The sequence below is a fragment of the Eubalaena glacialis genome, chromosome 3 (genome assembly GCF_028564815.1).
Source record: "Eubalaena glacialis isolate mEubGla1 chromosome 3, mEubGla1.1.hap2.+ XY, whole genome shotgun sequence".
Lineage (NCBI taxonomy): Eukaryota > Metazoa > Chordata > Mammalia > Artiodactyla > Balaenidae > Eubalaena > Eubalaena glacialis.
This window is the reverse complement of record NC_083718.1, coordinates 92,777,623-92,849,711: the sequence shown is the minus strand read 5'-3', so window position 1 is coordinate 92,849,711 and position 72,089 is coordinate 92,777,623. Positions and strand designations below refer to the sequence as shown.

At 42.7% G+C, this 72,089-nt stretch overlaps 1 pseudogene; it reads left to right on the top strand.

The window, feature by feature from the left end:
- The first annotated feature begins 51,504 nt into the window (after positions 1–51,504).
- On the top strand, positions 51,505–70,231 carry LOC133087094 (small ribosomal subunit protein uS2-like; annotated as a pseudogene).
- The last annotated feature ends 1,858 nt before the right edge of the window (positions 70,232–72,089 follow it).

The window sequence follows — 72,089 nt, the reverse complement described above, 5'->3', positions numbered from 1 at the left end:
GCAATTGTGGGGTCTGATGAGGTAAGTCTGAAATCCAGGATGCATGCCTTCAGGAGGGGCAGGCTGGAACTCTTGGGCATGAGCTGAAGCTGCTATCACAGGTAGAATTTTACCTTCTCAAAGAAGCCTCAGTTCTGCTCTTAAATCTTTTAAATTATTGAGTCATGCCCACCCAGAATAGCTAAGCGATAGTCTCCCTTACAAAATCAACTGACTGTGCACCTTAATCACATCTTCAAAATACCTTCACAGCAACACCTACACTGGTGTTTGAATCACTGGGGATTGTAGCCAAGATAAACTGATATGTAAAACTGACCATCACACCTACCTACTGCTAACCATAGCAGACATTTTATTCTGCAAAGATTGTTCATGGATTCTTTAGTTATACAAAATAGCCCATTTGGTGCTAAACTAGAATGGGACTCATTGGGAGAAGAATGATTTGTACTCACTAATTCACTCAATTCATTGGACAAGTCGTGAATGCCTTACTACAAGTTATTGTTTTTGGTGCTTGGGATACAACAGGAAATAAAACAGACCCAGTTTCCTGCCTCCATGGAATTTATATTCTTTGTGTAATAGAATGGTGACAATTGTGAGTTTTCTTCTTTTTTTTTGTGTGAGTTTTCTTTTGGCAGTTGCAGGAGATTGAAGTTTAGAGGCCCAGCATCCAAGAAGACAGCTAAGGAAGACAGATTTTAGGAAAGAATGTGTTACAACACAGTAGCAGTTTGGAATCGAGGAAATGCTGATCAGTGGGAAATCCTCTTGTGCTGACAGCCGACCGTTAAGAAAAATGATTTCCAGTAGTTCAGTTGTCTGCTCTGCCGTATTTTCCTCCATTATCCCCAATGTTTCTGTTAAAGTTATTGACACACCCAGCCTTAGATTAGTGAAGTTTGGTAGTGTCCATGCATTGAGCAAACTGGCGCAGAGTGAGGATGGCAGCCACAGGGAGCAAGAGGGCTGACAAGAGAAACAGAACTAGTAGCTAAACATATATATAGAGAGAGAGAGAGAGAAATATAAATATATATATAGAGAGAGAGAAATATATTTATATATATTTCAATATATATACTGAGGATTCAATATATATTGAAAATTGAAATATATATATATACACATATATATATATATAATTTATATAAATAAATTTTCAAGAAATTGGCTTATGTGATTGTGGGAGCTGTCAGGTCCACAATCTATGGACAGACCAACAGACTGGAAACCGAGGCAGATTTCCTTCTTCCTTGGGGAAACTTCAATTGTGCTCTTAAGGCCTTTCATCTGATTGGATCAGACCCACTCACATTATCGACATAAAGTCACAAAGTCAACTGATTGTGGATGTTAACTACATCTGCAAAATAGCTGCAGAGCAACCCCTAGTTTCATGTTCAATTGAATAATCGAGTACCATAATCTGGCCAGCTTCACACATAGAGCTATCCATCACAGGCAGGAAATCGAAGTGGCCAGAAGAATCTAAGACCCCAGGAATCCTCGGAAAATTGAGAATGGAATTGGACTTTTGTGGGATAGAGCTTGAGACAGTTTGTCTATTAAAGTAGTAAGGAAAAAAAGATCAACAATTTGGAAATAGGCAATAGGATGACTGCATGTCCTATGAGTGTCATCCTAAAGCACCACCAGCTCCACCCAAGGATTATCTCATCCTCTGGAGGCATGTAAGTGTTTTACTCAAGATTTACAATTTTTTTACAATTTATTTATTTTAATTTATTTATTTTTGTCTGCGTTGGGTCTTCATTGCTGCGTGCAGGCTTTCTCTAGTTGGGGCGAGTGGGGGCTACTCTTCATTGTGGTGCGCGGGATTCTCACTCTGGTGGCTTCTCTTGTTGCGGAGCACGGGCTCTAGGCATGCGGGCTTCAGTAGTTCTGGCACGTGGGCTCAGTAGTTGTGGCTCGTGGGCTCTAGAGCGCAGGCTCAGTAGTTGTGGTGCACGGGCTTAGTTGCTCCGCGGCATGTGGGATCTTCCCGGACCAGGGCTCAAACCCATGTTCCCTGCATTGGCAGGCGGATTCTTAACCACTGAACCACCAGGACCCATGATTTACTATTGATTAGGGTATTTTACAACTCTGGAAGGGTGGAGGTTAACTTGCTGAAGATGATTCTTATCTGACTGCAATGCAAACAACTTTTGGCTGATATAAGGAGTACAAAGTCACAAAGTCAACTGATTGTGGATGTTAACCACATTTGCAAAATACCTTCATAGCAACCCCTAGATTCATGTTAGATTGAATAATCAAGCACCATAATCTGGCCAGGTTCACACATAGAGCCAGATGCTACTCCAAAGTATGTCTAGAGAGACTTCCCTGGTGGCGCAATGGTTAGGAATCCACCTGCCAATGCAGGGGACACAGGTTCGAACCCTGGTCTGGGAAGATCCCACATGCTGCAGAGCAACTAAGCCCGTGCGCCACAACTACTGAGCCTGTGCTCCTAGGGCCCATGCTCTGCAACAAGAAAAGCCACCGCAATGAGAAGCCCGTGCACCACAATGAAGACCCAACACAGCCAAAAATAAGTAAATAATAAATAAATAAATTTATATTAAAAAAATCTATGTAGAAAATGTGTCTCTTTAAAACACACACACACACACACACACACACACACAAAGTATGTCTAGAAGAAGATGCTACTCCAAAGTACGTCTCTTCGACAAACGGATTATTTTGAGCTATAGACCACTGAGAACCAGCAGATGCAAGAAAAATTCTAAAAGCAGGGCACAAGTTTTCCTTTTGTAAAGGAAGTTAACACTTATAAAGGAAATTTTAGTTTGCAAACAGTATCTCCCTATAAGATCAGGAAGAGGTAGAAAACAACTTTATGAAATGACCCTTACTTACCATGCTTTTCTTGGTCACCTTCCCATTACTTGCCTCCTCCCCTCCCGACCCCCCAACCACCCAGAATCCCCAAACCCCTTTTCCTTTGTTTTACCCTAACATGATATATAAACCCAAGTTCTAATCACCCCTCTGAATTACTCATCTCTGGGTACTCCCATGTGGTAAGCACGATTCACAGGCTAATAAACTTCTGTTTGTTTTTCCGGTTAATCTCTCTTTGGCCAGTCTCATTTACAGAGCTTCAGCTGCATAATCTAAGATGGGTGGAGGAAAAGATTTTTTCCTCCCCTACACATAGAAATGAAAATTATTTCCAGCCAGAGAAAAGACACTCCCCAAAGGTTACTGTTTTGTTGCCCTATGGATCATTAACCAGTTTTGTCACAAATCAAGCAATCTTAGTCATCGGTCTTTCTTTAAGTGACTGTAAATATTTCTGTCTCTACTACACGCCTTTGAAATAGCTTTGCCATTCTGGTGCTTCCCTCATCAATGAGTTACATAAGTCTTTGATGTGTGTACATTTTATATCTATATGAGAGACCTGTTTTTAACTTTTGAAAATTATACCTGGACAAAAGGAAAGGGTGAAGGACCCAGAGGCTGAATGACTTGGGAGTATTTGGGTGATGCTTGCCTTATCCTATTTAATTGTCACAAAAATCACAGTGGTTTAATATTATTATTGCTATTTTAACATATGAAGAAGTAGATACTCTCCAAGGTTAAAAACTTACCCAGAACTACGTAAATAACATGTGGCAGAGGTAGGGTCCAAGCCCTGGTCTTTACTTGCCCTTCTCTATGCTGTGCTATCCACAACTGAAGAGCAGGCAGAAGGGATTCTACAAGTCTAAATCATCCCACTCTGCCCGAATCCCCTCTGTAAGATCCTTGATAAGTAGTTACTCTCTTCCATCAGACAGGAACATAGTATTCACTTTCCTACAGTTTATTTTCTTTTCTCGCTCATCCTCTGTGTTCTCACCCATTCCTCAAAATGTCACAGACTTCAGATCTGTAACTTCCTAGATACTGGCCCTTCATCAATTATCTGTGAATATCACTCCTCAGACATAGCATTCTGAATTGCATATCATAATAGTGTACATGGAGCTGATAAATGAAAAGTAGAAAACTATCAATCATCTTCCTTGTTGTATTCTTTCATTATTCTGCCTAAGATTGAGTTAGCTTTCTTGGTAGTCTCAATAACTGATAGCAACACTAATCTTGTAGGCAAACAAAAAAATTATGTCCTTTGTATCTCAGCATTATTTATTTCACTACTTCTTGTTTTCTCCTGTCTTTCACTGAAATGAAACAGAAATGTGTGGCACACATCTAAGAAATCCATGAGAGGAGGGGAACAGCTCAGTTTCTGTATGTATTTTAATCAAAAGAAAAAAGAATATCATTTTTTTTTTGTAAAGTAAAGTAGCTAAGCTGAAGCAGCCAGCTGCAGAAGTTCCTAGAGGACAAAACATATATAAAAAAACAGAAATCAAGATTTGACTGACATAGTCTAGGAAATATTTCAATGCAGACAAGAGTCATTTGAAAGTTTTAAAGTGAATTTCTCAACCATCAAAATAAAATGTTGCAAGGACACAAAAAATAAAGCTGTATTTTTCAAAACAGACAAAACTGAATTTTGAAAATAAGTCATTCGTGTTTGGTTTCACAAGGAGTTGAATTACATGGAGAACTACTTGTTTTAGCATCTGGATGCTAATGATTGCATGAGGACAATGATTAACTCATGAAAATGCAAGAAAATCATCTTTTTAGATCACGAATAGCATTAACCTCATCTGAAATTACTGAGTCTGGAGCATCAAGCTGAGAGAATTAGGTCTCTTCAGATGACAGAAACCTATTCAAATTTTCTGAGAGACAGAGGTTTCACGTATTGCAGGAAGGACCCAAGGAGACCCATCAAGCCATCTCTGATTCTGCTTCTCTTCAAGTTGGTGTCCATCTCTCCTGCTGAGAACAGCTCTTTCTGCACAGTGGGCAGTGTGGTCAATCCACAGGCTCATATCTCCACTCCCACAGATCGGAGACTCTCCAAATAACCCCAGCGAAGGGCTCTCATTGGCTCATCTTAGACTTGGTTCATGTCTAGATCTGAATAAACTGTTGTGGCCAAGAAAGAGGGGTGATATGATTGGTCTGGCTTAGGTTAGATACTGACTTCTGAAACAATCACTATGGCCAGTGGGGCGGAATCTAAAAGAAAATGGCAAATCCTGTTCAAATCATATGGTTTATGTCCAGGAGTGGGTAGAAAGCTACTTTTTTGGGCATTCTGAACAACAGATATTGAATAAACAGGGACAATTAATATTTGGAATTTGGTTTTTTTACCTGATAAAAAATACCAAACTACTTTTACATTAGAGTTAAAGCATTCTATTTCAAATGATTATTCCATATAGTCTGTGTGTAAAATTGAGAGGCGTTAGCATCTTGTCTGTAAGGGCCTGCAGGAATAGAAAGGTCTTGCTGCCATTTATGAATGCAGCTCACCATTTCATACCTCCAAGAGCTACTGCTTCTTGGCAAGCCTCCATTAAGACTTTGATTAAGTTCAAGGTGATGAGACTATTATTTACATTAGTCATACTCTGGTAGACTCATTTCACCCCCCTCTCCATTCCTTTGATCATTGCTTTATTCACTTGCTCAACAAATATTTAACGTGGCAGTTGTCTAGATATAGAAAGATATATAGAGAGAAATAAGTATGGTCTCTGCCCTCAAGTGCTACATCAAAGAGGAGACATCAAACAAGTAAACAGATTATTATAATACAGTATGATAAGTGCTGTGATTGGCCTATTCTATTTTCCACTAGCCTCTAAAGTCACAGTGAACAACCTGTTTCTTTGCACCTCAAAATACTTATTCATCCTATCTACTGATGTCTACCTTTTTTCAAGCAGGAATTAACTTTCATTTACAAATACAGAGAACTATTAAAGTGCAAATGTCCACGAGAACTATTTTAAATTCACACTGGCGATTGGTTCAAGATGGCAGAGTGGAAGGATGTACGCTCACTCCCTCTTACGAGAACACCAGAATCACAACTAACTGCTGGACAATCCTCGACAGGAAGACACTGGAACTCACCAAGAAAGATACCCCACATCCAAAGACAAAGGAAAAGCTTCAATGAGATGGTAGGAGGGGCACAATCAAAATAAATCAAATCCCATGACCGCTGGGTGGGTGACTCACAAACTGGAGAACACTTATACCACAAGGGTCCACCTACTGGAGTGAAGGTTCTGAGCCCCACGTCAGGCTTCACAACCTGGGGGTCCGGCAATGGGAGGACGAATCCCAGAGAATCGGACTTTGAAGGCTGGAGGGATTTGATTGCAGGACTTTGACGGGACTGGGGGAAACGGAGACTCCACTCTTGGAGGGCACGCACAGAGTGGTGTGCTCATCAGGACCCAGGGGGAAGGAGCAGTGACCCCTTAGGAGACTGAACCAGACCTACCTGCTAGTGTTGAAGGGTCTCCGTCAGAGGAGGAGGGTGGCTGTGGCTCACCACAGGGACAAGGACACTGGCAGCAGAAGTTCTGGGAAGTACTCCTTGGGATGAGCCCTCCCAGAGTCTGCCATTAGCCCCACCAAAGAGCCTGTAGCTTCCGTGCTGGGTTACCTCAGGTGAAACAACCAACAGGGAGGGAACCCAGCCCCACCCATCAACAGACAAGCAGATTAAAGTTTTACTGAGCTCTGCCCACCAGAGCAACACCCAGCTCTACCCACCACCAGTCCCTCCCATCAGGAAACTTGCACAAGCCTCTTAGATAGCCTCATCCACCAGAGGGCAGACAGCAAAAGCAAGAAGAACTACAATCCTGCAGCCTGTGGAACGAAAACCACATTCACAGAAAGACAGACAAAATGAAAAGGCAGAGGACTATGTACCAGATGAAGGAACAAGATAAAACCCCAGAAAAACAACTAAATAAAGTGGAGATAGGCAACCTTCCAGAAAAACAATTCAGAATAATGATAGTGAAGATGATCCAGGACCTCGGAAAAAGAATGGAGGCAAAGATCGACAAGATGCAAGAAATGTTTAACAAAGATCTAGAAGAGGGACTTCCTGGTGGCGCAGTGGTTAAGAATCCACCTGCCAATTCAGGGGACATGGGTTTGAGCCCTGGTCTGAGAAGATCCCACATGCCGCGGAGCAAATAAGACTGTGCACCACAACTACTGAGCCTGCGCTCTACAGCCCGCGAGCCACAACTACTGAAGCCCACGTGCCTAGAGCCTATGCTCTGCAACAAGACAAGCCACCGCAATAAGAAGCCTGTGCACTGCAACAAAGAGTAGCCCCCGCTCGCCACAACTAGAGAAAACCGGCGCACAGCAATGAAGACTCAAAACAGCCAAAAATAAATAAATAAATTTATACTAAAAAAAAAAAGATCTAGAAGAATTAAAGAACAAACACCCAGAAGAATTTTTTAAAAAACCAAACAGAGATGAACAATACAATAACTGAAATGAAAAATACACTAGAAGGAACCAATAGCAGAATAACTGAGGCAGAAGAACGAATAAGTGACCTGGAAGACAGAATGGTGGAATTCACTGCCGCAGAGCAGAACAAAGAAAAAAGAATGAAAAGAAATGAAGACAGCCTAAGAGACCTCTGGAACAACATTAAATGCACTAACATTCTCATTATAGGGGTCCCAGTAGGAGGAGAGAGAGAGAAAGTGCCCAAAAAAATATTTGAAGAGATTATAGTCAAAAACTTCCCCAACATGGGAAAGGAAATAGCCACCCAAGTCTAGGAAGCACAGAGAGTTCCAGTCAGGATAAACCCAAGGAAAAACATGCTGAGACACATAGTAAACAAATTGACAAAAATCAAAAACAAAGAAAAATTATTAAAAGCAACAAGGAACAAATGACAAATAACATACAAGGGAACTCCCATAAGGTTAACAGCTGATTTCTCAGCAGAAACTCTACGAGCCACAGGGGAGTGGCACAATATATTTAAAGTGATGAAAGGGAAGAACCTACAACCAAGATTACTCTACCCAGCTAGGATCTCATTCAGATTCAATGGAGAAATCAAAAATTTTACAGACAAGCAAAAGCTAAGAGAATTCAGCACCACCAAACCAGCTCTATAACAAATGCTAAAGGAACTTCTCTAAGTGGGAAATACAAGAGAAGGAAAGGACCTATAAAAACAAACCCAAAACAATTAAGAAAATGGTAATAGGAACATACATATCGATAATTACCTTAAATGTGAATGGATTAAATGCTCCAACCAAAAGACACAGGCTCACTGAATGGATACAAAAACAAGACCCATATATATATGCTGTCTATAAGAGACCCACTTCAGACCTAGGGATACATACAGACTGAAAGTGAGGGGATAGAAAAAGATATTCCACATAAATGGAAATCAAAAGAAAGCTGGAGTAGCAATACTCATATCCCATAAAATAGACTTTAAAATAAAGACTGTTACAAGAGACACAGAAGGACAGTACATAATGATCAAGGGATCAATCCAAGAAGAAGATCTAAAAATTATACATATATATGCACCCAACATAGGAACACCTCAATACTTAAGGCAAATGCTAACACCTATAAAAGAGGAAATCGACAGTAACATAATAATAGTGGGGGACTTAACACCTCACTTACATCAACGGAGAGATAATCCAGACAGAAAATTAATAAGGAGAAACAAGCTTTAAACAACACAATAGACCAGATAGATTTACTGGATATTTATAGGACATTCCACCTGAAAACAGCAGATTACACTTTTTTCTCAAGTGCACATGGAACATTCTCCAGGATAGATCACATCTGGGGTCACAAATCAAGCCTCAGTAAATTTAAGAAAATTGAAATCATATCAAGCATCTTTTCTGACCACAACGCTATGAGATTAGAAATCAATTACAGGGAAAAAAACATAAAAAACACAGGCACATGGAGGTTAAACAATACGTTACTAAATAACCAAGAGATAATTGAAGAAATCAAAGAGGAAATCAAAAAATACCCAGAAGGAGGGAGGGGCGAGATGGCGGAGGAGTAAGACGCGGAGATCACCTTCCTCCCCACAGATACATGGGAAGTGCATCTACACGAGGAACTGCTCCTACGGAACACCCACTGAACGCTGGCAGAGGACGTCAGACCTCCCAAAAGGCAAGAAAATCCCCACGTACTTGGGTAGGGCAAAAGAAAAAAGAAATAACAGAGACAAAAGAATAGGGACGGGACCTGCACCAGTGGGAGGGAGCTGTGAAGGAGGAAAGGTTTCCACACACTAGGAGCCCCTTCGTGGGCAGAGACTGCGGGTGGCAGAGGGGGGAAGCTTCGGAGCCACGGAGGAGAGCGCAGCCACATTGGTGCGGAGGGCAAAGCGGAGATTCCCGCGCGGAGGAGCGGTGCCGACCAGCACTCACCAGCCCGAGAGGCTTGTCTGCTCAGCCGCCGGGGCGGGCGGGGCCTGGGAGCTGGGGCTCGGGCTTCGGTGCTAGCCGGGAGGGAGTCCGGGAAAAAGACTGCAGCTGCCAAAGAGGCAAGAGAATTTTTCTTGCCTCTTTGTTTCGCGGCGCGCAAGGAGAGGGGATTCGGAGCGCCGCCTAAACGAGCTCCAGAGACGGGCGCAAGCCGCGGCTATCAGCGCGGATCCCACAGCAACAGGGACGCAGAGGGAAAAACGGAGAGATTCCCACACAGAGGCTCGGCGCCGAGCAGCACTCACCAGCCCGAGAGGCTTGTCTGCTCACCCGCCGGGGCGGGCGGGGGCTGGGAGCTGAGGCGCGGGCTTCGGTCGGATCCCAGGGAGAGGACTGGGGTTGGCTGCGTGAACACAGCCTGAAGGGTCTAGCGCACCACAACTAGCCGGGAGGGTGCACGAGAAAAAGTCTGCAGCTGCCGAAGAGGCAGGAGACTTTTTCTTGCCTCTTTGTTTCGCGGCGTGCAAGGAGAGGGGATTCAGAGCGCCACTTAAACGAACTCCAGAGACGGGCGCGAGCCGCGGCTATCAGCGCGGACCCCAGAGACGGGCATGAGACGCTAAGGCTGCTGCTGCCGCCACCAAACAGCCTGTGGGCGAGCACAGGTCATTCTCCACACCGCCCCTCCCGGGAGCCTGTGCAGCCCGCCACGGCCAGGCTCCCGTAATCCGGGGACAACTTCCCCGGGAGAGCGCACGGCGCGCCTCAGGCTGCTGCAACGTCACGCCGGCTTCTGCCGCCGCAGGCTCGCCCCGCCTCCTCCGTACCGCTCCCTCCCCCCGGCCTGACTGAGCCAGAGCCCCCGAATCAGCTGCTCCTTTAACCCCGTTCTGTCTGGGCGGGGAACAGACGCCCTCAGGGGACCTACATGCAGAGGCGGGTCCAAATCCAAAGCTGAACCCCGGGAGCTGTACGAACAAAGAAGAGAAAGGGAAATCTCTCCCAGCAGCCTCAGAAGCAGCGGATTAAAGCTCCACAAACAACTTGATGTGCCTGCATCTGTTGAATACCTGAATAGACAACGAATCATCCCAAATTTAGGAGATGGACTTTGGGAGCAGGATATATTAACTTTTCCCCTTTTCCTTTTTTTTGTGAGTGTAGATGTGTATGCTTCTGGGTGAGATTTTGTCTGTATAGCTTTGCTCTCACCGTTAGTCCCAGGGTTAGGTCCGTCCGTTTTTTTTTTTTTTTTTTTTTGGCTTAAAAATTTTTTTTTTCTTTTCCCTAATAAATGTTTTCTTAATAATTTTTTCCTTATTTTCTATTTTTAAAAAAATTTTTAATAAGTTTTTTCATATTTTTTATTTTAAAAAATTAAAAAATTTTTTTTCTTAATAAATTTTTTCTAAATAATTTTTTTCTTATTTTTAGTATAAAAAATTAATAAATCTATTTTTAAAAATTAAAAAAAATTTTTTTTCTTAATAAATTTACTCTTAATTATTTTTTTTCTTATTTTTTATTATAATTGCTTTATTTTATTTTATTTTATCCTCTTTTTTTCTTTCTTTCCATTTTTTCTCCCTTTTATTCTGAGCCGTGTGGATGAAAGGCTCTTGGTGCTCCAGCCAGGCATCAGGGCTGTGCCTCTGAGGTGGGAGAGCCAACTTCAGGACACTGGTCCACAAGAGACCTCCCAGCTCCACGTAATACCAAATGGCGAAAATCTCTCACAGATCTCCATCTCAACATCAAGACCCAGCTTCACTCAACGACCAGCAAGCTACAGTGCTGGACACCCTATGCCAAACAACTAGCAAGAGAGGAACACAGCCCCATCCATTAGCAGGGAGGCTGCCTAAAATCATAATAAGGCCACAGACACCCCAAAACACACCACCAGACGTGGACGAACCCACCAGAAAGACAACATCCAGCCTCATCCACCAGAACACAGGCACTAGTTCCCTCCACCAGGAAACCTACACAACCCACTGAACCAACCTTAGCCACTGGGGACAGATACCAAAAACAACGGGAACTACGAACCTGCAGCCTGTGAAAAGGAGACCCCAAACACAGTAAGATAAGCAAAATGAGAAGACAGAAAAACACACAGCAGATGAAGGAGCAGGGTCAAAACACACCAGACCTAACAAATGAAGAGGAAATAGGTAGTCTACCTGAAAAAGAATTCAGAATAATGATAGTAAGGATGATCCAAAGTCTTGGAAATAGAATAGACAAAATGCAAGAAACATTTAACAAGGACGTAGAAGAACTAAAGAGGAACCAAGAAACGATGACAAGCACAATAAATGAAATTAAAAATACTCTAGATGGGATCAATAGCAGAATAACTGAGGCAGAAGAACGGATAAGTGACCTGGAAGATAAAATGGTGGAAATAACTACTGCAGACCAGAATAAAGAAAAAAGAATGAAAAGAACTGAGGACAGTCTCAGAGACCTCTGGGACAACATTAAACGCACCAACATTCGAATTATAGGGGTCCCAGAAGAAGAAGAGAAAAAGAAAGGGACTGAGAAAATATTTGAAGAGATTATAGTTGAAAACTTCCCTAATATGGGAAAGGAAATAGTTAATCAAGTCCTGGAAGCACAGAGAGTCCCATACAGGATAAATCCAAGGAGAAACACACCAAGACACATATTAATCAAACTATCAAAAATTAAATATAAAGAAAACATATTAAAAGCAGCAAGGGAAAAACAACAGATAACACACAAGGGCATCCCCATAAGGTTAACAGCTGATCTTTCAGCAGAAACGCTGCAAGCCAGAAGGGAGTGGCAGGATATACTTAAAGTGATGAAGGAGAAAAACCTACAACCAAGATTACTCTACCCAGCAAGGATCTCATTCAGATTTGATGGAGAAATTAAAACCTTTACAGACAAGCAAAAGCTGAGAGAGTTCAGCACCACCAAACCAGCTTTACAACAAATGCTAAAGGAACTTCTCTAGGCAAGAAACACAAGAGAAGGAAAACACCTACAATAACAAACCCAAAACATTTAAGAAAATGGGAATAGGAACATACATATCGATAATTACCTTAAATGTAAATGGATTAAATGCTCCCACCAAAAGACACAGACTGGCTGAATGGATACAAAAACAAGACCCATATATATGCTGTCTACAAGAGACCCACTTCAGACCTAGAGACACATACAGACTGAAAGTGAGGGGATGGAAAAAGATATTCCATGCAAATGGAAATCAAAAGAAAGCTGGAGTAGCAATTCTCATATCAGACAAAATAGACTTTAAAATAAAGACAATTACAAGAGACAAAGACGGACACTATATAATGATCAAGGGATCGATCCAAGAGGAAGGTATAACAATTGTAAATATTTATGCACCCAACATAGGAGCACCTCAATACATAAGGCAAATACTAACAGCCATAAAAGGGGAAATCGACAGTAACACAATCATAGTAGGGGACTTTAACACCCCACTTTCACCAATGGACAGATCATCCAAAATGAAAATAAATAAGGAAACACAAGCTTTAAATGATACATTAAACAAGATGGACTTAATTGATATTTATAGGACATTCCACCCAAAAACAACAGAATACACATTTTTCTCAAGTGCTCATGGAACATTCTCCAGGATAGATCATATCTTGGGTCACAAATCAAGCCTTGGTAAATTTAAAAAAATTGAAATCGTATCAAGTATCTTTTCCGACCACAACGCTATGAGACTAGATATCAATTACAGGAAAAGATCTGTAAAAAATACAAACACATGGAGGCTACACAATACACTACTTAATAACGAAGTGATCACTGAAGAAATCAAAGGGGAAATCAAAAAATACCTAGAAACAAATGACAATGGAGACACGACGATCCAAAACCTATGGGATGCAGCAAAAGCAGTTCTAAGAGGGAAGTTTATAGCAATACAAGCCTACATCAAGAAACAGGAAACATCTCGAATAAACAACCTAACCTTGCACCTAAAGCAATTAGAGAAAGAAGAACAAAAAAACCCCAAAGCTAGCAGAAGGAAAGAAATCATAAAGATCAGATCAGAAATAAATGAAAAAGAAATGAAGGAAACAATAGCAAAAATCAATGAAACTAAAAGCTGGTTCTTTGAGAAGATAAACAAAATTGATAAACCATTAGCCAGACTCATCAAGAGAAAAAAGGAGAAGACTCAAATTAATAGAATTAGAAATGAAAAAGGAGAAGTAACCACTGACACTGCAGAAATACAAACGATCATAAGAGATTACTACAAGCAACTCTATGCTAATAAAATGGACAACCTGGAAGAAATGGACAGATTCTTAGAAATGCACAACCTGCCGAGACTGAACCAGGAAGAAATAGAAAATATGAACAGACCAATCACAAGCACTGAAATTGAAACTGTGATTCAAAATCTTCCAACACACAAAAGCCCAGGACCAGATGGCTTCACAGGCGAATTCTATCAAACATTTAGAGAAGAGCTAACACCTATCCTTCTCAAACTCTTCCAAAATATTGCAGAGGGAGGAACACTCCCCAACTCATTCTACGAGGCCACCATCACCCTGATACCAAAACCAGGCAAAGATGTCACAAAGAAAGAAAACTACAGGCCAATATCACTGATGAACATAGATGCAAAAATCCTCAACAAAATACTAGCAAACAGAATCCAACAGCACATTAAAAGGATCATACACCATGATCAAGTGGGGTTTATTCCAGGAATGCAAGGATTCTTCAATATACGCAAATCAATCAACGTGATACATCATATTAACAAATTGAAGGAGAAAAACCATATGATCATCTCAATAGATGCAGAGAAAGCTTTCGACAAAATTCAACACCCATTTATGATAAAAGTCCTGCAGAAAGTAGGCATAGAGGGAACTTTCCTCAACATAATAAAGGCCGTATATGACAAACCCACAGCCAACATTGTCCTCAATGGTGAAAAACTGAAACCATTTCCACTAAGATCAGGAACAAGACAAGGTTGCCCACTCTCACCACTATTATTCAACATAGTTTTGGAAGTGTTAGCCACAGCAATCAGAGACGAAAAAGAAATAAAAGGAATCCAAATCGGAAAAGAAGAAGTAAAGCTGTCACTGTTTGCAGATGACATGATACTATACATAGAGAATCCAAAAGATGCTACCAGAAAACTACTAGAGCTAATCAATGAATTTGGTAAAGTAGCAGGATACAAAATTAATGCACAGAAATCTCTTGCATTCCTGTATACTAATGATGAAAAATCTGAAAGTGAAATTAAGAAAACACTCCCGTTTACCATTGCAACAAAAAGAATAAAATACCTAGGAATAAACCTACCTAAGGAGACAAAAGACCTGTATGCAGAAAATTATAGGACACTGATGAAAGAAATTAAAGATGATACAAATAGATGGAGAGATATACCATGTTCTTGGATTGGAAGAATAAACATTGTGAAAATGACTCTGCTACCCAAAGCAATCTACAGATTCAATGCAATCCCTATCAAACTACCACTGGCATTTTTCACAGATCTAGAACAAAAAATTTCACAATTTGTATGGAAACACAAAAGACCCCGAATAGCCAAAGCAATCTTGAGAACGAAAAATGGAGCTGGAGGAATCAGGCTCCCTGACTTCAGACTGTATTACAAAGCTACAGTAATCAAGACAGTTTGGTACTGGCACAAAAACAGAAATATAGATCAATGGAACAGGATAGAAAGCCCAGAGATAAGCCCACGCACATATGGTCACCTTATCTTTGATAAAGGAGGCAAGCATATACAGTGGAGAAAAGACAGCCTCTTCAATAAGTGGTGCTGGGAAAATTGGACAGGTACATGTAAAAGTATGAAATTAGAACACTCCCTAACACCATACACAAAAATAAACTCAAAATGGATTAAAGACCTAAGTGTAAGGCCAGACACTATCAAACTCTTAGAGGAAAACATAGGCAGAACACTGTATGACATAAGTCACAGCAAGATCCTTTTTGACCCAGGTCCTAGAGAAATGGAAATAAAAACACAAATAAACAAATGGGACCTAATGAAACTTAAAAGCTTTTGCACAGCAAAGGAAACCATAAACAAGACCAAAAGACAACCCTCAGAATGGGAGAAAATATTTGCAAATGAAGCAACGGACAAAGGATTAATCTCCAAGATTTACAAGCAGCTCATGCAGCTCAATAACAAAAAAACAAACAACCCAATCCAAAAATGGGCAGAAGACCTAAATAGACATTTCTCCAAAGAAGAGATACAGATTGCCAACAGACACATGAAAGAATGCTCAACATCATTAATCATTAGAGAAATGCAAATCAAAACTACAATGAGGTATCATCTCACACCGGTCAGAATGGCCATCATCAAAAAATCTAGAAACAATAAATGCTGGAGAGGGTGTGGAGAAAAGGGAACACTCTTGCACTGTTGGTGGGAATGTAAATTGATACAGCCACTATGGAGAACAGTATGGAGGTTCCTTAAAAAACTAAAAATAGAACTACCATATGACCCAGCAATCCCACTACTGGGCATATACCCTGAGAAAACCATAATTCAGAAAGAGTCATGTACCAAAATATTCATTGCAGCTCTGTTTACAATAGCCAGGACATGGAAGCAACCTAGGTGTCCATCATCGGATGAATGGATAAAGAAGATGTGGCACATATATACAATGGAATATTACTCAGCCATAAAAAGAAATGAAATGGAGGTGTTTGTAATGAGGTGGATGGAGTTAGAGTCTGTCATACAGAGTGAAGTAAGTCAGAAAGAGAAAAACAAATACAGTATGCTAACACATATATATGGAATCTAAGGGAAAAAAAAAAAAAAAGAGGTCATGAAGAACCTAGTGGCAAGATGGGAATAAAGACACAGACCTACTAGAGAACGGACTTGAGGATATGGGGAGGGGGAGGGGTGAGATGTGACAGGGTGAGAGAGTGTCATGGACATATATACACTACCAAATGTAAAATAGATAACTAGTGGGAAGCAGCCGCATAGCACAGGGAGATCAGCTCGGTGCTTTGTGACCACCTAGAGGGGTGGGATAGGGAGGGTGGGAGGGAGGGAGATGCAAGAGGGAAGAGATATGGCAACATATGTATATGTGTAACTGATTCACTTTGTTGTAAAGCAGAAGCTAGCACACCATTGTAAAGCAATTATACTTCAATAAAGATGTTTAAAAAAAAAAAAAAAATACCCAGAGACAAATGACAATGAAAACACGACAATCCAAAAACCTATGGGATGCAGCAAAAGCAGTTCTAAGAGGGAAGTTTAGAGCAATACAATCCTACCTCAAGAAACAAGAAAAATCTCAAATAAACAAACTAACCTTACACCTAAAAGAACTAGAGAAAGAAGAACAAACAAAACCCAAAGTTAGTAGAAGGAAAGAAATCATAAATATCAGAGCAGAAATAAATGAAATAGAAACAAAAAAAACAATAGCAAAGATCAATAAAACTAAAAGCTGATTCTTTCAGAAGATAAATGAAATTGATAAACCTTTAGCCAGACTCATCAAGAAAAAGAGGGAGAGGACGCAAATCAATAAAATTAGAAATGAAAAAGGAGAAGTTACAACGGACACCACAGAAATACAAAGCATTCCTAAGAGACTACTACAAGCAACTCTATGCCAATAAAATGGACAACCTGGAAGAAATGGACAAATTCTTAGAAAGTTTTAACCTTCCAAGACTGAACAAGGAAGAAATAGAAAATATGAACAGACCAATCACAAGTAATGAATTTGAAACTGTGATTAAAAACATTCCAACAAACAAAAGTCCAGGACCAGATGGCTTCACAGGTGAATTCTATCAAACATTTAAAGAAGAGCTAACGCCCATCCTTCTCAAACTCTTCTAAAATATTGCAGAGGAAGGAACACTCCCAAACACATTCTACGAGGCCACCATGACCCCAATACCAAAACCAGACAGAGATACCACAAAAAAATAAAATTACAGACCAATATCACTGATGAATATAGATGCAAAAATCCTCAACAAAATACTAGCAAACAGTAATGAGGTGGATGGAGTTAGAGTCTGTCATACAGAGTGAAGTAAGTCAGAAAGAGAAAAAGAAATACAGTATGCTAACACATATATATGGAATCTAAGGGAAAAAAAAAAAATTAAAAAAAAAAAAAAAGGTCATGAAGAACCTAGTGGCAAGATGGGAATAAAGACACAGACCTACTAGAGAACGGACTTGAGGATATGGGGAGGGGGAGGGGTGAGATGTGACAGGGTGAGAGAGTGTCATGGACGTATATACACTACCAAATGTGAAATAGATAGCTAGTGGGAAGCAGCCGCATAGCACAGGGAGATCAGCTCCGTGCTTTGTGACCACCTAGAGGGGTGGGATAGGGAGGGTGGGAGGGAGGGAGATGCAAGAGGGATGAGATATGGGAACATATGTATATGTATAACTGATTCACTTTGTTATAAAGCAGAAGCTAACACACCATTGTAAAGCAATTATACTTCAATAAAGATGTTTAAAAAAAAAAAAAAATACTAGCAAACAGAATCCAACAACACATTAAAAGGATCATACACCATGATCAAGTGGGATTTACCCCAGGAATGCAAGGATTCTTCAATATATGTAAATCAATCAATGTGATACACCCTATTAACAAATTGAAGAATAAAAACCATATGATCATCTCAATATTTGCAGAAAAAGCTTTTGATAAAATTCAACACCCAGGGCTTCCCTGGGGGTTCAGTGTTTAAGAATCTACCTGTGAATGCAGGGGACACAGGTTCGAGCCCTGATCCAGGAAGATCCCACATGCAGAGGAGCAACTAAGTCCGTGTGCCACAACTGCTGAAGCCTGCATGCCACAACTGCTGAAGCCTGTGTGCCTAGAACTTGTGCTCTGCAACAAGAGAAGCCACCGCAAAGAGAAGTCCGTGCACTGCAACGAACAGTAGCCCCCACTCGCCGCAACTAGAGAATGCCCGCACGCAGCAACAAAGACCCAACTCAGCCAAAAATAAATACATTGATTAATTAATTTAAAAAAATTCAACACTCATTTATGATAAAAACTCTCCAGAAAGTGGGCATAGAGGGAACCTACCTCAACATAATAAAGGCCATATACAACAAACCCACAACAAACATTCTCAATGGTGAAAAACTGAAAGCATTTCCTCTAAGATCAGAAACAAAACAAGGATGTCCACTCTTGCCACTATTATTCAACATAGTTTTGTAAGTCCTAGCCCCGGAATTCAAATTGGAAAAGAAAAAGTAAAACTGTCACTGTTTGCAGATGACATGATACTATATATAGAGAATCCTAAAGATGCCACCAGAAAACTACTAGACGTAATCAATTAATTTGGTAGTCACAGGATACAAAATTAATGCACAGAAACCTCTTGCATTCCTATACACTAACAACGAAAAATCAGAAAGAGAAATTAAGTAAACAATTCCATTCACCATTGCAACAAAAAGAATAAAATACCTAGGAATAAACCTACCTAAGGAGGTAAAAGACCTGTACTCAGAAAACTATAAGACACTGATGAAAGAAATCAAAGATGACACAAACAGATGTAGAGATATATAGCATGTTCTTGGATAGGAAGGGTCAATATTGTGAAAATGACTATACTACCCAAAGCAATCTACATATACAATGCAATCCCTATCAAATTACCAATGGCATTTTTTACAGAACTAGAACAAAAATTCTTAAAATTTGTATGGAGGCACAAAAGACCCCGAATACCCAAAGCAATCTTGAGGGAAAAATATAGAGCTGGAGGAATCAGGCTCCCTGACTTCAGACTATACTACAAAGCTACAGTAATCAAGACAATATGGTACTGGAACAAAAACAGAAATATTGATCAATGGAACAAGATAGAAAGCCCAGAGATAAACCCATGCACCTATGGTCAACTAATCTATGACAAAAGAGGCAAGGATATACAATGGAGAAAAGACAGTCTCTTCAATAAGTGGTGCTGGGAAAACTGGACAGCTACATGTAGAAGAATGAAATTAGAACACTCCCTAACACCATACACAAAAATAAACTCAAAATGGATTAGAGACCTAAATGTAAGATCAGACACTATAAAACTCTTAGAGGAAAACATAGGAAGAACACTCTTTGACATGAATCACAGCAAGATCTTTTTTGATCCACCTCCTAGAGTAATGGAAATAAAAACAAAAATAAACAAATGGGACCTAATGAAACTTCAAAGCTTTTGCACAGCAAAGGAAACCATAAACAAGATGAAAAGACAACCCCCAGAATGGGAGAACATATTTGAAAATGAATCAATGGACAAATGATTAATCTCCAAAATATATAAACAGCTCATTCAGCTCAATATTAAAAAAACAAACAACCCAATCCAAAAATGGGCAGAAGACCTAAATAGACATTTCTCCAAAGAAGACATACAGATGGCCAAGAAGCACATGAAAAGCTGCTCAACATCACTAATTATTAGAGAAATGCAAATCAAAACTACAATGAGGTATCACCTCACACCTGTTAGAATGGGCTTCATCAGAAAATCTACAAACAACAAATGCTGGAGAGGGTGTGGAGAAAAGGGAACCCTCTTGCACTGTTGGTGGGAATGTAAACTGATACAGCCACTATGGAAACAGTATGGAGGTTCCTTAAAAACTAAAAATAGAATTACCATATGATCCAGCAATCCCACTACTGGGCATATACCCAGAGAAAACCATAATTGAAAAAGACACATGCATGCCAATGTTCATTGCAGCACTATTTACAATAGCCAGGTCATGGAAGCAACCTAAATGCCCATCGACAGACGAATGGATAAAGGAGATGTGGTACATATATACAATGGAATATTACTCAGCCATAAAAAGAACGAAATTGGGTCATTTGTTGAGATGTGGATGGATCTAGAGACTGTCATACAGAGTGAAGTAAGTCAGAAAGAGAAAAACAAATATCGTATATTAACACACATATGTGGAACCTACAAAAATGGTACAGATGAACCGGTTTGCAGGGCAGAAGTTGAGACACAGATGTAGAGAACAAAACGTATGGGCACCAAGGGGGGAAAGCCGCGGGGGGGTTGGGGTGGGGGTGTGATGAATTGGGCGATTAAGATTGACATGTACACACTAATGTGTATAAAATTGATGACTAATAAGAACCTGCTGTATAAAAAAATAAATTAAATTAAATTTAAAATTTAAAAAAAAAAGAGCTCGGAGGAGGGGAGTATGAAGAGAAGAATATGGAAGACAGGGTCCAAAGATCAAATCCCCCTGCTTCACATTGTCTCCAGTAGCCAAGAGTGGAATCAGGAGGATGTTCCTAGGAAAGGAGGAGGCTGGTTTAACTTGGCCCCATTTTCAAGATCACCTGTCGGCATGAGTAGTTGAGTTGCTGAGATGAAGATTGACAGCCAGGGCAGTGGGTGATTTAGAAGTCATCCATGTAAAGAGGATGGTAAGCCAGCCTCAGTCACTAACATTTAGACTCTGTCTTCATGAAATCTGGTGGAGAGCAGTATGGAAGAGGCTGTGAGCCTCTCAGGATGGGCCCAGCCTCAGGCTCTGGGCAGGCCCCTGCTAGGGATGGAGGCTGAAAATGGAGGGAGACATGAGGGCTTCCAGCCCTGGGGAGAGTCAGGGAAGTGGGAGCAAGAGAGGAGCTCTGCAGACGAAGCTCACTTATTTCCCAATTTTGTCCAAAGTGAGAAGTCCACAGAAGAAAGAGTAGGGCCGAGGTGTGGGAGTGGAAGGGGTGATGGAGAATTAATTGGCAGTGCAAAGAACAGGTGAGAGAGTCTTAAGTAGAAACTTTATGCCTTTATGAAACTCCACAATATTCTGCTCCCTAGCAGTTAAGGAATCAGTGCTTTTTTTCTGTCTAGCAAGTAAGAACTTGCAATTTGTGTCCCCAAAGCTTCTGAATAAAGTGAGGACACTGGTGAGCATGGAAACTCCTTTGAGATTCTGGGAACTCCTTACAGATGGTCCCTTTGTGGAGCAGCGACGAATTTTTATTCAAGAAGGTAAATTATGGGAAGCAAGCTCTACTGAATGCAACTGAACTGTGTAACGTCACAGGGGTTTATTCCTTACAGACCTTTCCACTGATAGCGACATTCTGTTGAGTCTAGACGTCAGCTCTGTAGCTGGCCGTTGGTATTTGCAAGAGAGTAATTGTTCAAGGAAAACCCTCCTGTCTTTTTCTGAGATCAGAGTGCTCCGGAGCCACTAGCACCTCTTTTTTTCCCCACTCTGCTTGCTGTCTGTGTGAAGTGAAATTTGGGGCTCCCTGTGAAATTACTAGGAACCAGGCACCATTTTAATGCATTGTTAAACATCATCTGGTTTTCTCTGGGTCATAGTGGCGCTGAGCTCTCTTTCACTGAGGAGATGCAAAGTAGCATATTTCATGCACTTTTATGAGTCCTTTGGCTCTTCTAGGCTTTTCTTTGCTTTAGTTCAGCCCACAAACCAAAGTGAGTATCTGTTAATATTTCCCCAGACCGCTATTCAAGAAAAGGAACCGCTTGATATTAATCATATGGCAGAACTCCCTGACAGTCTTTGGTCCAGAATTCTCGAGGCTACAGTGTCTGTGGCACACTGCTAGTCCAACTCTGTAAACCCACGAAACTCCCTGAGGAGTTTGCTAGCAATGCCGGATCCAGCAAATTCTCCCAAAGATTCTGATCCAGTGGGTCTGGGGTAGGACCCAGAAATTTGCACTGTTAACAAACCCGCCAGGCTGATGCTCCAATAGGTGTGCTGAGGAACAAACATGAAACACCCTGAAATGCAGTTTTTTTTTCCCCTTATTAGTGAAGTTGTTGGCTCATGGGTTAGATTCATTCATTCATTCATTCATTCATCTATTCCTGTTACCCAGCACTTGTTATGTGCCTCCTAACTTGATTTCCCATTTTTAAAGACTTTAAATTCCATCATCAAGTTTCACTTTTCTTGGGAAGACTTGCCAAGGGTGAGGCTCACAAGAGACAAAGTGAAATTGGCTGCAAGAGTGGTCACTCCAGCTGCAGGCCTGGAGCTGGGAGGGATGACATCCAGGTGGTTCGAAAACATCTGGTAGGGAAACAAATCCGATGATGACCCTCACCTAAGGAACTTGGCTGTTTGTCTAAGCCTCCAGAGGGAGTGATCCCTGGCCCCATAATGGGTTGAAGCAGCTTTAAGTGTTATGAGGGAATGGAGATTTCAACATGTGTGATCAGGAAGCTGAATACGATCTTTGTTTGGGAAGCTAGTGGGCCTCTTTTCTTTACTATTGTGCTGTGACCACTAATTGAGTGTTTGATTTTTGTTATATCTTGAAAATTGTGGACCATGTGAAATGATGTCTTGTAAATATTCCACATGGGTATAGCCCTCTCACATCCTCAGTTCTCTCAAAGTGTTTCTGGAGGATTACAATCCCTCACTACAAACACAAGTTTCATTTTAGGGCTGACCCCAAATCATATGGACTCCTTCGAAAAGGCCACAGCCACCCCTAGGATGGGGGAATGTGAGGGAGGCTGTGTTGAGCTTTTGGTTGGTTTCATTTTGTTAGTTTTCTTTTTGGGAGGGATGGTAGAATTTCACAAAGATTTGGTGGGAGTGAGTGAGGAGAGAGGTATCCCAGGGAGGAGGAGCACTGTATACCCCACATCACCCTCTGACCTCTATTATCCCATTCAGGCTGCTATAGCAAAACACCACACACTGGGTGGCTTATAAACAAGAGATATTTATTTCTCACAGTTCCGGAGGCTCAAGGCCCAAGATCAGGTCCAGGCCTTGGGCTTTCTTCCAGGTTGCAGACTGACATCTTGTCTCCTCACATGGCAGAAAGAGGGCAAGAGAGCTCCCTGGGGTCTCTTATATAAGGCCACTAATCCCATTCATGAGGGCTCCTCCCTCATGACCTAATCACCTCCCAAAGACCCCACCTCTAAATACCATCACTTGGGGGGTTAGGGTTTCTAATATGAATTTTAGGGGACATAAACATTCAGAGCATAGCATGACCTCACTTTTTTTAATGGACTTGTAACCTGTCTCCAAAAGAGACTTGGGTAAAGGTAAGTCGTGTGTGTGTGTGTGTGTGTGTGTGTGTGTGTGTGAGAGAGAGAGAGAGATCTATGTGTTTGCTGGGGAAAGCAGTGTACGGGTGAGTGGGTATACAACATTCCCAGTCCCACAATCCGGTACCCAATAGCCCATCCATGGTAATAAATATGCCTGTTGTTTGGTTTGCCCCTTAAGTGTGGAATTCTCAGAGCCCTGATCCTATGGAGAAGAGTAATTTCAGCTGGGATAAAGAGAGATCACAGACATCAAAAATCCAAGCAGAAGAGGAAAATCTCATGGGTGTTACAGTCTCACCCAGCCAGCAAGCAGCAGAACTTGTGTTCTCCCCACCCCATCATGATAAATGGGGACATCCATGAGGACAGGCCACCAACATGAGGAGGTGACATGTATAACAGGCTCAATCCTGGGCAAGCAGTCCAATGGGCATGCAGACACTCAGGCTCTGCCTTCCACAAAGTTTTGCCCATGACTATCCAACCGTCCACCTTCACTCCTCCTTCTGTTGTCATCCCAAGCATAGACATGGGCCCAGGAGACCCTCCTGCTCACTCAGAGTCTCTCTGGCAGTCTCACTTGGCAGCTGTCGTAACATCATGGACTTGCAAGGCAGAACTGACTTCCTGGGTGTGTGACCTGTATAGTCTCGCAGAACTTTGTGCTCAAAAGGGCCCTGTGCTTGGTTCAAAGCTCTGCTGTCACCATCTTGAAATGTTTAATAATTTTTTAACGAGGAGTCTGCAAATTATGTCTCCAGTCATGCTGACAGGGCCAGGAGGATGCTTCTGGCTCAGTGGTGGGCAAGGCAAGGTGGCTCCTGGTTATGTCCCAGCAGTAGAGCACCCCTGTGTCTTCTAGGTCTGCTACTCATCACCTGCCTTCCCCTCATCCCTCCAGGAAATGACCTAGAAAGACGTAGGGAAGAGAGAGCTCTGGTGTAATTTATTACTGCTTCTGGTAGGATCCAGGGGAGGGCACGGGGGAAGACTGCGAATGTTGGGACTGAATGAACTTTGATTAGGGGAGGCGACAAGAATGGCCCTCAAATAGGCCCCCAGCACAGGGGGCAAGTGCTGCTCACGGGGGCAGAGGCCAGGCCCTGGTGGGATGAACTCCTGCATGACCACCTTTATCAGTAGACTCTCTCCTTTGGCCCAGCACAGGCCTGGTTTGGATCCCAAGAGACTAGGGCATGGAGACCTCATGGGGCCCATCTTCACCTGGCTTGTCTTAGGATTGGGGTGCTGCTAAGTGCAGAGCCTCTGTCTACTGTCCTGTGTGCTGTTGGCAGTACCCCCAGCACATCACCCTAGCTTCATCACCCCGGAAAGGAGCAGGCTCATGTGCAAAGCTTGTGGTGGGATTCAGCATGACCTGGTCAAGGAATCGAAAGAAGGTCAGTGAGGCCGAAGTGAACAGAAAGAGAGGTGCATGGGTCCAGAAGAGCCTGAAGAAGAAAAAGGTCAGAACCCGCAAGGCCTTTGAGGATTTTAGTCTTTATCCTAAGATCAATGGAAAGCCATTGATGAGTTTTAAGCAAAGTGACAGGACCTAAATTATAGTTTAAGAAGATGACACTGAGTGCTGTATGGAGAACACGTTGAAGAGTGGCAAGAGTGGAGATGGATGACCATTGTTGACTATTTTAGAAGTCTAAGAGAAAGACAATGGTGGCTTGGAGGCAATGTTGGAGATGGAAAAAAACTGAGAGAGAGTAAAGAAGTAAAATTATAGGTATTGACTATGATTGGATCAGGGAAGTGAGGAAGAGAAAACCTTCAAGGATTTGAATTCAGATCTGTTAGTCTCCAAAGACTACTTTTAATCACTACTCTTAAGCACTTGGTTTTTCAGGTTTAAGTTCAGCTGTATATAACCAGAAACACCGAATAGCAATAGTTTAAATAAGATAAAAATTTATTTTTAACTCACATTTAAAAAGTCTGAAGATGGTCAATCCATGACTAGTTTAGGGTTCTGCCACGTCAAGCACACAGGCATCTTCTATTTTCTTGCTTTGCTTTCCTTAGCACAGAGCCACCACCTCCTGGTCCAAAACTGTCAGCTTGAGCTCAGCCATTGCATCTGCATTCCAGCTAGCAGAAGAGGGGAAGAGGAAAAAGGACATGTCTCCTCCCTTTGAGGGTATTTCTTGGAAGTCACATACCAAACTTCTGATTACATCTCATTTATCAGAACTTAGTCAATGGATATGCTTATCTGCATAGGAAGCTGAGAATTCTCCCCTTTAAGAAGTACCAGCTTAAAACCAAGGGTTCAATTACTTAGAAGGAAGAATGGATGTCAGGGTACAACTAGCAGTCTCAACTATAACCACTAGTCCTGAGTCTGTGCAATGCCAAATGACATGCTAAATAATGAACAGTCAGAAGCAGAGACTCAAATATAATGAAATAAATTTCTCTATAAAATTGAGACATAAAATGTCTCAATTTTATGCATATTTTGAAGTTCCCTTTTTGTATAGTCGTTAGACTGTTTACTAGGTTAAAAATACCCACTTGAATGTAAAATGGTGCAGCCACTGTGGAAAACAGTTTGGCAGTTCCTCAAAAACTTAAACATAGAGTTACCATATGATCTTACAATTCCACTCTTAGGTATATACCCAAAAGAACTAAAAATATATGTTCATGCAAAAATGTGTAAACACACACACATTCATGGCAACATTATGCAGAGTAGTCAGAAAGTGGAAACAGCCCAAATGCCCATCAGCTGATCAATGGATAAATAAAATGTGGTATATCCATACAATGAAATATTATTCAACAATAAAAAGGAATGAAGTACTGATATATGATAGAACATGGATGAACTTTGAAAACATTGTGCTTAGTGAAAGAAGCCAAATAAAAAAGGACACACTGTATGATTCCGTTTCTATGAAATGTCCAGCATCGGCAAAGCCATAGAGACAGACAGTAGATTAGTGGTTGTCAGGAAATGGGAAGAACAAATAAGAGTCGTATTTTTGGAGTGATGAAAATGTTCTAGAGTTAGATAAAGGTGATGGTTGCACAGCACAGTGAGTACAATAAAAACGACAATAAAGATTGTATACTTTAAAGGGATTAGTTTTATCACATGATATTGCTTATATGTGGAATCTGAAAAAATAATACAAATGAAATTATTTACAAAACCGAAATAGAGTCACAAATGCAGAAAACAAACTTATGGTTACTGGTGGGGGTGGGGGGAGGGATAAATGGGAGATTGGGACTGACATATACACACCACTATATATAAAATAGATAACTAATAAGAACCTACTATATAGCATGGGGAACTCTACTCAATACTTTGTAATGGCCTATACGGGAAAAGAATCTAAAAAAGAGTGGATATATGTATATGTATAACTGATTCACTTTGCTGTACTCCTGAAACTAACACAACATTGTAGATCAACTATACTCCAATAAAAATTTATTAAAAAAAGGATGAATTTTCTGTTATAAGAAATATACCTCAGTTTTTAAAAAAAACCTCCGTCTTTAGTTCCACGTGTAGTTCTTTTTTTAAACCTCCTCCCAAATCCCACAAATATATATATTTTGGTTAAATCTAATGAAATAGCACTCTAATTCTGGCTTTAATTCACGTCGTCAGGATAATTTTAGCTATAGGAAGCCAGACATTTACGTTTTTGCCTGGATTTGGAAGTCTTCCTAAGGATGCCCATCACCCCACATCACTGCAGTGCTGCTGCGTAAAGGTTATCTAGGGCTGGGTAGCAAATCACATCACAACTCAGCCGCTTAAGACAACAGACTTTGGCTATATCAGAGCTTCTGGGGGTCAGGAATCTGGGAGCAGAGCTGGGGGGTTCTGGCTCATATTTTCTTGTAGGGTTTCTGTCAAGCTGTCTGTCAGCCAGGGCAGCAGTCCCTGCACCCATGACTACGGCTGCAGGACATGCTTTGAAGCGCCCTCCAGTGGCCGTTGGGCCGTGGACTTCAGTGCCTCACCATGAGACTCTTCAAAGGGCTACTCTCAACAGAGCTTCCTCCCAGAGTGAGTGATGAGAGAGACAGAAGACAGAGAGAGAAAGAGAAATGCCAGCTGCTGTGTCTTTTTAACCTAATCTGAGACGTGACACCCGTCACTTCTGCCATATTCCACTGGGCCAAAGACCAAGCTAGCAGAGTGTGGGCGGGCACTGCACAAGGGTGTGAACACCAGGACGCAGGATCACTAGGGCCATCTGGGGGGCTGGCTGCTCCGGGGAGGCAGCAGCTTTCAGACTGTACGAACCCCAAACTCAGAAACTCAGTGACACTTCCCGAAGTGCCGTCATTCAGCTAGACCGAGACCCCACTTGAGTGCCGTAAGGTGAAGGCTCCGGTTCAGCAGGAGTGACACCCAGGGGTCCAGCTCTTAGTGCTGCTGCTGTGGGAGCTGCCCTGAGGACAGCACGCTGGGGGGCAAAGCGTGCCAGACCCGGCATGAGGCGTCTCTGAATCCACTCTGCAAGCTCCTCCCTCCGTGAGCTTGGACAGGCCGCTGTCCCACTCCAGGCCTCTGCCTCCTGATTTGTAAAAGAGACAGTGTGATTAGACCAGTGTTTTTCAATCTGCGATCTCTGGGCCCCCAGGAATCCAAGAAGGTACTGCCAGGTGAAGCTCTGGTTTGATCAGGCCCCATGTAAGAGTTCACTTGGTAAAAAAAATAAATAAATAAAAGTATAATGAAAGGAACGCAGGTATAAAAAGAACGAAGTGGGCTTGAAAGCCACCGTACTCTATGATGTTTGAGCCCCCTGTGCCTTCACTTTTGAATGTCCTGATCTCGGAATCAGCAAAGCCTTCACTACAGGATCACCCTCAGTCACGCTAAAGGTATGCAAAGAATGTGCAGTTTTGTTCCATCCCGGGTTGGCTAACCAGAGGGAAATTGCCCTTGTATCAGATGTCACAGTAATTGTCATTCAGTCGTTTTCTTGTTGCCTGGAGGGGGAGTAATCATAAGGAAAGGGCGGTGTTGAGAAGGGGCCAACATATCTGCATGGAAAGAGAAAGATCAGTCATGGGAGTTGGAAGCCCGAGCACCGGAAGGAGTGCAGGGGGAGAGCATGGGTTTGAGAAAGGGCTGCACCTGGAGTCCTCTGAGCTCTGCTCTCCTCACTGTGATCACCTCAAGCGTGGCCAAGATGAGCAAATGAAGTCGTGGCTCACTTGGAAAGTGTATAAACAGGTAGTGCCCCAGCTGAGGGAGGCTGTAATATGATAGGGGTGGTGGTGCCGCAGGGGAGAGGGTAGGAGGGTCCCCTGGCATGGTGGCAGCCTCCACCCACTCCCTCTCCACACGGGAATGCAGGCTCAGCGTTGCAGATCTTCACATTTTCCAGGAGAAGCCAGAAATCCAGGTTTTTATGTGAAATTTTCCAATTTTAAAACTTGCCAAACAAAACTTATCACTGCACCAGACCTGATCCATTGGTCCAGTTTGCAACCCCTGAATTCCAAACGAATGACTCCATTTTAATTAAAAACACCAGGAATATTGGATTAAAATTTCCATTCTCCTTCTGAGAATTTGGAGGCACATTATTCAATTACCAAGTCCCTACTGTGTGCCAGGCACAGAGAGGATTCTAGAATGTTCTCATTTTCTCATCACCTCTCTGACCACAGAGCCCACTTTCTCCCTTGTTCCATCTGTTGCAGGAAGGGAGACCCCTTCCAGGTCCCGAGAGTGGGCTCTTGTCTAACACTTGGAAATGAATTGTCCGAGGAGACACACGTGCTGACAAAGCAAGAGACTTCACTGGGAAGGGGCGCCCGGGCGGAGAGCAGGAGGGTAAGGGAACCCAGGAGGACTGCTCTGCCACGTGGCTCACAGTCTCGGGTTTTATGGTGATGGGGTTAGTTTCCGGGTTGTCTCTGGCCAATCATTCTGACTCAGGGTCCTTCCTGGTGGCGTGCATTGCTCAGCCAAGATGGATTCCAGCGAGGAGGATTCTGGGAGGTTGGTAGGACACATGGACTGGCGTCTCCTCTCTCCTTTGACCTTTCCTGAATTCTTCTGGTTGGTGGTAGCTTTTTAGTTCCACGTTCCTTACCAGGAACTCCTGTTGTAAGAGAATTCATGCAAGTGGTTACTATCGGGTCTGGCCAGGGAGCGTGGTCTTGGTCAGTGGCTCCCCTAACACATCCATTAAGTTTTCCATACATGGGAAAGTGGGAAAAATGGAAATAGAAGGGAAGGAGAACCGAAGCCTGGAAGAAAAATTTGGCCAATGTCTCATTCCACAAGTGGGGGTAAAATTATGCCCCCAAAGTCACCATCTTTGTTCCCTCAGAAACTAGCCCAGCGCTCATTACGTATTTATCGAAAGACTCAATAACGATTATAGCATACATCGATGGATCACCCACCGTGTGCCTGCCCAGTGGGGGCATTATCGTATTACCATGCATTTTATTCCCCATAACATGACCCCTTTGTGTAAGATGAGGAAACCAAAGCCTTAAAGAGACTAAGTTACTGGCCGGAGTTCACAGAGCTCTCAAGCTATGGGGCTGGGATTTAAATCCAGATGTGCTGACGCCAGAGCACACATTTTTAACATTATACCAAATGAATGAATGAATGAGTGAGTGAGTGAATGAGTGAGTGAATAAGTGAGTGAGTGAGGCCCTCATCCCTTACCCTCCAGCCCCACCCTGCCTCCCAACTCCTTCACTGGTTCTGAGACTTAAAGGCCTGAGTGACATATTTTCAGGTTTCCCAGAGGAATCTTGGGGCCATCAGTTCCCTTAGTGGCTCAGGAGGCTCCTACTTGGCACGGCCTCCCAGGAGCGGTCAGTGTTAAACGGGAGCTCAGCCCCCTTCCTGTCACACTGATACACTTGGCATCATTTGCCTTTTAAACGTGGTGAAAGGGAAAGATTCAAGAAAGCTGCAGGTTTTATGCATCAAGGAGGGGTATTCTTTACCAGCGCACTAGTTTCTGCTATTTTTTTCTGTACCTTAGTGTATAATCAGAGATCATAATGTGCTACTGTGTGGGAGGTCTACATTTCCTCCCGATTAAGCGTCCCCAGATGTTCACAGATCCTGACAATTTGTGCCTCCCTGCCTGCTTCAGCTCACCTTCCAGCCTCACTCTTCCGCTTTGCTCCAGCCCAGGAGATCGGAACATCCCGCCCTGCGGTTGCCTAATCAGTCAGCATTCCCCAGTACTGCAATTCGACCTCTGCCTGTGTCTGTTTCTTCCTTGATGTGGTTGAGTGTCTACTGTCTGCTGTGTCTCAGAAATCTCTCCTTCATTAGAACCTGACTCCCAAAGGCAGCTGGATTTCCTTGCTGCTTTTGGAGAACACTAGTAGGACTCCCTCGGTGCGACCACAGAAGTCCCTATGTGATACATGCTGGCCTGATGGCTAGACAAGGGATCAGCAAACATTTCTCTACACCGCAGTTAGCAAACTCACAATTTCAGGGGCTGTTGGGATGAAACCAGGAAATACTGTGGTCCTTCAGATAGGCCCAATGGTCTATTTTTGCAAAGTATCATACCCAAAGCATAGTAGGGCTAACCCAAATAGGGGCCTCTCTGTTTTCCCCCAAATCCACCCAAGACAAGCTCCATGGGCTTAATGGCTCTGTCCGGAGGGCTTTGGCCTTTATTCCCCAGGAAAAGACAATGAAAGGATCTTAGAATGACATAAGACTTGGAATCTGCAGAACTGGGGTCACATTCTCGCTCTGCCATGTATTGGTTCTGGGATCTAAATAAAATCACTGAATTTGGGGTTTGTTTTCCTCACCTATAAAAATGAAAGTAATAAGGACAAAAATTGCCTCACAAAATTATTGTGAGAATTACATAAATTGGCATCTGTGAATGTACTTGGAACAGAGTAGGTTTTTTACCAAATGTTAAATGAATTTCTTTAATGAAAGAATAAAGGTGTCCCCTTTCATTTTCCCTTCTCCCCATTGAGGTGAAAGAAATATCATTACCTCCAGTGAGGAGCTCTGCACCCAGACCTGAGACCACTTCTCTTTCAGCATGATGGTGCGGTTCAGTCCATCCTAGTCCTGGTTTCTTCTCTCTACCTGGCCAAGAAGTCTGGTGTCACTTTTTACCTCTACTCTTTTACTTAATTTTTTTTATTATGAAAAATTTTACGTCTACAGAAGAGTGAAAAGAACAATATAATGAACAATCTACCACCTAGTTAGCATTTTGCGATATTATATATTATACATATTATATATTTTATATATTATGTTATATATGTGTGTATATGTATATATATACATTTGCTGAACTACTGCAGAGATAATGACTCTTCATCCCAAAATATTTCAACAGGCATTTCCAAGAGAAGTCATTCTTTTATAACTAAATTAACATTATACACTAACCAAATTAACAATTTCCTAATATCGTCTAATACTGACTTAATGTCAAATTTTCCCACATGGTTTCCAAAATAGATCTTGTAACATTTTTTGGAGTAGGGATTCAATCAAAGATGCATTTGGTTGCTATGTCTCTTAAATTTTTAAAAATCTAGAACAGACTACTTCCCACCCACCCCCCACTCCCAGCTTGCCTGCCACACACACACACACTTTCTGTCTCCTTTGATGCTAATTTTTTTAAATTAGGGTATAGTTGTTTTACAATGTTGTGTTAGTTTCTACTGTACAGTGAAGTGAATCAGCCATGTATATACATATATCCCCTCGTTTTTGGATTTCCTTCCCATTTAGGTCACACAGAGCACTATGTAGAGTTCCCTGTGCTATACAGCAGGTTCTCATTAGTTATCTATTTTATACATATTAGCGTATATATGTCAATCCCAATCATGATGCTAAATTTGATCCCAGGGCTAAGATGGTGATCAGCCAGACCTCCATGTTTTTAAGGTAGAGTGCTCTCCTTTGTGATTAGCAAGGTATGGGGGCGAAGGGGAGGAGGGGCGGGGAGGAGGAGAGTTGGCTATTCTCTTTCCATTCCCCAGTTCCATCTGCTCCTCTGGTGCTAAGGAATAAAGAACATTGCTGGTTCCTCAGGAACAACCATTGGTTCTGAAAAAAAAATGTACCTCTAGGTGACTTTGACCAAAATAGAAGTTCAGGGAAGGGAGAAATTGCTACCCTAGGGAGATGACAGGAATATTCATTCATTAGATGGCATCTGAGTCAGCTCTTGAAGACTGGATTGGCAGATGTGGAGAAGTGTGTGAAGGGTGTCTGGCAAAGGGAACAGCATGAGTGAGGACATAGAAGCGGGAAAGTCTGGCGTGGTGTGTACAAGGAACAGTGAGCCATTTACTTTAAATAGAGGGTGGGCTAGCCCTGCTGATACTACCCACAGTGGTGGAAAATACATACAAAAGGACCCAATTGTTGTCAACCGTGGATACCCTCAGGGGTCCAGAGGTCAGAACAAGCATTGCTTTGCTGTCCCCCTTGAGTCAGAAGTAAGGCTTACTGTACTTTGCAAGGGTGCAGGGGAGCTCTTTCCCCTTGGGTCTTCCTCCTTGCTGTTCTACTCTTTATCCTCATGGTCTTGGCTCCACCTTATTGCCTCATTCTTTACCTCTGCAGCCAAGCCCCACATCTCCTAGATCTATGCTATCTCCGGATAGCTCAAAGGAGGCAATCCAGTCTCTCCTGCTAGATTGATTGCCTCTCATGACTTTAATACTTTATTATGATAAAATACACTAAAAACAAGGATGTTGAGAGTCACAGGGGTGTCAGGAACAAAGAACCCTGTACTGATGAGTGAGTCAGGCAGAATCTCCAAGTGATAGGAAGTAGGGTTGGAAGGGTTGGTTGGGATTTGGTCATCAATGGTTTCTGAGCAAGGAAAGGACCAGATCAGAACTCCTGAAATGTATCAATCTTGCAGCGGTGCATAAGTGCATAAAATGGCTTGGTGAGGAGAAGTGACCTGAGGAGGGGAGATTCGGGTAGAGACACCAGCTGGCAGGTGGCAGGTGACTGTAGAAGCATGGATATCACTGTGCAGAGAGAGAATGTTGAGATATAGGAAAACAACACCAAGGATGACTCCTCAGGGGACACCAAGGGCTGGGAGGTAAAAAGAAGCACCTGAGGAGAAGATAGAAAAGACTCATCTTGGGAGGGAAGAGGTAAACCAACCCATCCCTGTATAACACAAGCAAGTGAAGACATTGCCTGCAAGGAAGGAGTGGTAATAGTATTCGGTGCCGAACTATCAATACTTTCACAGAGATAAGAACTGAGAAAGAGACTTTGAATTGGGTGGACATGTTTCACCTCCAGCCCTACCACTTGCTCGTCTGCATCCATCTCCCTTTCCTGTGGTCCTCCTCTGCCATCCATAGCTCATCTCTCCTCTGAACTCTGGGACCATCTCTTTCTTCCTTCATGTTCCAACAGTCCCTCCTCTCCCTCTCACCCTGCTCAGCTAAGAAGAGGCTCAAGACTCTTCTATCTTAAGAACACAAACCAACCAACCTTCCTCAATCTTATATCTACCTCCAAATCTTGCCCTTTTTCTCTATCATTCCACATTTAGCTCTCGGAGGAAGTTATCTTAGCTGCATCCATTTGTCTCCTTTTACTCATTCCTTACTGCTGCCCAACCTCCCTTCACCAAAATGTTCTCATTATGATCACTGATGTCCATACAGTTAAATCCAATGGACAATGTTCAGTCTATATCTTATCTTGACTTTGTGAGTCATTGATAATATTAATTACGTTCTTTTTCTTGCAGTCTCCTCTTTCCTTGTCTCTGAACACCACTTATTCCTGTTTCCTCTCATGCCTCTCTGTCTGTTCCTCCTCAGTCTCCTCTGTTCATGCTGTACACACCCTTGGACACCCTCGGGAAGGCCCATGGTGACCACTACCATTTTTATTCTGATGAGTGCCAGATCTGTGTCTCCAGCCCAGACTTCTTCTTTGAGCTCCAGAACCATATATGGTATCTAACTGTCTACCAGAGAACTCAATTTTTATTGAACAAATCCTTATATACTCTGCAGCAGGTACTGCTCTAAACACTTTATGAAATATTAGCTTATCCACTGTCCCATCCCAAATTGAAAACCACCATGACCAGAACTGAACTCATCACCTTTCCACCCAGCCTCCTCCTGCTCCCCCTGTGAGGCTGGCCTTGTAGAAGGGTATCCACCATTCACACAGCTGCTCCAGCCAGGAGTTACTGGCTCCTCCTAGGCGTACCTCTCCCTCACCACCCAATCCTTGCCCTTTCCCTCCAAATACAACTAGTCTTCAAGACTGGCTGATCCCACCACTTTATCACCTCCCACTGCCACTGCTTTAATTCACGCCTTCATCACTTGTGACCTGGATCATCTAGAGACTCTCCTGCCTCTGGTCTGACCCCTCTCAAATCCACTCTCCATGATGTTTTCCAAATAATGTCTTCTAACATACAGTTTGAGCCTGTCTCCACCTCTGCCTTCATGTTTAAGTCCTTCCATTTTGCTTCAAGATTTAAAGATGAATAAAATTCTGAGACCCAGGAAATAAGGTTAGGAGGTCCAGGTGGGCTCCGGGATGGCTAGCTGTCTCATGCCTCTGAATATTCTTGCTATGCCCTTCCCCTCTTCTCTCTATAACCATCATATACTCCTCCATACATGACTTTTGCTCTCAGAAGACTTTCTTATTCTGATTTAAACCCCCTTTCTTGGTGTTCCCATAGCATACTTTGCATATATCTGCTGTTGTATATATCATTCTGTCTTTTATCTGTGGTCTCATCATTGACTGTAAACTTCTTAAGAGGAGAGATTAAACATTATTAAACTGTGACTCCCCAGTATTCAAAAGGCTTCTCTTGGATGAATGAACAAATAAATGAATGAATAGCAATAACTGAGTAGCATTATAATTAAATATTTAAGGATGTGGGGTTTTAGATCAATCTAGTTCAGTTCAATCCCAGTTCAACTATCATTTACAAGATCTATGACTTTGGGCAAATTTCTTAATACCCGGCACCTTGATTTCCTCTTCTATACAGTTAAGAATAATGAGAGAACTCCATCGGTTCAATGTGATAATTAAATGAGATTATCTACATAAATCAAGTAGCAAAATACCTAGCTCACAGTAATGCTTAATAAATGTTTGCTATTATTACCGTCTTTAAATTAGGAAATCAATTACTTTGAGGTGCTTGGAAGTAATTTTTTAAATGTAGATGGAATATTCTCCCCGAAATGTTTAAAATTAATTTTCATACTTTTTACTAATTATTGTTACGTTGTTAATTTGCAGAGTTAAAACTTAGTTTATAGCTAGGAAAAGTTCAGCCCAGCCCCTGGCATATCATCAAAACTTCTCCCAAAAAGGAGCTGAATTCATGAGATGATCCTACCCTGTTGAAGGTCCCAGAGTCAAATGGCTAGGGAATATAATCTTTCATTCCAGGAACTAGGGAATGTTGCCACTCACTTATGCTTTAAGCAGTTTCCTAAATCAGAAGCCAGATGATCAAGATATACATTTACCAGCACCCCAGAGACCCACTAACTGTTTGTCCCCAGCACATTTCAGAGACAGTCCTTTCTTTCACTGGTTGGAAAGGGCATGGGGATGCAAAGGTATTTTCATATTTGTACAAGCAATACTATGGATGCTTCAGAACACTTAAATAGAGCAGAGTTAACTCTAAGACTAAACACAAATAGTTTCTGACCTAGCCACGAATTCGGAATATCCAAGTAAGGAATACCCATCTTGAGCAAAAAGGAAAACCGACTATAGAATTTTGAAAGCCTGTCTTGGTTACTGAGAGCTCATTTCAACAACTGATTAAACAATACCACAAACTTAATTGACAAACCACTCATCAGCTCAGTTTCTTCTATTAATACCCTTTTACCTGAATGTACATTTACAGTTGGAGCCTGTCCAGCTGCTGCCGCCGCCAGATGGTTTATAGAGGCATGCTGAGACGCATCTGAAAAGTAACATCTGGAAATCTTCGAATCACATTCTTCTTGCTAAAATATCCCTGGGGGAAAAGGGGCCTCAAAGAGAGGAAAATCCAAACTTTTAATGTATATTGTGAAGGATGTGAGATGTTAAAGTTTTTCTGTCTTAATTAAAAGTTCCAGAGAACAAAACAGAAATTGATCTAAAATTCTAATTGAAAAAGCATTAACACTATCGATAAAGGAGTATCACCTTTCAAATTGTATTATGATGTCATTTATGAGAGCTCATCTTTATTACAAGTTTATGAAAATGACCAACCACTCATAAGGTCTGCACTCAAAACCATTTGTCCAAGCGTGGTGACAGATTTGCACTGACCCTCTACATGCACGTTTGCTCCAAGGGGCCTGGAGCAAAAAACTTCCCTGGGTTGTTCCCAGGTTTAATGAGATAATGAATGTGAAAGTGCTTTGTAGAATGAAGAGCACTTTGTAAACTGTAAAGGGCTACGTTAACACAAGATTAGTCACTGTTCAAGACAAACTGTTTGACAGAACTCATAGTACAGCAAATAATGGTGGGTAGAGCAAAGAAAAATGATTAGCTCAGGCAGATACAAAACCACAACTAAGTCTTTATTTTCAGACCAGTGATCAAACCACCACAATTAAAGGGTCGGCTTGCATTACAGACCTGGGGTGGGGATGCGGAGGCTGTTCTTGTTTTTTATCCTAACTTTGAAAATACTCTATATAGAATATTATCCTAATTTGGGACTTCCTTCCCTACCTGTGATTTCAGACTTTCTGGGGCCACAGGGTTATTATCAAGTATCCATGGATCCTTATGCTGAGCCAACCCTGAGAGCAGTCTGGACAATGCGTACTTACTAGGCTCTGGTAAATATTTATTAAATGAATGAATGAATCACCTCATTCGTTTACATACTAGTGTATTTCAAATTATGTAAATACCATTGTATTTAGATTATCTATGGCTGCATAACAAACTACTCCAAAACTTAATGGCTTAAAACAACAATGAAGGGGCTTCCCTGGTGGCGCAGTGGTTGAGAATCTGCCTGCCAATGCAGGGGACACGGGTTCGAGCCCTGGTCTGGGAAGATCCCACATGTCGCGGAGCAACTAGGCCCGTGAGCCACAGTTACTGAGCCTGCGCGTCTGGAGCCTGTGCTCCGCAACAAGAGAGGCCGCGATAGTGAGAGGCCCGCGCACCGCGATGAAGAGTGGCCCCCCACTTGCCGCAGCAAGAGAAAGCCCTCGCACAGCAACGAAGACCCAACACAGCCATAAATAAATAAATAAATAACCCAAAAAGTAAAAAAAAAAAAACAACAATGATCTTGTCATTTCTCATGATTCTGTTGGTTGCCTGGGTTGTCCTGCTGGTTCTACCTGGGATCATTCATGTGGCTGCATTCATCTGGCAATCAGCTGGTGACTGGACTGATAGCTCAGCTGGGACAGGTGGGCCTCTCTCTCCCCTTGTGAGGCTAGACCAGCTTCCTCACATGATGGCAGCTAGGTTCCAAGAAGGCAAACCCCAGAGGGCAAGCACTTACCAAGCTATTGCTGTGTCAAGTTTATTGATGTCCCCTTGGCCAAGCAGGTCACTCCATCCAGAGTCAATGTGGCAGGAAACTAAACCAGGAGGTTGATTTTTTTTGGACCAATAGTGTGACAATCTATAACAGTGTGATTAATTAATTGCAAATTCAGAGTTACTGAATTCATAAGAGCTTTTGGTCATAATGTTCTCTCAAGCATCAGAATGTTCATTAAAGTTCAGACATTCTTGTGAGGCTCCAGTAAATTGTTTGGCAGTTTAAAGGGATCCTTGTAGTCAAAAGAGATGGAAAGAATTTAAAGTATTTGATCTTATTGATATATTTGGGATGAGATTTGAGGTATTTGGAAAATGTTGCTTTAATATTTATTATGTTCTCCACCATACTAGGACGATGAGTGCTAACTGAAGAATGTTTAAAAAGTTAATACATCACTGCACTTTTGCTAGAGAAATAAGATGGGGTGTTTGTTCTTTCTCATCCAGGGCAGAGCATGCCACCCTGAACGCCTCAGGCCCACCCCTGGCTCCTATGACTTTAATGTGGCAGAAATCAAGGATAAAGTACCAAAAGTCAACTTTTGCCAAAAAAAAGCAACATTGTAAAAAGCTGGCAACTGACAAATATAAAACTTCTACTTTTGCATACTAGTTCTATAGTGCCAGCCAATAACTATAAAGTGAGAAAGGCATCAAACAGTAACAGGAGAGAAGGCAGGGGAAATGGCAGGTGAGTGAATGTGCCCATTGACAGAGAATCTAGTGGCCATCCTGTTCAGAGGGGTGAAATCAGAAGTGGGAACTTAAGTGTCTTGGTGAGTTGGATATTTTCCTTGGTGATAATGAGTCTGTGCTTTCTTTCGGCAATCAATCAACTAGCGATGTCGAGAGATCCAAAAGGAGACCAGTTCCCTTCCAGGGGAGCCTCCCTACAAGGATGCTCGCTACACGTGTGGTCAGAAGGCAGCGCGTTGGCTTGTGGCCCAACTGCAGGCAGCACTGCTCTGGCTGACCGCAAGGGGCTGCATTTGGGCACATGGCCACCAAAGTGGCGTAAGTTGTTCACCCCATCTTTATTGGCACCTTCCGCCCCCACTCACACAGTTTTCTATGTGATCCTGATGTTTCTCTTAAGACCTTTCTAGCACACCATTTTCCCAGTTTCTCCTCTGTGGCTCAACACTCCTCTCTAGTTTCTTCTTTGTTTACTTGTTCTTTCCATTAATTTACTCAACATGCCTTGAATGGCAGCTGTGTTCAAGGTTCTCAGTGAGGTCCTGGAGCTACACAGGGCAAATACAGTTGGTTAAGGAAGACATATCCCCAAATAGCCTCCAAAAAGCAGGAAGTGATAGTAAATGTCACACGTGGTAGAATAAAGGGTCAGAGGAAGGAACTGATCTTTTACCTCCATGACCACTGCTTCTCAGCTTTCTTCACGGTCCCTTTTCCTCTTTGCCAGGATTCACTTTCCAGCCGCTTCTGTCTCCCTCACCAGCCACCCAGCCACTCTGGCTTTGATACCTCGTCCCAGCCCTGATCATTCTCCTTAAATCCCAACCACCCTTTCCTCTCTCTATTAGATGTTGTCATTGAAGGATTCTGGGTCTTCAGTCAGGCAGCATGGTTAAGACTGAACTTACTCTTCTGGGACCTACTGTCACTCCTGTATTCCGAGACTCAACAATGGCTACAAGTGAACTACAAGAAACCTTAAGTAGTCTTGGACATATCCTATCTCTGGGTTTCTGAATCTACCTTGCCAAGTACCAGTGGGTTTTACCTTCGTTTTACCTGGGAAATGCCTCATCTCATCCTCTTCCTATTAATTCCCAGGACCATCACACCAACCTACTAACTGGACTCACACCTCCATCTCTTTCTTCTCTAAACTATCCTCCAGGGACTTCCCTGGTGGCACAATGGTTAAGAATTCACCTGCCAATGCAGGGGACACAGGTTCGATCCCTGGTCCAGGAAGAGCCCACATGCTGCAGAGCAACAAGCCTGTACACCACAACTACTGAGCCTGCACTCTAGAGCCCATGAGCCACAACTACTGAGCCTGCATGCCACAACTACTGAAGCCCGTGCACCTATAGCTTGGGCTCCGCAACAAGAGAAGCCACTGCTATGAGAAGCCCACACACCACAACGAAGAGTAGCCCCTGCTCGCTGCAACTAGAGAAAGCCCGTGCACAGTGACGAAGACCCAATGCAGCCAAAAAAAAAAATAAAAATAAAAAGCATAGGCTCACGGGCCAGCCTGATAAACTATCCTCCACTGAGACCAGGGTGATTTTTTTTTTTTAATATATAAAGTGATCATGTCACTTCTGTGCTTCAGAACTTTATCATTGTACACAGAGTAAATTTTTTGGCATGGCATAGAAGACTGTCCGAATGTGATCTCATTTCCAGTATGTTAATACTTCCCCTCCACCCCTACATCCTGCCCGCACTAAACACACACACACACACAGATACTTTTAACTCCTTCAAAAAGCTCCGAGGGAAAAAAGGCATGAAAGTCTCAAAAATGAAGAAAAGCGATTAGTAGAGTACCTTCTGTGAAACGCTGGCCTTGCCTAGTGTGATTGTCAGGGACTGTCTAACTCTATACGGGCTGTGCGCCTCTGATTGCCTTTGGTGGACGAGGCTGTTTCACAACTCTAGAATTAGAGGTTAAGTTGCGGAAAATGGATGGTAATGCAGATGTCTTCTTCCACAACAGGGCAAATGATTCCTTTTCATAACTATGCAAATAAATTTTGTCTCACAGAGACTACAAACTACTGTAAGTCAAATCTTGATTCAAACTGATTTTAACATCTTACTGGTTCCCTCATTAATTAAAGAATTACATAACATCCTTGGTACACGTTCATTTTAAATTTCTGTGAGAGGCATGAATTTACCACTTGACAATATTTTGAGGATTTCGTCAGTCATCGCCAAGATGCTCCAGTGTACTTTCCTGGGGGAGCCAGGGAAACTGCTTTGCAAGAGAAGTCTCCCTCCTGGGCTGCTTATGCCTAAGCCCATCTTTTCTTTGCTCCCAGAGTGCTCCTTAATTGACAATAGAAACTTAACTTTTTCCCTCAGTTTTTTATATCAACAAAAATTATGTGTTGTATGCGTCAGCTTACACATAATTTTCAATATTTTAGGAAACTTAAAACCTTGAACTAATATATTTTATATAAATTTATTTTTTATATATATATTTATTTTTGGCTGCATTGGTTCTTCATTGCTGCACACGGGCCTTTCTCTAGTTGAGGCGAGCGGGGGCTACTCTTTGTTTCGGTGCGCGGGCTTCTCATTTCAGTGGCTTCTCTTGTTGCGGAGCACAGGCTCTAAGCACGTGGGCTTCAGTAGTTGTGGCGTGCAGGCTCAATAGTTGTGACTCACGGGCTCTAGAGCGCAGGCTCAGTAGTTGTGGTGCACGGGCTTTGTTGCTCCGCGGCATGTGGGATCTTCCCAGACCAGGGTTCAAACCCGTGTCTCCTGCATTGGTAGGTGGATTCTTAACCACTGCGCCACCAGGGAAATCCCTTGAACTAATATTAAATTGAGCCAATAAAAGGAAAATACTGGACACAAGTATTGATTATTTATTTACTTTTGTTTTCATTTTCATATGCTATAGAGTGGTTATATTGGGGGTCATTTAATAAACATGGTCATTTTTGCCACTTTAAGAAGGTATAGAAGGATTGGGTGGCAGTAGAAAGTTGTGTTTTGTGTATTCAAGATCTTTTTCTGGCCTGCTAAAATGCTTGTATAAGACTAAGGTCAATTATCTATTGTGCAGTTTTCTTTATAAAAGAGAAATTAATTACTTTGATTAAAAGTAATGATAATATAAGTGGTTAAAACTATATAAGAACAATAGTGATGAAGAAAAACAACTCTATGCATTTTTTATTGTCAAGGAAAAAGAATAGTTTCATCCTAAAATAAGAGTTTATTACAGTCAGAATAAGAATGAAGGACAAAACTCGAGAAAAGTACATTTTATTTGCCATGGTTTTTGTTCTTTTTTAATTTATTTATTTAATTTATTAATTTTTGGCTGCATTGGGTCTTCGTTGCTGCGCGCGGGCTTTCTCTAGTTGTGGCGAGCAGAGGCTACTCTTCACTGCAGTGCGTGGGCTTCTCATTGCAGTGGCTTCTCTTGTTGTGGAGCATGGCCTCTAGGCGCGTGGACTTCAGTAGTTGTGGCACGTGGGCTCAGCAGTTGTGGCTCGCGGGCTCTAGAGCGCAGGCTCAGTAGTTGTGGTGCACAGCCTTAGTTGTTCCACTGCATGTGGGATCTTCCCGGATCAGGGCTCGAACCCATGCCCCCTGCATTGGCAGGCGGATTCTTAACCACTGCACCACCAGGGCAGCCCCTTGCCTTGGTTTAAAGCATCTCAGTCTGAAAATAAATTTATGAACTCTTAAAATTTTGATGGGCTTGCTCCCCTGGTTTATTAATGCCCTCGTTTACAACGTGAAACGTTATTTACCGTCTCTGTCATCTACCTAGAAATCAAAGATTCCATGTCTTTGCAGAATAATTTTCTGTGACGATGTTGACTTTATGATGTTTTTGATTATTTTTTTAAAGTTTCTTTACTTGTGAAAGGGCTGAGTTTCTATAGAATTGTATTATTTTCTTCTGTTTATTTTAAAATATTTTATTGTAATTAGATTAAGTTGGTAAGTTGGTATTGTTTCTCAATCACCCATGATCCTATTTTAATCAAGTGATTAAGATAGGATTAAAACTCCTCTGACAAGCTTTTTAACTTTGTCCTCCCAAGATCGAGCCCTAAGTTTAGAAAGAATAAAATAAAGTTTCCGGAATATTATTTACACCTAAACCTATCTTTGAGATAACCTAAAAGGCCCATGGAAAACGGCAACAATGTGTCAGTTTGCCTTATAAAAGGAGCAATGTTAGAAATAATTAGGTTTGTCTGGCATGCCCATATTTCTTAACAAGCTCAACATTATTGTAAGAGCTGCATAAGAAGAATTACCAAATCATGAAAAAATCTTCCATGAATTAAGTCAGAATAGGTAAACTATTATTAATATAAATTTTTTTAATTGTATGCTTTATGTGAAATCCCTGGAAACTTTTCAGTGTACTCACTGTCTATAATATGTTTTTACTTTCAGGGGAAATCACTGTTCAAACTCACATGAAATGTCCCCCAATAGAGGATTTTATTTTTCTATATACTGATATGATCAGTTAATGTAATAAATTAACCTCAGCCTTTCTGTCTTTTGTCATTTACAAATAATTTTTGCTTTACTTTTATGCTTGCCTGATGGCTCTCTCATAAGCTATAAACTAGAGTTTCTCTTGTCAACTAAGAAAGAGTCTCAGAGCTTCACGGGAAGGATTGCATCAGGGACTTTGAACTATTGATGCTTCAAAGAATAGATTCTCAGGGACAAGCTTCTGAGCTGACACTGCTTGGACAACTTCAGACCACACCAGTGGGCTGGGTGGGATTTCCAGGACTCATTTTAGTCTGGAAGCAAATGGCTTTCTGAAAACAAACTGCTGACAGAAAACTCAGAATTATAGTATATTAAGAATTAATTAATTACATTAGATTGAGTGAACTGGATGAGCTAAGTTTAATTGGAGCTACTTGTTTGGAGTATTGTTCATATTGCTTTTGTGTGTGTGTGTTTGTAGGTTTTTTTTTTTTCATTGGATACATCAGGAAACCCTTTCTCTTTCTTCTTAAGCTATCTCTAACCTTCACTGTAGTAGACTCTGCTTTGCTACCTGAAGTTAAACAAATGGTACCCAATTCTCCCTGACACTCCTCTCCCCTCATCCTTCAATTCAGAAACTCTTATAGTCTCCTAACTTTCCTTGAACAATACAGTTATTGCATGGGTTTAATTAAAATGTCTTCTTTTTACCAGAATATAATTTAAAACACTGACTCGACAACCAAAGCCATCCACTCTATTTAGAGAAAGACAGAGCACCATATTTGAGAAAGATTCCCATTTAATTAGATATGAAAAAAGCAACATACATGGAGCCAGTGCTCACAAAGCTCTCTATCAGGGAGATTGTGAAAGCTTTGGAAAGGGGCAAAGAAGAGGACCTAGTGTCCTATCTAGACCACCCTCTAGGTTATCTCTCTGCTATTCATTGTCTTTGTGCTGTGACACAACTCTGTATGTTGTAGAAATTAATAATACATTTTATTCTCACCCATGGAAAAGCAAATTGTGTTTGGTGAAGATGCACTTGATTACTGCCCTGTGGATGCTAAGTGGTTTCACATAATTAAGCAAATTTATTTCTATATTCCTGATGGCCTATATAAGTATCTCCTCTTTGATTTCTCCTTTGAACTAGTTATAATGTCCTGCTGTTTCCCATATTAATAAATGGGTTAAATAAAGCCTTTGGCATGAGTTTATTATCATGATTTTACTTTTGTTAAAAATTTTTATTTTTTTTAACAGTTTCAGAGGTTAGCCTAGCTACCCAATGGATTTACCTGACAGAACCAGGTAAATTGCGTTGCCTCAGGAGTGCACTCCATGGGGAGGTTAACCCAGATATATCTCTTCTTGACGCCCACAGGTGAGTTCCAAGTGATAATAGAATTTAACTTTGCTAACTCTCCCCTTCTCTGGTTTATTTTTATTCTTCCCTACTGGATTTTTGTTTTTGTTTTGTTATGGCCAATGAGTTAGTTCCCATTGTTGGTAGGAATGATTAGGAATTTGGTTTTATAATCTCACAATTTGGGTGATTTCTCTAGAAGGATGATAGACATCTATTCTCTGTTGGGACAGATGACAGATAATTCAGTTCAGTAGGGTTTTTTTGTTTGTTTGTTTATCTGTTTGTCCTTTTATCTAAAATCAATTAATCATTTAGTGCACAGTGGGAGAAGAACAGCTCTTTGGTATATTTATAACAGTGAAATTTTTTTTTTGTTTCTCTATTTATCTGTGGCTGAAGTTGCAGATTTAAAGCTATAAGCTCTCTGCATGTCTGTCTGTCTGTCTGTCTCTAATTCAGAAAGGCCTTTATCACTCATTGTAAGACTATGGAAAGATTTCCTATTTTTTGAAGGTTCAAGGTCTGTCATGAGTCTGCAGTCCAGCTGTTGGCCAGGGCTGCAGTTTCGTGTGAAATCCCGACTGGGCAAGAATCTGCTTCCAAGTTCACTCATGTGGTTGTCAGGACTCAGTTCCTCATGGGCTGGTGGGCAGAGGTCTTCAGTTTCGCACTGGCTGTTGGGCAAAAGCCTTCCTCAGTGTCTTGCTACATGGGCTTCTCTAGAGAGCCACAATGTGGCAGCTGACTTTCCTCAGGGTGAGCGAGAGAGCAGGAGAAAGCACCCAAGAAGGAAATCATGGTCTCTTGCAACCTGGTATCAGAACTAACATCTCATCACTCTGGCATATTTTATTCATTGGAAGGAAGTCAGTAAGTCCAGCCTACACTTAAGGAGAAGCAATTACACAAGGTATGAATACCAGGAGGCAGACTCAGTGATCGTCTAGAGGCTGCCGACCACAGATCTCAAAGAGTTTTTATATATGTGGGTTATAGAACTGTCAATGTTTCCCATATTAGAAATTGATATTCAGAAATTTTACAAATATTTATTAATTGGCTCATTTAAAGATAGCAATGATAAATGCATTTCATGTTAACATAAATAACATCTTAGCATTATTATTAAAATAATTTCAACCTCATGGACCCCTGAGAGAGAACTGCTGTCCTAAAGTGTCAGTTTGCTCCAGAATGTGAAAGAGCATAATGAAGAACAAAGCTTGGAAAGTTAAGTTTCTTTTCCTTGGTTTAACATACCTGCATCTGAATAAAAAGTAATGAAATATGTTAAAATTATAGCAAAGTCCATTCAATGCCAACGGGCTTACTTAGTTTACCAACGAATGCATTTGACTATAACATGAAAGGTTATTCTCTGCCTTCTTCATAACCTTCCTGTGTAGTAGAAACTCTGGGTCTTAACAGCATAATTTTCAGAACTTTGTATTGACTGTATTAAGGCCTTTATTATTTAAGAAAAAACAAAACAAAGTGTCCTCACTTACAAAAGAACTAAGGTTCTTTTCCATCCCATGTTATCTTCTACGTTTATCCTTTAATGTTTGATTGTCATTTTGATTGAGTAGGTAACCAAGTACTGTTTCTCTTCACCCATGACCCTATCTTAGTCAAGTGTCCAAATCTCCTCTTACAACATTTTTTAAAAACATTTTTGCCTACTCAAAATTAGATCCTAGATATAGGAAAGAATAAAACTTTAGGATCTCTCTTACATCTAAAACTATCTTTCCAGTTCCTGGAAAATCACAAAATTTGTTCTTTTACCTTATAAAAAGAGAGGTATTAGAAAGAATTTGACTTATTTGATGTGCTTTTACTATAAGAGTTACATGGGAAGAGTTGTCACATCAGAAAAGATACTCACTCTACCCTAGGTTAAATTTGGATAGATAAAATGTTATTAATATAAATATTCCAGGAATTGTATGCTTTGCGGGAAGTCCCTGGGTAATGATCAATACCCTTGCTGTTATAATGTTTTTTCCCTCTAGGATAACTGATCAAAACTCTGATGAAGTCGTTTTGCAGCACTTTTCTATACTTGTCAGAGTCCTGGAGGTGCTTTGCCTGATATTAGAAAACAACAGTATCTTGTTAGCCATAATAATTTTGCATATTATTAAAATGTTTAATTGGCCACAATCTTCTCTTATTTGCATAAAGCATCTTCTAGGCTAGTGGATTTCAAGCCGGGATGCACATCAGACTTATTCTTGGAGTTTTATAAAAATTCAAATATCTAGGCCCTCTACACTTACTGAATCTTTTTTTTTTTTATACAGCAGGTTCTTATTAGTTATCTATTGAATCTTTTTACTTAATATTCTAAGAAAAAAATATGCCTTTAGACTATTATATGTTAACCTTAAGATTTTTCTATCTTTATTTTACGTGCCATTGAAACAACCAAATTTCTTCAACCAGTGTATTTTTCATGTTACGAAACTTCATCAGACCTTTCACATTTGAAAACGGTCAATTATAAAATAACCATAGCCATTATTATTTCTGTGTTGTGGAAATTTTTTTTAAAAACCACCCAAATGAAAATAAGCAAAGCCTATTTTTTCTGAGCTTACTATAACATGGGAGTCAGCCACCATTGCTTGCATCTTGGCAGAAACTCAAAGGCGGGCAGAGGAGTGGGACAGCTCTATAGTGGGAAAAAAGGGAAGGCTTCAAGTGTGCCCTGATTGGAGGCTGTTGACCTGGAGAAACTGGAGGTGGCAACCTAGAAATGGCACATCCTGTGACTGGTTAGGGGGGGCATATTTGGCTTTGCTGGTTGGCTCTAAGTTGGAAGCTGGGGCAAAAATTCAGGAAGCTGTCAGTTTTTAATTAAGTGCTGGCCATTTGGGGCTGATTGCTACAGGAATTATCATTTGGCTTCTTGGACGGGTTGGCTTCTTGGGCTGGTTGCTGCAGGTTGTGGGTCAGAGTTCTACTTTTATATATAGTCTGGCCCTAGTCCAATGGTATATTCAGTCTCCCATCATCATTTACAGATACCTTTTGTCTCATTCAGTTGCTTGCTTGAAGTCTCTTCTATAAGCTACAGGTCAGCGTTTGTGTCTTCAGCAAAGGACAGTCTTAGAGCCCACCTTGTGGAGATGGACTGTACCACATCCTACGAACTACTGATGCTTCAAAGACTAATCTCTCAGGTCCAGGCTTCTGTGCTGGCTCTGCTTAGACAACTTTCAGACAACAGCAAGATTTCCAGGACTGCTTTTAGTTCAGAAACAGACAGCTTCAGCTTCATGAAAACAGACTACTAACCCAAGATCCAGTAGAACAAGAATTAATGACATAAGACTGAATGAACTAATGAAAAACATTTTTGTAACTATTCATTTGGAATACTGTTGATATCATTTTCATGTATTTAAGAACATCATTTTACTTTCTTCCTAAACTTTCCATAATCCAAATCAATTTCGTAAACTCTACTTTTGTAAACCGAAGTAAAACATTTAAAAATGATATCTGGGGACTTCCGTGGTGGCGCAGTGGTTACGAATCCGCCTGCCAATGCAGGGGACACGGTTCAAGCCCTGGTCTTGGAAGATCCCACATGCCGCCAATCAACTAAGCCCGTGCGCCACAACTACTGATCCTGTGCTCTAGAGGCCATGAGCCACAACTACTGAGCCCCCACGCCTAGAGACCGTGCTCTGCAACAAGAAAAGCCACCGCAATGAGAAGCCCGCGAACCGCAACGAAGAGTAGCCCCCACTCGCCGCAACTAGAGAGAGCCCAAACGCAGCAACAAAGATACAATGCCGCCAAAAATAAATAAATGAACTAATTAATTTTTAAAAATGATATCTGATTAACTCTGGACCCCAAATCAGAAGTTCTGAATTCTGACTTTCCTTACTTTCTGTGGCGATGCAATTACTTGCATAAGTTCTTACCAGGATATAATTGGACAAATGGATTGTGCAACCAAGACCTTAGCTGGAATGTCATATTTGAGAATGATCCTCATTGAATTAGGTATGACCAGCCTCTTTTAAAGAGCAAGGGCTGACTTTACTCATCAAACTGATGCCCACAAAACCCTACTGGAAGTATAAGTTGGGTTCCTGATTTCTAGGGTCCCGTTCTCACAGATGGTAAAGAAGGTGATTTCCTGGAAAGCCAGAAACCTTTGTCAATTTGGGGGACCTGGAGAAGAGAGGGATTTCCTTTAGTTTATGGATACTGCAGGTAGAGTCTGGTGGAGAGAGTTTCTTGGGTTTGGCTTTCTCACATGCTCTTCCCTCCGCCTAAAGTCCCTACCTCTACTTCTCTATCAGAAGGATTCCCACACCAAAGCCAAACAATCCTTCTAGACTGAACTAAAATTCCTCCTCCTCTGGGGAAGGCTTCCTGGCTCCTCCTCTAGATAGAACTCTCCCTCCAGAATTCTCAAAGCACTTGCACATTTTCATTATCCAAGAGGCCTAGAGCAGAGCACAGGACATGGCATCACATGGCAGATGAACAAAAAAGGAGGGAAGGAAGGAAGGCAGGAAGGGAGGGAGGGAGGGAGGGAGAGAAGACTTGAAGCTAAGAAGAAATAGTGTGTGGTTTAGATTTCAAGAGAGATTGGATTTTAAAATCGGGGAGGGAGCTCAGACTTAGGCTCTCAATAATGCTACCTCTTAGCCACTTGGGCCTACTTTGGGGTCTGCTGCTAGATTCTCCTTTCCCTCCCTCCCTCTCTCCTTCCCTTCCAGGAATGGGGACATGAAACCCTGGTGTCAAAAGCTGGGGAGACATCTAGTCTGTAATCCTCCATCCCTTACTCCTGCGTGAGCCAGCAAGTTACCTAACATCTGTCAGCCCTCCGTTTCCTTATCTCTGGAGTGGGAAAAGCGATATCCACAGTCTGGGGTGGCTGGTAATGTCTGTAAAACCTTTTAGCCCGGTTCCTGGCCAGAAGTAAATGCTGGCTATTGTATTGTTATCGTCGCCACTCCCCCCACCAGGAATCCCAGTGCCTGTCCTATTAGCAAGTTAATAAGCAGCCTGACCTCACTGTGCTCCCTGGACACATTTGTAATCCTCAGTGGCCCCTCTGCCTGCCAAGTCTTCTCCCTCTGGAGGTCAGGGTGCGGAGTTAGTGATTTTTGCTAGCCGGGTGTTGTGTGTTTCTGAGACTCTTGAGGCTCTGATGCCCACTCCGCTCCCAGTCTGCAGAGCTGGTGTCCGGAGAATTCTCTGCAGCATCCCCTGGGCGTAGTGTGTGTGTGTGTGTGTGTGTGTGTGTGTGTTTTGGCAGTGGAGAAGCTGGGCTGCGAGGCATGGTCTCTTGGGTGGACCTCCGCTGAGGCCCTGTGTTGGGGAAGAGCCAGCCGCCCACCGGGAGGAAGCAGGGAAGGCTGGGCAGCACCCCTCACCCCCCACCCCCGCCCTCCCCCTGACCCCTCCCCTCCCACCCCTGCCCTCCCTCCGCCCCCCTCACCTGCCCCCCCCCCACACCCGCCACCAGGCACGGGCCCTCCCCACCTCTGTTTCACAGGTGGACCAGAATCTACTTTATGGCTGTCTCCTAAATTAAGGGGCTCACTCAGAGGGGAGGGAGGAGACGCGTGCTAGAACTCACCTATACTACGAAGTACCTGCTCCTTTTCAGATCCTCTGTGACCCTCTGGAGCAAGGCCTTCACAACCTGAGAAAGACCCCATCTACTTCCATTTCTTGAAGCTTCTATTTTTAAGAAATGGATAAATGCCAAAATGGGGTCATAAAAAGGGCAATTTATACATTATTCTTTGACGCTTTTTAACAAAAAAAGCACCAACTGAATGACCACATTTGGAGACAATATGGGGGTCACATTTCAGGCTTACTGTGCAGGGGAGACCCAGGCCCGCCCGGCCCTGCCTCCGCAGTCCTTGCTGTCCGGTGTGGTCCTCTCCCGGCCGGCGGTGGATGTGGCGGGACGTGCGGTGTGTGTCAGAGGGAGCGGACTGTGCACGTGATGGGAAGTGGGCGGGCTGTAGAAACACAAGGCTGGTGCTGGGCCTTGCGGGGGACATCGCTTCCTCCCAGTCTGGGTGTGCGGGGAACCAGAGGACCCCAGTCCTCCCTGCAAAGCCCTACCCAGCCTCGGAGCCAATCCAGTCCAGCCTCCGGTCGTGGTAAACGGTCATTTCTTTGACCCTGGGGTCACAGCCACGTCGCCTTATTGCCGGAGCAGATCCCCAAGCTCAGCCCTGGGCTCCAGGAGCACCGCCCGGCCCGCCTGGCCTTGTGGATGTTCCCCGGGGCCCTGAGAATAAGAAGGGCAGGACTGAGGAGTGGGAGGGCACTGGGACGAGGGGAGGATTGGCGGACAACCACGCAGATGATCGTGGAGACGTCAAGGCTCCCCGTCTCAGGAAAGTAGAATTCAGGCCCCCGGACTGTGTGTTGAAAGGATGGGTTGGGGGCCACTGGATGGGCCCAGCCCAGTCTGACCAGGCCTGCAGCTGGCCTGTTGCCTCTCGGTCCCTGTGCTGTCCTTGGTCCAGAGAATGCAGCAGGAGAGCCCTTGCACTTGCCCTGGGACCTAATGGCCAGGCTGAGGGCTAGTCTGATTCAGTTCTAAGCCACTAGGCACAGCCATGGGAATAGAAGTCTCTGGCCAACCCTCTGGATTCCTACGCATACAGGGAGGACATGGCAAGAGGAGAGAACCTTGCCCTGGGTCCCCCCATCTCCCCGCCACCGTCCCCAGCCAGGCTCGTGTGATAGGCACACGTTATCTCTTTGAATCTGCACAAAACATGGAAGATGCCCATGGTCGTTCCCGCTGTTCCATGTTAGGCATTAAGAAACTTGCCCCAAGTGTCTACCGTGGAGTAAGTTTTAGAGCCAGGCACAGGCACCTGTGGCTCCCAAAATTCAGCACCTGCTCCCGACATCATGATGAAATTGCAAAGGGCTGAACACCAAAGGGTGTCTTTCCTGGTCCCGGTCTCTTATGCTGATAGCCTCTTCTTGTTCTTCCACGATCCTTGTTCTGCCTTCTCCTCTGTGCCCTCTGCCTTGGCTGAACTTCACACCAGCATCAAAGGCTCCCCTGCCCTCTAGCTTCCCACTGGGCTTGGCAAAGGGAGGTCCCCACGGAGATCCAAGGAAGAGAGATGGGAGGAAGCAGGCAGAGGAGACACGAGGAAGGCAAGGTAGGGGCATTTCCCCAGCCCTGACACTCCAAGTCCTGGTTCTCTCCTACAGCTCCAGCTCTCCCGCTAGATTCCAGTCACTGCCCTTGCACTTGACCCTTGGCCCAGGGATGGTAATGGCTCTCTCCCCGCTGTTGCTAGCATTGCTGGAAACGTCATCTCTCGTTGGTTTTCCGTAATCCTGCCCCTTCCCTCGTACCCTGCTCCCTCATGAAACCCTCCTCGGTCACCCTGTTCAGGTGTATCTTCTCTCTCCCAGGGGTTCCTGACGGAGCTCTCCTGTTTGCTCTCTCTTCTCAGCCTGCGGTATTCTTGTCTTCCCTCTTCGCATACCCCATGGTCCCCCGGGTCTTCTCTTCCCTTCCCAGCCCCCCTCCACTAATCCTCCTCTGACACAAGATGGAACTATTGCTTCTGAGGAAAAGGATACAGGATGCCCCTGGTTCTGGGGGGCAACCCAGGCCCTGTGTCTGACCCTGAAACTTAAAGCTTGGCCTGTGCTGGGGACACATGGACACGTGGGTGGGAGGGGGCAGACCCCTGGCTCTCCACAGCTCTGCCTCTCACTGGGTCTGAGGAGACTCCGGCCAATACCCCCTAGACCTGTGTGATGGAACAAGTGTGGTCCAAGAAAGTCAGTCAGTAGAGGATTCTACCTGCTCCCTACCAATCACTCTAGGCTCTTTGGGGCAGACCTTCCTCGGGGTGACTGCCAGTGTCAGTGTAGGTATTTTAGTCTTTGTCATTCCTTCACTGTGGGAAAGGGTTTGCAGAAATCCTCTTACAGATTTCTTTTAAAGAACCCAGAGGAGCCTTTTACACGTCCTTTTTATATTCCGGCTGGCTGAGCGATTGAGCGCAAAACTGGAGATTTCATGTGGGTTTGGCGCCATCTAGTGAGTCAGGAGCCACCTGTCTACCTGTCTGTCACGCAGCTCTCCTGGAAGTCAGTTTGCCTTCTCGCTGGGCAGACGTTCTCTGACTTAGGTGTGCAGGAAAGTCATCCGGATGCTTGTTAAAAATGAGGATTCCTGGGCTCTACCTGAGGTTTTAACTCAGTCAGGAGGGAATCTAGGAATGTGTTTCTCTAACTAGCATCTCAGATGTTTGTGAGGCAAGGCACTGGCCCACACATTGAGAACAACTCTCGGGAAGAACTGTATCTTCTAAGCGTCCTGCTTTGCATGGATAATTATGTACACTGACATTGTTCTAAGAACTGTGCTGACCACTCCTAAATCTGTATCTTCAGCAAAAGCTCCTGAGTTTCAGCCTTGTGTTTTTGACTGGTGGCTTCACAACTATGACTAGAAATAGACACACAGATTCACCGTGGTCATCTCTGAATCTCTGTACCTCATCCTCAACCCCCTCTTATTCAGGGGAGGGTCAGTCTTTTTGTGTGCTATTCAGGCCTTCAACTGATTGGAAGAGGCTCACCCACAGTATGGAGGGCAATCTGCTTTACTCCATCTATCAGTTTAAATGTTAAGCTCCTTCAAAAACACCTTCACAGAAACACCAGGATAACGTTTGACCAAATATCTGGGCACCCCATGGCCCCGTCAAGTTGACACGTAAAATTAAGTAAGCATCACAAGGCCACCCTTGTCAACCTGGCACCTATCACGTCATCTTAAACCATATTTAATTTCCAAATAAAGACAATAAGAAGGTCATAATTCCACCTCACATGAGACAACTGTCCTATGTACAACTGAAAAATGCATTAGCTCCTCCCCCAAAAGAGGAAGTAAAGTCCTTGAGTGACATTTACTCTTCTTCTTGATATCTTGTAGCTTAAATACTATGATGTTAAATTAAAAATACTTAAATATTATCATATAAAGTCAATACATGTTATGCTTCATGATAAAGGAATAAGACGGAAGAAAACAAAAATACATATTTAATATATGTATTATGTATCTTATATATAGATACTATATATAATAATACAAATTATAGTATATATAATATATATCTTCTTCCACTACTCATTCACTCATCCCATCTTCCTTTTGCTTCACGGTAGGGTGACCCAAACCTTCATTCCTGAAGGGTCTGAGCCATTCATAGTCCTGCCTGGATTGGGTAGCTGTCGTTTTCCATTGATCTTAATCACAGGGCATGGTAATATTTTAAAACACCCTAAGGAATCTCCCATAGTCCCGACATATTCCTCTTTACCGCCATTGTGGAGTCTCAGTCCAATTTCTCTTTGATAGTCGGGCTCAGTCACGTAAGTCAGCACAGTAACTCCCTTCTCTGCCTGTTGATTCAGAGGCATGAGGAGCTCAAAGTGACTGAGCGGAAGTCTTAACTCTCAGTTTAATGGAATCATTGTTGTGTCTTCTGGGGCAAGCATTCCTCCCTCTGGAACGAAGACCTCTATGCCAGCAGAGCATAAGGTCATGGGAACAGGAAGCAAAAATTTTGCTAGTGGGTCACTAGGGGGTCATCGTGAGAGGTGACACTCCTGTTCCCACCCCTTGATGCCTGGACCTGTGAACCTGGGCAATGGAAGGAAAGGCATCATATGTTGGATGCTGATTCAGAGCCTATGTAGCTTTCTGGAGAACGATGTCCCAGTCCTACAACATATTGCCACCTAGCTGGCACTATAATTGAGTCTTCAAGAGGCCATTCCACTGGTGAATCGAGCCATCTGCTTCAGGGTGCTGGTGAACACGGCAAGACCAGTGAATTCCACAAGCATGTGCCCATCGCCGCACTTCCTCCTGTCTGACTGCCTTCAAACTGGGACGTCAGTGTTTTCCTGCCTTCGGACTCAAACTGAAACAGCAGCTCTTCCTGGGTTTTAAGACTGCGGGCCTTCACACAGGAGCTACACCATTAGCTCTCCTGGGGCTCCAGCTTGACAGCTGCAGATCCAGGCCTTCTCAGCCTCCATAATCACATGAGCTAATCCCTTACAATTAAAAAAAAAAAATGAGTGTGTGTGTGTGGCGGGGATAGATAGATAGATAAATAGTAAATAGATATAAATATCTCCTATTGCTTCTGTTTCTCTGGAGAACTAATACAGATTTTGGTACTGGCAGTAATGTTTGACCAAATAGCTGAGCACCCTATGACCCAGTAGAGTTGATACATAAAATTAATCATCACAACACTTTTTCCTTCTTTTAGATCTTTTAGGCACCACCATATTTCCAAACCATACCAGAAAACTTGAAATTATCCTTTAGACTCTCTTCTTCCTCACCCCTCAGACTGCATTGGTTGAAATCATGGCTCTACCATTTACTAGCTGTGTAAACTTAAGGAAGTTACCTAACCTCTCCGGGCCTCAGTCTACTCGTATGAAAAGACATTTAATAATACCTACCTCATAAGGTTGTTTTGAGACTTAAAGGAGTTGATATTCAAGGAGCTTAGAAATGTCTAATGCCTAGTAAAGGGCTAAATGTTTATTAAATAAAATAAATTTTATAAATAAATAAATAAATCCAGGGACTTCCCTGGTGGTCCAGTGGTTAAGACTCAGTGCCTCCACTGCAGGAAGCATGGGTTCGACCCCTGGTTGGGGAACTAAGATCCCACATGCTGTGCGGCGTGGCCAATAAATAAATAAGTAAATCCACGTAAAGACTACAGGACAGCAAATTAAAAAATCTTTGAAGCAGAGAAAAGAGAAATTGGCTGTAAAATTGACAATTAAACAGATAACTGTCTGCTCAAAGACAATAATGAACAACAGAATATAGTGGAATTATATCTTTAATTTGCTGAGAGAAAAATAACTAGAATTATACAACAATAAAAAATATTTTTCAAATACAAAGATTAACTAAATTAATTTTTAAGCAAACAAAAACTGAAGGAGTTGACCACCAAAGACCATCACTAAAAAGAAATCCAGAAGATTCTTTAGAAAGAAGAAAAATTATTCCAGAAGAAATATCTGATATGTGAGAAAGAATAATGAGAAAATAAAATAGTAAAGATGTGAGTAAATCTAAGTAATACTGACTATATAGTACAGTAATAATGATAATGCTTTATGAAATAGAAAAGGAGAACAATAATAGCATGACAATAGCAGAGAAAGTATGTGAGCCTTAAGCACTTTAGGCGACAGGGGGGGTAATTTGGAAGGAGGAGGTATCCCTTAGAGGCTTGATAGTGAAAGGAAGGGAGGAAGAAACATCTGAATTTAAGTGTCCTTAGAAACAGAGTATCACAGAATCAGAAGCATGCCAGTAATGATGGCACACATCCCTCCACCATTCATCAAAGAACCTGAACTCCATTGTACCAACAGAAGAGGGCACTGTTGAACTAAGAGACACAGTAAGCCAGCCTCTCAGCCTGGGTTCCCACCACAGCAGAGTTTGAGACCAGGGCTTGTATGCAGATCACTTGAGAAGTGATCTCAGGGAACAGATGCGAGGGACTAGGGAAAAAGTCAAAGGAAGGAGGGTAAATCAAGCCAAGGGTGCGCCATCAAGCTGGTTACTGCTGTAGGCAACTAGGACTCAATCTTGCTGGAGGCCCTCTGTGGAGCCCTGTAGAATATAGCATTGTCTGCCCTAGGGATAGAAGGAGGGGGTATTTCATCACTAGTTTAAATGTAATTTAATCCCACTGGTTGATGTGGCAGCCATGGAGGTGTGCTGTTTGGATCTTCCCTCAAGAAAGAATTTGCCATTTAGTTGAAAGGAGGGCAGCCTCCAGCTGCAGTGCCCACAGGATTGGCCTTGGCTTTGGAATGAGCTGTGTCCTTCTGGGGCAGCATCCAGTTAGTGAGTGAGCACAGTGGTGGGTCCTAGGACTTTGCCATACATAGTTAGATAATGTTTTTCTTGTGATGAGAACTTTTAAGATTTACTCTTAGCAACTGTCAAATATGCAATACAGTATTATTAACTATAGTAGCCATGCTGTACATTACCTCCCCATCACTTATCTACTTTATAACTGGAAGTTTGTACCTTTTGACTTTCTTCACTCTTTTTGCCCAGCCCACTGATCTGTTCTCTGTATTTATGAGCTTTGAGGGTTTTTTGGGGGGGGGTGGGGAGCGGGGATTCCACATATAAGTGAGATCATATAGTATTTGTCTTTGTCTGACTTATTTCACTTAGCATAATGCCTTCAAGTTCCATCCATGGTGTCGTAAATGGCAATATTTCATTCTTTTTTTATGGCTAAATAATATAATACATATTAATATACATAAATATATATTAATTTATACAATATATACTTTATATATCCATTCATCCACTGATGGACACTTAGGTTGTTTCCATAACTTGGATACTGTAAATAATGATGCAATGTACTTGGGGGCACATATATCATTTCCAGTTAGTGTTTTCATTTTCTTTGAATACATTTCCGAAAGTGGAATTGCTGGATCATATGGTATTTCTATTTTTAATTTTTTGAAGACCCTCCATACTGTTTTCCACAGTGACTGTACCAGTTTACATTCCCACACACAGTATCACGTACTGTTTTTAGCTTTCAGGCTTCAGTAGAAATTCTGAGACCACCATAAATGTCCAATTCAAGATGAAAAGACGTTCAGCCTCTCTGTAGTCATAGAAATGTAAATTAAAGCAATAATGAAATATCATTTTTGACTCGTAAGGTTGGCAGAAATTAATAAGTGCAATAACAACCAATTTGGGGCAAGACCTGGAGCAATCCTGCAGGGAGCTGATGAGAATGTGACTATAATTTTTTTCTTTTCTTTTCTTATATGGAGAAAGGAGACTTCTGTACCTTGAAAACACTAATTACAGTTCACTGTGTTTTTTTTTTCAAAATCTAATATGCAATATATCAAAGTTTTAATTCTTAAAGGCTGGTTTATCCTAAACCTTCAAGCTCAACCTACAAATCAGTTTCTTCTGTACAAATCCAGCAATGAAAAAGAAGTATAAAAATTGTTTCTACTGGCTCTTTGATTAATGTCAACTAACAAGTTTAACAGATTAAATCCTTCTTAAACATTTACTTCATTTATTTTTTAATTAATCACACTTCCTCAGACATTTGAAAGTACAATCACAAATTCAATATATTGGATTCTTCCAGGTAATTGAAACTCCTGTCGTGGCAGACTTAACAAGAGCAAAATTATTCTCAGCAATTATGAGAACTGCAAATTAATAAATCAGTCTTGCAAATGTGGTGTGTCAGATTCTCTTATCCATTTCCAACATCATAAAAACGGAAAAGCAGACAAAGCATATATAAAACAGTAGAATGATTTCAAGACTTGTTACAAATCCCATACAATATATCCCACTGGAAAGAATCCTGCATCCAGTGTTTCATTATCTCTATACTTATTTTATACCTGTCTAGGGTTATAAATTGCTACCTCAGGAAACAAAATTATGATCTCAGCTGAATGATTCTATTCCAGCTGCAGGTTGAAAAGTTGACTAATTTTACTGCCTGGTTTGAGATGCGTCTGCACCCTCTTTCTCTATTACTTGCTGACCTGTCTCATCGCCTACTTTTTCTAGAGTACTGTGTTGGCACAGGTGGAGGTGATGAGCCTACATGGGTGGTCACTCCAGCTAATGGGGCTTCATCCATAACCACAGGCTGGCGAGTTTATGCATCCTCATGGGAGAGCCTACCCTCTCCTCCACACCAGGAGGAAGGGAAATGCCATGCAAGCCCACCCCTTGAGAATGCATCCTCCCATTTTAGATCATCAAGGAAGCTTCTGTGACGGGCTTTCTTCTCTGTAAAATTTGACTCTTTGTTTAAAAACAAGTCCTCTGGGGCTTCCCTGGTGGCACAGTGGTTGAGAGTCTGCCTGTCAATGCAGGGGACACGGGTTCGAGCCCTGGTCTGGGAGAATCCCACATGCCGCGGAGCAACTGGATCTGTGAGCCACAACTACTGAGCCTGCGCGACTGGAGCTTGTGCTCCGCAACAAGAGAGGCCGCGATAATGAGAGGCCCGTGCACCGCGATGAAGAGTGGCCCCCGCTTGCCACAACTAGAGAAAGTCCTTGCACAGAAACGAAGACCCAACACAGCCAAAAATTAATTAATTAATTAATTAATTAATTAATTAAAAAAAAAAAAAAAAAACAAGTCCTCCTATACTCAGCCAGGGAGTACCAGTGGTAACACTCCTGTTTATGAATCTTTGGGGAACAAAGTCCTTTCCTATCAAAGTCAGCCATGGTTGAAACACAAATAGATATACACGCCCCTCATAAATTTTGTTGGCATATCATAGAGTTTGCCAATGGTCCTCTTCTCCTTTCCCTGTTCATCCCAGGTGGAGTCACAGACATCCTCCACCGGCCTTCCTAGTTTCTCCACTCCCCTGCCTGTCATCCAGGGGCTAAGAGTAGGTCTTGTCTACATGGACCCAATACTTGGCCACCAGGGATGAGCCTTCACAGGTTCAATTAGCAACCTGATCCTACTGCTGCCTTGCTGGTATGTCCAGGGCCAGGCTTCCATCTCCACTGCCAGCAAAACCCGCTACTAAAACACTGAAACCCTCCCCTAGTCCCCAGCCTCCTTAGGTGGGACCTTCCCCTCCTATACCAGTGTTTCTTCAAGGGTGGCGCAGGATCACTTGAAGCAGACTCATTTGAGGTGTTAAGATACAGAATCCCAGGCCACATCCCAGACATACTGAATCTCTGGGGATGGACATAGCACTCCTTCAGTTTGAAAGGTGATTCTTCCGTACACCAGAGTTTGAGCGCCCTCAATCATCCTTGTCTCTGCCTTCCTTGGACCAATGGAGGTGGCATCCGATTCCCTGCTGTGAATGGCATGGACCTAGGACTCTGTCGACCCTCTGACCGTGGGCATCACCTCTGACCAGCATGTCCCTGGCAAGGAGCCACTTTTTGGGTGTAATTCTCAACCATTTTTACTTAAATTCCAGCATGCTCTGTATTCATGGCTTAACTTATATTCTTGCTTAATTTGACTTGACTGCTTTTGTTTTTTATTGCACGATAATTTATTCCATAAGTGCCCCCCTTTTGATAACTTGAAATACTAACGACACGGTTCAATTTCTCTCTTAGCAAGTGAAGTTTCCGCCTCATTAGGACACTCTCTGAGGGACCACCAATCAAAGACTGGCAGGTTTCAGACCAAAGAACTATTTCCTTCAGTTAGTTGTAGAACTGGAAGCCTGTACCGAATTGTGCAGCTGCAGTGAGATCAGTGCTTTCAGGCAGGGAAACAGCCTCCTTTAGGAAAGGCAGTCAATTCTCTTAGGAAAATAGAGCTTTCAGGTTTGAGCTGCAAAATGAACAGGCCACTCAGCAGCTGGGATGGCCAGGCTCCTGGAGAGCAGGGGTGGGAATTCCACTCTTTCTTGCTCTGGGCAGCAATGCAAAACCCATCTTTTGCCCCTTCTGCTCTGAAGAGTAGCACCCACATCCTTCCAGATGGGCTCTCACCCCCGCCCTTAGCACCTGCCTCTGTGGGTTCTAACCCTCAGGATCTTTCCCCTGCTTCCCAGGTAGATAACTGATAGATGGACCCACACAGGTTATGGATGGTTTGCTGTGTTACCTCTTTTTCTAAGTGAGTGAGTCTGAATCTCCATGAGACACGCACAGAGCCATGGTGTATCAGACCTTAAGATGATCTGGTCCACCTCCTCCTCCATGGACAAACAAATGAGCTCAAAGCAGACAATCATCTGAAAAAACACATACTAGGAAGGGGTGGAGCCTGGGTGTGAACTGTCAGAGCCCTGCCCTCCATCCAGTGCCTTCTTTATGCCCCCCTACAGACATACCTACATGGAGAAAAAGAAGGGACGGTCCCCAAACACTGCCCTACCTCCCTCTGTCCACTGCTCCCTCCAGCCTTAACCTCTTCTCTGCATGCCAGACTCATGCCTCCATCTGTCTGCTGACAGCTCCTCTTGGGTGTCCAACAAACACGTCCAAAACCAACTCGTAGCCCACCACCTTCAATTTCCTCATTTCAGTAACTGGCACATCTGTCCTTCCGGTTGCTCAAGTCAAACACCTTGTAGTCCCCCTTGCTGTCCCTCTTATACCACATTCCATTCACCAGCACATCCTGTTGCCTCCACTTTCTATCCAGGATCTGATCTCTTCTCGCCAGCCACACAGTTGGACCAAGGTCCTAGACAACATTTCCTTACATCATCATGGCTCCCTGAATGGTCTCCCAGTGTCTATACCTTTCCCCTTCCTGCAATCTACACTCCACACAGCACCCCGGGTGAACATGGGCCACCCCTCTCTTATGACCCTCCCACGGCTCCATCTCAGGGTAAAAGCTGTGGTTCTCACGGGCCCACAAGTCCTACAGGACATATAACACCCTCGGCCCCTCCTCCTCTCCCATGGCTCCTGTCCTCACTCTGCTCAGGCCACCCTGGCCTCCTTGCCCTCCCTCATCCCTCACACTTGCCCAGCCTGCCACAGGCTCCAGACCTTTGTTCACTCTTTGCTCCTCTACCAACTGTCTCCCCATATCGTTGGCACTCACACTCTCACTTCCTTCAGGCCCTGCTCAAATATCACTTCAAGGGCTTCCCTGGTGGCGCAGTGGTTGAGAATCTGCCTGCCAATGCAGGGGACACGGGTTCGAGCCCTGGTCTGGGAAGATCCCACATGCCGCGGAGCAACTAGGCCCGTGAGCCACAATTACTGAACCTGCGCATCTGGAGCCTGTGCTCCGCAACAAGAGAGGCCGCGATCGTGAGAGGCCCGCGCACCGCGATGAAGAGTGGCCCCCGCTTGCCGCAACGAGAGAAAGCCCTCGCACAGAAACGAAGACCCAACACAGCCATAAATAAATAAATAAAATTAAAAAAAAAAAAATCACTTCAAGGAAGAGGCATTTGACCACCCCATATAAAATTGGAATGATGCCCCTTCCCCATACTCCCTACCCCCTTGCTCTGTTGTTCCCTGGAGCACTTACTATCTGACATACTTTATATTTACCTGTTTATTTACTTTTTTATCACCTTGTTCTACAATACAAGCTCCATGATGGTGGAGAATTTGCCCTGTTCACTGTTGAATGCCCAGCATGTAGAGGGGTGCCTGGCACTTAGTAGGTGCTCAATAAATATTTGGTGAACGAATGGGTGAATGGATGATTCTTGTGAGATATGCTGTGTGAGGCATTTTATGTTCACCATCTCACTTCATCCTCACATACCTGTAAGATGGGTATCATTGTCCTCATTTTACAGATGAGGGAATGAATGCTCAGAAGAGTTAAAGACTAAAAACAAAAGGTTCGCAGCGCTCATCGCTGGTAATTGGTAGGGTCAGGATTTGAACTCAGTTCTAATGGATTCAAAGCCCATGCTGTTCACATAAAACCAAACCAAAGGAATCAACCGTATCACCCTTCTTAGATTTGCATTTTAAAAGACATGGTATGGGGACATGATAAAGTATTGAATCCCTAAAGGTGGGATTTCATCCACTCTAGCATTAGATCTTCCGCGACCCCTCAAGCCATTCACCTAGGTGCACCTACCCTGTCTGCGCCTCTGTCTGCAGCAGGGGCAGCCTCACTGGGTTCCTTTTCATGCAGTTGGCTTGGAAGAGCATCCCCAGCAAGAGCTGTCATCGTTACCCTGCTGTGCTTACTCTGTCTCATTTGCAGCTAGACACTTGCGTCTTACCAAAACATTAGCGCTGATGGATGAGATGCATCTCTCCAGGGCTGCTCTAGAATTATGATAAATGAGCAAGCCCATTTCTGCCTGTCTCTCCTCCCCTTTGAGTGCCCTCTGAGCCATCCCTCACCTTTGCTGGGGTGCCCTCCTCCTGCCAGTCACACCCAGAGCCTTACTTTCATTTCATGTACACAATGCACACTGTTGCCCTCATCACTCTCTTGGATGGACACACACACACGTATACACATGGAGTTGTTCCCCCCTATCTTCAGCTTTGGAAGGCAGAACTGAGGGCGTTTTGTGAGAGTCAGACAGGGCATTACAGGTTCAGGCAACACCTTGAAGAAGTCAATGATATCAGGAAAGGGAGGAATGTGTTTGAGAAACAGCAAGTAGGCTAGTGTGTCTGCATCGTGGAGGGACATGGAGCAGGTTGGGAGTGGCGGAGAGCACAGCTGTGAAGGTCAGGGGGGCAGGTGGTGGAGGGGGGGTGTGAGGCATCATCCTGGATCCTGAGCGCAGAGCAGAGTTGTAGTGGATGCATCATCACCGTCCTCCACAATCCTCCTCCCCTACCCTGGGTGGGTCAGTTCCTGGCCATTGATGTTTCAGAAAGCCACCCAGTCAGGCTTTTTGGTTTTGGTTGATAGCTAGATTCTTGCCTCTGACAGAAGTGTGAATATTTGGACCCTCACCCCTTGGGCAGCCTCTATTCCTCATGCTCTCTCACCTCCCAGGGTGCCCAAGCTTTCTGCTGTCTCATCCTGCCCCTCCATCCCAATGAAGACCTCACAGATTTCTGGTAGCTGAGGAGTCCCAGCATCATCATCTACCAATCGAGGAGGAAAACCTCTTCAAGATCTCAGTTTCCTCTGTGTGAAATGGGAGACTCACCTCTTCTGGCCATTAAGAAAAAGAGTGAATCCGGGGACTTCCCTGGTGGCGCAGTGGTTAAGAATCCGCCTGCCAATGCAGGGGACACAGGTTCGATCCCTGGTCCGGGAAGATCCCACATGCCATGGAGCAACTAAGCTCGTGAGCCACAACTACTGAACCCCGTGTGTCTAGAGCCCGTGCTCCACAACAAGAGAAGCCACCGCAATGAGAAGCCCACGCACCACAATGAAGAGTAGCCCTCGCTCGCTGCAACTAGAGAAATCCCGTGTGCAGCAAGGAAGACCCAACGCAGCCAAAAAAATAAATAAAATAATAATAATAATAATTTGAAAAGATTAAACAAAACTTTTTAAAAAAAGAGTGAATTCGATGTTAAGAGAATGAGGCTTTCTCTCAGGATGAAGAGAGCTGGAAAGAATGTTATTCCCATCCTAACAATGAGTAAAAGCTAGATAAGCTATAAAATTATAACTTCTATAGAGCCCATGAGTGATCTGAGCTCACAAGGCAACTAAGTTAACCAGATTCCAAGGAGGAACAAGACCCTCAAAGGCAAGGTGGGACACACACAGTGTCTCTCCTTTGGCAGAGCCTGGGAGAAAGATGAGGCTGCTAAACAAACAAGTAAAAAGTAAACTAAAAGCTTAACAAATTCTTGGAGGCCAAGAGTGGGTCAGCATGTCAGTTTGGAATAGTGGGGACACTAGGCACCAGGAGAGCTTGCTTCACTTGTAAGCTCTTCTTCGTGAACCTCTACTGGGTGCTCACAAGAGAGATTGGGTGCAGGGCAGCAGATTGATGAGAGTCTCCTCTGACACAGGAGGGAAGAAGGTAATGATGGCTGAGTGGGACAGGCACAAAGCCCTGTTGCTTCCCTGGACCCTTTTCTCCTATGAAGCAAAAGCCTTAAGCTGTTGAGGGAGAGAGAGTGCACCTTATAGATGCACAGCTTCTGAGAGAAGAGGAGGAGTAAAATCCACCTTTCTTGGGAGAAGGTAGGAAACTCTCCCCCAGGAAATAGGCAAAGAACCATCACTGCTAGAAGAAGAGTAGAAGTAAAAATCCTCTACCCCCAGGGACAGCAAGAAAGATCTTGGGTCCAGAATTCTACATCGATGTTAAGAAAACAGCATGACCGGGAAAAAGGTAGATCAACACAATAGAATAGAGACCCCTGAAGTAGACCCATATGAATATAGAGTCAACAGATCTTTGACAAAGGATCAAAGGCAATATATTGGAGCAAAAACAGTCTCTTCAACAAATGGTGCTGAAACAACTGGACATCCACATGCAAAAAAGATGAATCTAGACACAGACCACCCTTCACAAAAATTAACTCAAATGGATTAAAGACCTAAATGTAAAACATAAAACTATAAACTCCTAGAAGATAACATAGGTGAAAACCTAGATGATCTTGGGTATGGTGATGACTTAGACACAACAACGAAGGCACAATTCAAGAAAGAAATCATTGAAAATCTGGACTTCATTAAAATTTAAAACTTCTGCTCTGTGAAAGATAATGTCAAGAGAATGAAAAGACAAGCCACAGACTGGAGGGAAATATTTGCAAAAGACATATCTGATAAAGCACTGTTACTCAAAATATACAAAGAACTAGTAAAAGTCAACAATAAGAAAACAAAAACCCGGTTAGAAAATTGGCCAAAGACCTTAAAAGACATTTCAGCACTGCCATACAGATGGCAAATAGTGTATGAGAAGATGCTCTACCTCATATATCATCAAGGAAATGCAAATTGAAACGAGGTACCACCATGCACCTATGAGAATGGCCAAAATCCGGAACACTGACAACACCAAATGCTGGTGAGGATGTGGAGCAACAGGAACTCTCCTACATTGCTCATGGGAATGGAAAATGGTACAGCCACTTTGGAAGACAGTTTGGCGGTTCCTTACAAAACTAAACATACTCTTACCATATGATCCAGTAATTGTGCTCCTAGATATTTACCCAAAGGAGTTAAAAACTTATGTCCCCACGAAAACCTGAACACAGATGTTTATAGCAGCATTATTCATAATTGCCAAAACTTGGAAGAAACCAAGATGTTCTTCAGTAGGTGAATGGATAAATAAACTGTGGTACATCCAAACAATGGAAAATTATTCCACACTAATAAGAAATGAGCTATCAAGCATGAAAAGACCTGTAGGAACCATAAATACATATTACTAAGTGAAATAGGCCAATCTGAAAAGGTTATATCTGTATGATTCCAACTATACGACATTCTGGAAAAGGGAAAAATGTAGACAGAAAAATGATCAGTGGAAGTCAAGGGTTGCGGAGGGGGAAGGATGAATACACAGTGCACCAAGCATTGTTAAGGCAGAGAAAATACTCTATGATATTATAACAATAGATACATGACATTATACACTTGTCCAAAGCCATAAAATTTACAACACCAAGAGTGAACCCTAAGGTAAACTATGGACTTTGGGTAATTATGATGTGTTATTGTAGATTCATCAACTGTAACAAATGGACCACTCTGGTGGGGGATGTTGATAACAGGGAAAGGTGTGCATGTATGGTGTACATACATGGAGTACATGGGACATCTCTGTACCTTCCTCTTTATTCTCCTGTGAACCTAAAACTGCTCTAAAAAAGCCTTAAAAAAAGTAACAAATGAATTAATAATGTATAAAATGAAATCACGAATAAATAATTAATACAAATGAGAGCAAGAAAAGAAAAATAATGGAAAAGAACAAATCGAACAAACAGAAAACCATGAGCAACATAGTAGATATAAAGCCAACCAAGTCAATAATTAAATTACATGTAAATCATCCAGGAGTTCTACTTTTAACTAAGATGGAATAACAGTGACCAGATTTACCCTCCTGCCTAAAACTTTTAAACTGGACAAAATTCACAAAACAGTGGTTTTGAGACATTTCACATTAGGCAACAGAGGACAGTGATCCCTGATAGATGGGGAACAAACAAGGTGAGACCTATGATTGCCCAGGCTTACTCTCTTGGGAGAAATCCTACTGTGGTTAGGAAAGGCAAACCTGGAAAAGCCCAGAAGACTGCATGAGATAAGGAGATATTTCTCTGAATGTCCAGGGAAACTAAGGTAGCTGGAGTTTCCAGTAGAGAGTACCAGAGAGAAGAGAACTGCACAGAGAGAGAACCTCAGAGAGTCCCTTTAACGACTTCTACAGAATACTGATGAGTGTATTAATGTGAAGAGAGTATTGAGACTGAGGAAAGAACCACTCAAAAGGATTAGAGGGAAAAGTACCTGGTGCTCACACTAACTAGGAATAGTGCCTGTTCCCACCTCATAATCCATGGGGTGTTGGGTAGAGTACTCAGAAATGTCTTCCTCAGTATTGGGAAGCAATTAGCCCTAGAGTAAACATGACTCTGGTCCCACATAACAGGTCTTAAAAGGAGGACCTAAAAGGATCAAACGACTTCCAAGTAACTTAGCTACATCCCAGAGCAAAGCTCAGGAATATTTATAAGAATACAAAACTATCTAACAGTCAACAAAAAAATTCACAATGTCTAGTATCCAATAAAAAATTATTAGACATCCAAAGAAGCAGAAAAATATGACCATAATGAGGGGGAAGAAATCAATCAGCCATTTGAAAATGACAAAGAATTGATACAGATGTTAAATTTAGCTGACAAGGACATTAAAAGAGTTATAACTGCATTTCAGAGTTTCAAAAATTTAAGTAGAAACATGGACAATATAAAAGAGACACAAATCAAACTTTTAGGATGAAAACTACAAAATGAAGAAGTACACTGGATGGGATTAACAACAGATTACACATTGCATAAGAAGAGGTTAACAAACTTGGATAGTTTCTATTGCTATGTTTTCAAGTTCACTGATCTTTGTTCCTACTATGTCTAATCTTTTGTTAATCTTACCTGGTATATTTTTTATTTCAGACATTATAGTTTTCATCTCTAGAAGCTCAACTTGGACTTCATCTTCCATTTCTCTGGTTATCATGTTTAATTTTCCCCCTAGCTTTTTTTAAAATTAATTTTTATTGGAGTATAGTTGATTTACAAAACTGTGTTAGTTTCTGCTGTAGAGAAAAGTGAATCAGTTATACACACATTCACTCTTTTTTAGATTATTTTCCCATATAGGCCATTACAGAGTATTGAGAAGATGTCCCTGGGCTATACAGTAGGTCCTTATTAGTTATCTATTTTATATATAGTAATGTGTATATGTCAATCCTAATCTCCCACTTTATCCCTCTCCCCCTTCCCCCCTTGGTAACAGTAAGTTTTTTTCTACATCTGTGACTCCATTTCTGTTTTGTAAATAGGTTCATTTGTACCATTTTTTTAGATTCCACATATAAGCAATGTCATATGGTATTTGTCTTTGTCTGACTTACTTCACTCAGTATGATAATCTCTAGGTCCATCCATGTCACTGCAAATGGCATTATTTCATTCTTTTTTATGGCTGAGTAATATTCCATGTATATGTATACCACATCTTCTTTATCCATTCTTCCATCAATGGACATTTAGGTTGCTTCCATGTCCTGGCTATTGTAAATAGTGCTGCAATGAACACTGGGGTACATGTATCTTTTTGAAATATGGTTTTCTGTGGCTATATGCACAGGAGTGGGATTGCTGGATCATATGGTAGCTCTATTTTTGGTTTTTTTTAAGGAACCTCCATACTGTTCTCCACAGTGGCTGTACCACCCCTAGCTTTCTGAATTACCATTTTAAAGGGGTTTTTGTTTGTTTGTTTTACTAATTCTATCATCTGTGTCAATTCTGGTGTTTCAATTGATAGATTTTCCTCCTCCTTTTAAGCCACATTCTTCTACTTCTTTATATGTTTGGTAATTTTTATAGGATCCCAGTTACTGTACTTTGCTGGATGCTGCATATTTGTGTATTTCATAAATATTCTTGACCTTTGTTTGGAACATAAAGTACTTGGAAACAGTTTGATGCTTTCAGGTTTTGCTTTTAAGCTTCATTTGGCCCAACCAGAGCAGCATTTAATCTAGGGTTTTTTTGCCCCACTACTGAGGCAAGACCAGTCTGATTACACTACCCAGTGCTTCATGGATTGTGAGGTTTGCCAGCCTGGCTGGTCATAACAGATACTATTTACTGTGTGACTCTAGGTATTGCCCCCTTTTATCCTTTCAGGGTGTTCTATCCTCACACACATACACTGAACAGCACTCAACTGAGTACTTGAGGGGAGCCTCTGTGTTTTTCTAGAGTTCTCCTTACCTGCAGCTTTCTCATCTCAGTTACTTCGCCTCCTTAAACCCTATTAGCTCTGCCTGTTCAGTGCAGGGGGCCCACTAGGCTCTGCTTGGTTCCCCCTCCTTGTACCACAGCCTAAAAACTCTCTTTAGGCAGCAAGTTAGGGCCATCGTGGGGATTACCTAGTTGGTGTCCTGCATCTCAGGAATCACTGTCTTCTGTTACCTGATCCAATTTCTTGAATCCTGTTGTTTCATATATTTTGTCTGAATTTATAGTTATTTCACATGGGAGGATAAATCCAGACCCTTTCCTCTATCTTGGCCCTGGCGTTTTAAAAAAGCATTTTAAACAAAGTACATATTTGAAATTGGATTATTGCACTTAAAATGTAAAAATAATTATAAGTTCAGAACTGAAAGTTTTTGTAGTTAAAAGAAGAAATTTTATTATATCCTGGAATTTATGATTTGTCTTTCAGATTTTCACCTAGTTAAAACACACACACACAAATAACATTGCCAAGAAATTTTTTTGTTTAAGGGGAAAGGTAGGGCCTTTCTGAACTACCCAGACAGGGGTCCGTATGGTGCTGTTCTGCGTTCCCATCACAACTTAAAGGGAAACTTTCACAATATCTGGAGCCCTTGATGTCCTGCAAATAAAGGAGGACGATGTTCTCAAATTCCTTGCAGCAGGAACCCACTTAGGTGTCACTAACCTCGACTTCCAAATGGAACAGCACATCTACAAAAGGCATCTACGTGGCATCTATATCATAAATCTGGAGAGAACTTGGGAGAAGGTTCTGTTGGCAGCTTGCACCATTGTTGCCATTGAAAACCCGGCTGATGTCAGTGTCATATCCTCTGGCCAGCGAGTTGTGCTGAAGCTTGCTGCTGCCATCGGAGCCACTCCTATAGTGGGTGCTCCACTCCTGGAACCTTCACTAACCAGATCTAGGCAGCCTTCGGGGAGCCAAGACTTCTGGTGGTTACTGATCCCAGGGCTGACACCAGCCTCTCACAGAGGAGTCTTATGTTAACCTGTCTGCCATCGCTCCCTGTAACACAGACTCTCCTCTGTGCTATGTGGACATTGTCATCCTGTGTAGCAATAAGAGAGCCCACTCAGTGGGTCTGTTGTGCTGGGTGCTGGCCTGGGAAGTTCTGCACATGCGTGGCACCACCTCCCGTGAACACCCGTGGGAGATTATGCCCGATCTCTGCTTCTACAGGGATCCTGAAGAGATTGAAAAGGAAGAGCAGGCCTCAGCTGAAAAGGCTGTGACCAAGAAGGGATTTCAGAGTGAATGGACTGCTCCAGCTCCCATGTTCACTGCTACTCGACCTGAGGTCACAGACTGGTCTGAAGGCACAGGTGCCATCTGTGCCTATTCAGCAGTTCCCTACTTAAGACCAGAGTGCTTAGCCCACCACTGAGGACTGGTCTGCAGCTTCCACTGCTCAGGCCACTGAATGGGTAGGAACAACCACTGAGTGGTCTTAAGCTGTTCTTTCACAAACTCTTACAATGGAAATAGGTTGATGGAAAATAAACAGTTTCTAATAAATATATAAATAAATAAATGGAAAAGTAGAAAGAAAGAAAAGTGGTAGAGGATGGGGTAAGCAGTGATCTTTAATCAGAGAAGGGAAGAGGGAATAAAGTAACAGCAAGAAGAAATCTGTCTTAGTTATCTACAACCAGTGCAATGGGAAAGTCTGGCTGGAAACCAGAAAGCCTGGGTTTAGCTTCTGTGACCTTGGAAATGGCACTTAAACTATTTGAGTTTTTGTAAAAAAAAAAAATCTACACTACAGTGTTACCAGGAAAATACTATTAAATAATAGATTAAAAATGACTATTACAATGCCTGCCACATAATAAAAAACAGAATAAATATTAATTCCTTCTCTCTGCCTAATCATTTATATGGTTCACAAATGAGCGGTTTCAATAGAAACCCTGTTTTAAAATGTAGGTTTTATTATTATTCAGGTATGATAAGGCCAACAGATCAGGAGACACTTGCCTTTGAGAAGACAATTCCAAGAGGAGGGGGTACACTACACCAGGCAGGGCCACACAGAGAAGCACCAGGGTCAGTCAGGAGGCAGGGAGAGTGGGAGGAAAACATGGGCAAGAGGCTTTATTTTCCTGTGAGAGGGAACAAGTAAGGCAGGGTAAGCAGGCTTAGGATTTCTGGTTTAAATAATTTCAGCAGGTTCTGGGATGTAGGGGCTGTCTCTACTTGTCCCATACCTGACCCTGGGGTGATTAGGGCAGATGGATAGTGGTCCAGAGTGTGAGAGTTGGATAGAGGAGAAGGATGGGGTATGGGTTCTGGATTGGTTGGTTTGCATATGAAGAGCATCGCTTGTGAGTCTTTACTATGTCTAGGAATTAGCTAGCCCTGAGGGGGGCAGTCTCTCCTGGGGCAGCAAGGCCCCCAGATGTCAAAGCATTAGAAATGCAGAAAATAAAAAGGTATAATTAACTCAAACCCTGATCACTAAGATGGATTAATGGTGTTGTCTTTCTATGCCCAGACTTGGCCTTCCCCTTCTGCAGCAACCATGGAGACTATTGGTGACTTGCGGTGAGTGGATCTGGCTGTGGGCCAGAAGCCGAGGCCTTCCTTCCACACCTGTGTCTGCTCCACAGCCCGGAGTCTGAGCCCAGGCCAGGAGTGCCAGAGGCTGGTTCACCCTTAGGAAATAATGCCACCTGGTGTTAGTCCAAGTAATTAGCTTAACGCAGTATGCAGGGTGTTATTCAAGGGGTTCTTATAAATAGGTAATGAATTACTGATGATGACTCCCCAGATTAAAAACAACATTAAAGAAGAAACTTCCAGTCCCCAGAAGGTATTATTAGCCAGTCCATCCCTGCCCATGACTGGCCCTGAGTGTGATCCTTTGCACAGCCCAGGCAAGTGGAATCACCTTGGGAACACCTAGAAGCCCCAGAGCCATGTGTTCTGACTGGTGTCTCCATCAGGTTCTCTGCCCCTGGCTTATCTCCTTTTCACTGATAACAAGTGAAAAGGAAGGGTTGACTGAAGCCTTGGCAGCATCCTGCTTCTGAGATCTGAGCTCTACCTGACATTGCGCTGCCTCCCAGCACCCCTGGTAATGAGAGCCGCTGGGCCTGGGAGTCAGCTACCCACTCAGGCCTGTGGACCAGCGCGGATGCCAGGGCCTGGCCCCACTGGGGCGTTAGCGCACTTGTTCCATGGCTCATGGCTGTGTGTTTAGGTCCCCCTTTACACAGAGCACATTTGCTTTCTTGTCCATAGACTATACTCCCGAGCCCAAGAAAGCTGTTAAATAGAAAGTCTCATCATTTCCTCTGCTTTTTCAAG